Here is a 72,089-nt window from a genome sequence, read left to right as displayed (position 1 = left end):
TATTAACCAATATCATATAATAAACACAATTATGTTTTTAACATATTTTTTTAAATAATAGCTGTAAGAATATAAATGATTATCAGCTTTAGTTAAAGTGATTTTAATTAAATTAACTTTTAATAAATATTTTTAATAGAATGCTTTGATACAAAAAAAATAATTAAAATACTGTCAAGAAATTATACAGTTTAAAAAATTGTAGAATTTCTAGTGTATACAGTAGTACGTTTTGAAACATATTGCTCTTTGCTTATGATATTTTTAAAAATTTTACTCAAACTGTACTCTGATTAAATTTATCAATTGACTAAGTTGACGAAATTCAAAAGTAGTTTTTAGTCTAAACTATTCACATTTTGTAACCAATTTTATCCCACGTCAAATCCTTAAATGTTATACATTATTATATGTCATTTTATTAGAGTGCAGCTAAAATGATTGCAATTATTTTTTATAAACTTTGCATAATTATATACTACCAAAAATATAAATTTGTGTAAGGTGGTTTAGAGACAAGGTTATAAAACAGTTCAGTTACCTAAATATCAAACTTATTTAGAAACTTAACTTAAACTTAAAATACTTTTTGCAAAACCTGAAAAGAAGCAAACATTGTAATAACTAATGCGTTTTTATCTTGTTTCTAAATTTTTAAACATGGTTTTACAAAAAAAAAATTGAATATAATACACCTTTTGAAGAAGACTTTTAAAAAATTTATACACCAGAAATGTCACCAAGAAAAAACATAGTCATATCATTATAAAGCTTTAAGTAAGTATACTATTTGTCTATTGTTTAATAACTATAATAATATAATTAATATCGAAATATTTTTATCATTAGTTTATTAGGCCTAGCCTATGTAGATTGTTTTTTTTTATTAGTTCAATTACTTATTATAACATTATAAAGACACATTTACTATAAATAAAAATAATATATATAAATAATAAAAAAAAAGTTTAACTTAAATTTCAATATTGAGGACAAAAAAAAAATTTTAGGCGGTAGTTTTTAGGTGAATTTGTTAATAGTTTTATTCTTAACCAATCATAACTAAATACACGAATTATTAGCATATAGCTCAATTTACATACAACCGCTGTGCGACTAGACACTAGTGATACGAGAGAAAAAACGAGGGAGACATGTTTAGTGTGTGAAAGTGCAAGCCTAAATCATCCATGCGTGAAATACGTAATCGTGCTCTATAGTGGTGTATATTTTTTAAATTACTCACCAAAAACTTACCGCCTAAAATTTGTTCTGTCGTTTATATTAAATTAAAAATTTATAAGTTTTCTTTGCTAATTTTAACTAACAAATCTAAAAAACTATAATTAATTAAAAAAAATCAAGAAGTTTTATTTTGTTTATTGCTAGTTAGCTGTTCTGTAATAAATTTTTAATTAAAAAAGTTACTTGTTTTACATTGAACCCACATTTTATACATGAAAAAGTAAACCAAGTGATTGATACCTCTTTACCAACTTTAAAAATATTTATAACTTTTAAAAAAAGTAACAGAAATTTTATCTTGAAATACAGCTTTTACTTAATAACATTATTGTTATCAACTTATGAAGTTTTACTTAATTATCTTTTTTACAAATTTTGATTTAAAAATAGTTCTTTTACAACTTTTAAAAGTTTTCAAGTGAGATATAAATATATATGATTTTTTCTTAAGTTGTATGCAAAAAACTTTTTGAAAGTAACTTAACAACTATTGCATCAGACAAGGTGAGTGGAAAAAAACCCAAAAAAATATTAAAGACGCGCGAATAGACACGTCTTGCCACTTGTGATAATACAAAGATAATAGAATGAGCAGTTTTAAGTGCAAAAATTAAAAAATATTTTATTCTATCGTTTATTAGGTAATTTTGCTCTTTTGCTCCAATATGATCCTCTTAAGCAACTTTTTGGATGTTGAAGATAAATAAGTTAATTTTCTTTTTGATTAAACAAAAGTTTTAAGTCCAACGATTAAAAAATTAATAATATTTAAAAATTTTAAAATTCGGAAAGTAGATCTAATTTAATTGATACCTACAAACTTTTTTATTTGCATATGTTTAAAAGTCTTTTTTAAGTTAGTCTAATTAATTTAAAATATATTAGTTTTTTAATTTTCTAATGATTAACATTTTATGCAGTCTTTTTTACTATCAAGCTCTTAAAAATTAGGTATACAAACAATTTATATTCTATTTTTTAATATTATTCTTTATTAGATATGGTTTCTTATATTTTTTCTTCAAGTTTTAAATTTAAAATTTTTACTGTTATATAACGTTTTTTTTCTCATGATATTTCTGCATGAAGATTTGTGTTTGTTTTATTTAATTCTAATAAGTTATGATTAACAAAAAAAGTTTCAATTTTAAGGAAAGAGCAAATTTTAGGCGGCAATTCTCTAGCAATTTGTTAACAAATATTCACCACTAGATAGCAGCGTACGATTACGTAATTCATGCATGAATGATTTCGGCTTGCACTTTCACACACTAACCATAAAGTACGTCTCTCTCGTTTGTAAAACACCTCTCTCGTATCGCTGCTGTCTAGACGCTCAGCAGTCGTATGCGAATTTGGTGCACTTTAAAGAAATGTGATTGGTATAAAAGTATTTTCAAAGATTGTTACTTGTTTAAAGTATTTTTTGCTTAAGGTATTTCTACTTAGCTCGTGTATATACAAAACATTATTCTTAATAAAAAACATAATTTCTAAAATATTTATAACACATTGTACTCATATATTTGCTACTTAATAAAGTAAAACCAAAAGACAATAATTATTATTGGTCTTGTAATAAGTAGTTTTTAATTAATTGAAAATTCTAAACCTTTATGTTTTTAAATACATAGTTTAAATAAAATATTGAGGTCAATATTAATACTGACTATAGTTATTATTGTGTCTATGAATGAGTTAAGTTAATTATATATTAACACTAATTAACTGCAAATTTATTTTATCATATAAAATAACAGTCTTATAGAGTTCGCAAAAACTAATGTTTAAAAGACCAAATAAAACTATAATACTCTATTATATATTATCAATAATATATATTTAATATATTAATTTTAACCATTTAATGAAACATTTACATCATAAAAAACATACCAAATTGGAAATAAACATTTTTATTTTAATTCAATTAAACCAAACTAGTATGTTTCTTATACAGCTAAAGGTAGGATTTTTTTCTCTCAAGACATTTACTGCACTTTGATACTAAACAGCATAAAATTGTTGCATCAGGATCAGTTCAATGGAAAAACCTAGTTTATTTTACTAAACAAATTCGCACCGCGCGAATCGTTACAAGAGATAAAGTAAAGATGCTAAGAGTGAGCAGTTATATGTGCGAAAGTAAAAAAGAGATTATATTTACTGCCGGTGGTTACGTAATTTCGCTCATTTGCTCTCACTTTTTCGCAAACACTTTTTTTACTAGGCAAATTCGCACCATGCGAATCGGTACAAGAGATAGTGCAAATATAATAAAAGTGAGCAAAGTTTGAAGTGCGAAAGTGAAAAACTTGAATATGTTGCTAATTATTACGTGATTTTGATTTCATATGAGCACGGAAGTAGTGATAAGGTAAAAGTTTTTCAATATTATTAAGCCTATCTAATCTATGGCTTCTACAGTTTTCAAATTCATTAATTAGACCAACAGCAAAATAATCTTATTGCTAGTAAGTTAAAGTCATATTAAAAAATATGCATGATTGTTAAAAATTCTTGTCTATTATTAAAACATGTTGCGACAGGTGTATATTTGTTAGGAGGTAGTAAAACAGACAAATACTTGAAAGACCCCTTAATTTGATATATAATAGACTGTCGTAGTAAGATAAAAATACTCTAATTATAACAAATCGTTTGAAAGCAAAACTATATTTAAAGTATTAATTCTAACAGTTATAATTTATATTTTTTGTTGTTTAGGCATTTCTTTTCACGCGAAGCATCCGCTTGAAATTATCAAAATTTTGTTTAATGTTAGTCATTAAAGTTTTACTTTTACAACCACAACAATATTTCCATAAATTCATAAAGTATGAAAGTAAAAGTGATTTATGTTTAAACAAAAGACATACTAGACGCTTTAGTTCTCACGTAAATTTGCTCTAAAACAGGGGTCGGCAGGCAGTTGGTGGTCGCGGGCCAAATTTCAAGTTTTCAAAATCTTCGCGGGCCACAATCTTAGTTTTAGTGATATTTGAATAATCTTTTAGTTTTAGTTTTGGTCACACCAGAGATAGTTTTACTTTTATTCAATTTATTACTTTAAAAAACTTTTAGCTACACGTAGAATGCCTATTTAATATATAAATATCTATTGGAATAGAATTTACATTGTTTAATGCACTTAAGATTTAATAAAGTATGTAGTTTCTTAAAAACTTAATGAGTTAAACTTAGTAAGTTATTTTTATTATTATTCTTGCAACCTAACTCTCTATAAAAACCGAGCTTAAAAACATTTATGGGTCACTTTTATACATTTTTTATATTATGAACCACCTTTTCATATTTAAAAAATGTTAGCTTTTGAAAATATTTTTTGCGTCTCAATTAGTTTCCACTCTTTTGAAAATTCAGTAATTAGTTAATTTAATAAATTTAAAGTACTTATACTGTAGTTAAGCTAAATCAAGTTTTTAACATCATTAATGCTCAAATACTTTAATAAAATACTTTATTAGTAATTAATTAGTCTTTTACATGGTTGCAGCTTTAAAAGCAAAAATGTCTAAATTATATTAAAGATTATTATAATTTAAAATAGCTTAAAACTTTCTGTTAATCAAGCTTGAATCATAACTAAAATATTATTATGATAAAAAAGCACAATGTGTAAATAGACAAAAAAATTACAATTAATAAACTACACTACTGTCATAAAAACTATTCTGAGAACTCAAAGATTTATTGAAAGTGTTTGTAATAAAAGTTTCAGATACACCTGAGCTTTATAAAATTTTTTTAAATAGCTTTAACCTAGTCTTAGTTTTTAAGATTTTCAAACTAGCCTGAATGTTTGGCAACCATGTTTACAATAAGGTTCACAAAATAAAGAAATATCGAAGTTTATTAACAGTGAATTAATTATATAACTAGAAAATATATTATAATTCAGCATAAATGGACAACTACGCTTTTAAATTTTTTAACAGATGTATATAAATTTATTAAGCTATTAATGAATTAGAAAAACCTATTTTTATTGAGCAATATAGCAATTCTTTATCTGCTATGCAAATATTGCATTTAAAAAGAGCAAATGTGAGTTATAAGAGACGCTATAAGAACTACAATACGTTAGTTTGGAGTTATTGCGAGAAACAAAAAATAAATCGCTTCAACGAAACACATGATTTTTTTAGTGACAACAGACTGATCAAAAAAAACTGTTGAGGCAAGTTAGAAAGTAGGAAAAGTAATTACTAAAAAAAGATATTGTTTAGAGTTGAAAATTTATTTAAATAAGTTGTGTTGGCGTTAATTAAATATTTTGTTTGTTTCTTCACCATCAACAAAAAGTCGTGTTTAAGAAATGTCTGAAGATTATAAAGCCGCATAACCCAAATTATTAATTATTATTAACAAAATTACTCTGTTAAGATGAGAGAACTGATACAACAGATATTGCTCATTTTAGAAATTTTATTACAGGTGGTTTTCCTAATTTTGACATTTTAGAAAAATTTCTAGGTGCAGTTCCAACACAAAAAACAAGAATAGTTAAAGAAATTTTAAAAGCAGAGGGGCAATGCACCAATATAAAGATTTTAAAAATACAACTTTTTGCCTCTAATTTTAGTATAAAATAAAGTTGAAGGTAAAAAAAAATGTCTTAAATAATATAGAAAAATTTACAAGATACTGTTAAGCTACTTTAAATGTGTTTTTTAATAAAAATATTTATATGGTAGATTTTTGTGTCAAATCGAAATTTCATTGCTTAACATGTAAAGTTGTTTACTATTTCAGGTTTTTTCGATAATTCTCATACTCAAGGCTTTTTCAGATTTTATAAGTATAAATTGTAAAATTCCAAGCTTTTCTGAGATTTTTTCGATACACTAATTCTTCACACTTATATGAATACAATTAATATAAATAATAATATAAATATTATCAGCTGCAAGACTTAACATTTAAAATATACTTTAAGTCAAAACAACACTGTGTATTGAACAAAACATACATCATAAATTTTGATAACCACTCTTTGAAGTAAAAAAAGTCAGTCTGAGTGACCAAAACTATTCAACGTTTTACCATACAAAAAGCAATTCAAGCCAAAAACTGAAAAATGACTAAACTAGCCTAAGATTTAAATTCTTCACACAGTCATAGTCTGAGTGTGTGACAATTTTTTTTGTCGAATTGAACTATTAAGACTAAAAATGTACAAACTTATAAGTTACCATTTCTCAATCTAGTTTGTTCTAAATAGGTAACTCCAAAAAACAGCAACTGTTTATATTAGTGTGCAACGCATAGAAATTAACTTATTTTGCCAAAAATCATAGTTTGAAAAATGAAAAAGTATACCTAATAAAAGTTTTTTTAATTTATTTCATATATATTGTTTTAGGTTCGTCTGTACACATTTAGATATTACACGTAGAAACAATAATGTTAGAAAATTGTGCATTAATCAAATTTTATCTCGTTAAGTATTAAGTAACAAATTGTTTAAAATATAAGCATCTTTGTTAATTGATTGCATAGAAATTAATTTAAAATGCAAAGAAACCCTCTAAAAAATCAAGGTGTAAAAAAAAAAACTTAACCTTATTTTTCGTTATTATGTTAATTTAAATGATTTTGAGCACACTAAAATATAACATTTAGTAATAAAACATCTGTAATAGAAACTTAAATATAAAAAACGTATAAAAATCAAAACTGTTTAGAAATACATTTTAGTAAATTACTGTGCATTACTTTTGTACGAAACGGAAAACATTTAAGTTTAGTTTATCTACTAAATAGGTATTATATAACTATCTTACTAACTTAAAACACTTTTACACCGTTTTTTTCCTAAAATAATTTACTGTTGTATGAAGAAAGTTATAATGAAATTGAGAAAAAAAAACCTGGTGGAATGCTAAGCTGTCTTTTTTACATTTCTAAGCTTGTCCAAAGTCTTTTAATTCTTTTAAAATGTTAAACAACGACTTAAAACTAAATTAATCAAAAAAAAATAATTTAAATTTTTTTTTTGCTTAGCGGGCCACATTTACATGCTCGCGGGCCGCAAAATTTTCTTTCGCGGGCCGCATTCCATTCAAAAAAATAACGTGCTCGCGGGCCGCATTTGGCCCGCGGGCCGCAGTTTGCCGACTCCTGCTCTAAAACATATAAGACCTAAACAAAAAAATATATTGAGTGAAGATGAAATCAAACCCAGTAATTAGAAAAAACCCATGAACTTATGTTTTATACAGAAAGACAAGCGAGTTTACTGGTCTCGGCGCTTAAGATAATATAAAGATAACAAGAATGAGAAGTTTTAATTTAAAAAGTGTAATAGTGCGTTACTTGTCGGTTATCATACAACTTCGCTTTTTTACTCTTGTATGAGGTATAAGCAACTTTTGATAATTTCTCATTAGCTCAGTCTGTTTAATCTCTTTTGTAAAACATGAAAACTGTCTACTAATGCTTATATGCTAAAAGATTTGCTTCAAAAGTAGCTAAATTTTAGTGATTGTTTTCTATTGATAATGTAAATTAACTCTTGAGGCTTTAATTTAAAAAAAAATTTTATTTTATTGTAACAGTAAAATATTGACATTAGTATAAATCTTTTTAACTTTTAAATTGATTAGTGTTTGATCTTTTTTTCTAAGGTTTTGTTAAGGTTTAATCAAAAAAAATACTATTTAACAGGACGAAAACTTTTACCATTAATTAATATTATTAAGTCAATAATAAAATCATCTCTGATGTTTACATAATTTCTATTAAGTTTTCAAATATGCTTTAATTTCATTTAATTGACAACCTCAATATATATGCACACTTTCTTTGTTTGTTCTTTCAGTTACAATATAAAGCTATTTTAATTAATCTAAAGTTGTTGTTACTAATTTATTTCCAGAAAAATTCATACAAATACTGCTTTGAAATAAACCTGGTCTTAGCGCTATAACCAAATTAATAAACATAACAATACCTGTTCATTTCCACCAAAAATTCTTTGTGATAATGAGCCTCATTACAATCGCCTTCCATGTTTTGAAGCTGTTGTAAATTTGCTGAAATGATTTTGTAGACGTCCAGGACAAGACGTTAAGAGGTAATCTTGTTGTGCGAGTTGATAACCATCAGGCTCTTCGTGCACCAGCTCCTAAAACAATAAATTTTAGACTCTATTTAATTTTGTTAAATTAACTAGGTAGATACATTGTTTAAGGTGATTGTAATGAAGTTATTTTACTCGTATGACAGATTCAATGGGTTGTTTGCTGATAAAGTAAGTAATTTTCTCATCAAAACTATTACCCTGCATGTGACGTCATCGTGTTTTATGAACTCGATGACGTCACATGCAGGGTATATAGAAGCAAATAAAAAAAGCTTATTGCTGATTACAACAGTAAGATGTAAAAAATAAACGCTTTAAAACTAAATTTTAGTATCAATATCTACCGTTACAAATATTTTAGATATTATGATAAAAGTAAATAATTACTTAACTAAAATGGATTTAGCTCTACTTTTGAAGACTAGTTATAAATTTTCTATTATTAAATAGACAAACAGAATATCTTACTATATATTGATACTTCATCGTTTCATAATGGAGACTTGTGACGTTTTATTAATTTCAGCAACAAATGAGACCCAACTCTGTATATAGTAGATTAGATTTATAACTAACATAAAATAAATAAAAGTCTAAGCTAAGTAAATATAAACACTAATGGTAATACAACTACATTTTATGATTATTTCTATTAACTCCTCATATTTGACAAAAATGTTTGCCATGTTCAATCAAAATATATAGCAATTTGATAAACAACAGATAAAATGTAATTACTTCATAATTCTTTTAATAAATAAAAAATTCTCTGACAAAAAGAATTTTATTTAACACTGTTTGCAGTAAATAAATATTTTAAATAACACAAAAGGTCACAATAAAACAGTTTAAAGCATACACATACAGTTTATTTAAGGGCATAGGGGACTTCACTTACACTTACAGTGATTATTTAAGATAATTTTACGTAAATGTGTAGGAAAAATAATATTAATATGCTGAATATACCTATAAATTACTGTTTATAAAGTATTATTGTAGTATGATGTATAATTTTTATATTTTCTTGACCCTACTATTTTTTACTAAAAGTACTGTTGTTTGTAAGTGTAAGTTTCTAAGAATAGAAAGTTGAATTAAAAATCTTAATCAATTAAAGCCAAGTAAACTAGTATTATTTTTTATACATAACATACATTTATGGAAAAATACTATGTTTCTATTTTTATTCACTACTATAAATCTAACAAACGCTAATTAATATCTAGTATAGAAATATATAAAACTGTTTCATATAATAAAAAAGTTGTTTAAAAAGATAATCGATCAAAAAAATTAAAAGTTTTAATTTAAAAACGAACTAATAATATTGTAACAGTAAATATTGACATTAATATTACTTTTTTTAACGTAAAATTTGATAAGTGTTTGATCTTTTTTTATTAAGGTTGTATTTGGGTTTAATAAAAAAAATACTATTAAACAGGACGAAAACTTTTACCATTAGTTAATATTGTTAAGTCAAATATAAAATCATCTCTGATTTTTACATAATTTCTATTAAGCTTTCCAATATGCTTTAACGTTATTTAATTGACAACCTCAATATATATACACACTTGTTGATTGTTCTTTTAGTTACAATTTAAAGCTATTTTAACTAATCAAAAATTGTTGTTACTAGTTTATTTCCGGAAAAATTCATACAAATGTTGTTTTGAAATAAACCTGGTCTTAGCGCTATAACCAAAGTAAAAAACAAAATAATACCTGTTCAATTCCACCACAATTTTTTTGTGATAATGAGCCTCAGTACAATCGCCTTCCCTGCTTTGAAGCTGATGTGAATTTGCTGAAATGAGCCCAGGACAAGACGTTAAAAGGTATCCTTGGTGTGCGAATCGATAACCAACAGGTTCGTCGTGCACCAGCTCCTAGGAAAATATATTTTAAGCTTAATTTTTTTTTGTTCAACAAACTAGGTAGATACACCGTTTAAGGTGGTTATTTTACTCGTGTGACAGATAAAATGGGTTGTTTGCTGATAAAGTTGGCGATTTTCTCATCAAAAAAAGTTTTATTACCCTGCATGTGACGTCATCGAGTTTTATAAAGTCGATGACGTCACATGCAGGGTATATAAAAGCTAATAAAAAAAGCTTATTGCTGATTATAACAGAAAGATGTAAAAAATAAACATTTAAAATCAAATTTTAGTATCAATATCTACCGTTACAAATATTTTAGATATTATAATAAAAATAAATAATTACTTAACTAAAATGGATTTAGCTCTACTTTTGAAGACTAGTTATAAATTTTCTATTATTAAATAGACAAACAAAATATCTTACTATATATTGATACTTCATAGTTTCATAATAGAGACTTGAGACGTTTTAATAACTTCAGCAACAAATGAGACCCAACTCTGAATTATAGTAGACTAGATTTATAACTAACATAAAATAAATAAAAGTCTAAGCTAAGTAAATATAAAAATAAACAAGTGAATTTTATGATTATTTCTATTAACTCCTCATATTTGACAAAAATGTTTGCCATGTTCAATCAAAATATATAGCAATTTGATAAACAACAGATAAAATGTAATTACTTCTTAATTTTTTTAATAAATAAAAAATTCTTTAACAAAAAGTATTTTATTTAACACTGTTTGCAGTAAATAAATGTTTGAAATAACACAAAAGGTCACAATAAAACAGTTTAAAGCATACACATACAGTTTATTTAAAGGCATAGGGGACTTCACTTAAACTTACAGTTATTATTGAAAAAAAAAAAAGTTTTCCAAGATAATGTTACATAAATGTGTAGGAAAAGTAATATTAATATGCTGATTACACCTACAAGTTACTGTTTATAAAGTATTTTAGTAGTATAGTAGTATAAAGTATAGTACCAGGTATAATTTATATATTTTCTTGATCCTACTATTTTTTATTAAAAGTACTGTATTTTCGTAAGTGTAAGTTTCTATATATAAAAGGTTGAATTAAAAATCTTAATCAATTAGAGCAAATTATTTTTTTTTCTTACACATGATATACATTTATGTTAAGATACTTTAGCTATGCTGTTATTTTTTATTAAAAATCTAATAAACGCTAATTATTATCTAGTATAGAAATATATAAAACTGTTTAAATATGAATAAGATATTCAAAAATCTGAACAATCAAAAAAATTAAAAGTTTAAAATTTTAGATTTGTAGAAACATTATTAAGTTGTTTAAAAACACAAGTTTCAACACTTAAAAAAAATTTGTATCATACTTTAACAAAAAAAAGTTAGACTTCTGTTATGATGTATTTAAAACTCTATTTGTTTTCTAAACTAAACTTATAAATCAGTTAATAATCATTACAATATAGCTGTATTTTCGGTAAAAAGTAAAATTTAAAACAAATAACAAGTTGAACTTCTTAAGGGTTATATTGAAACAAACTAAATATGAACTTAGAAATTTCAGACTAAAATAATAGCATGTGAGACTTCTGTGGGTATAACAAGACAGTTGTTTATAAACAAAAATTCAAAGATAAAGTTTCGTGTTTTGTTTTTGAAATTAAAAACAAATTTTGAAAAACCGTCATACAACTGAATTTAAATCTTTACCATATTAAATTTGTTTAATGTTTTATTTCAATAAAATTAAAGATCTTTTAAACAAGAGAGAAGAGTTTTAATAAAAATGAACATTGATATTTTTTTTTCTTGTAATGTTTTATTAACCATTTTTCTAACAATGTATCGTTAATTTATTCTTATATAGTTAAAGTTAATTTTATCGATTTTTTTCAGGAATATATATGTTTTACCAATTTTGTACAAGTTAATGTTAAAAAATATTCAAATAATACTGACTTGCGCCCACCTTTAAAAAAAATCATCAAGTTAAATATCAAATTTTTCGTTTATTTTTTTAATTATAAAATATTTTATATAAACAATATTTACTTAACTTTATAATAATATAAGTGTTCTAATGGGAATTTAATACCGGTGTAAGAATGTAAATTAAGTATAATATAATAGGCTTAGTTGGTTAGAATTAATTTTAAATTTAAATAGTCTAAAATTGGATAATTAATTTAAATGTATTATAACTTTAGAAAACATATTTCACAAATACTTATTTAAAAGAACCAATTACTACATCATAAAATTCAGACCAGTTTTTTCTGTTTAAGTAAAACTGTTTTAAGATAATATTTTTACTATAAAAGAAGTAATTACTTTGTAAAAACAAATTTAGAGTAATTAGTAAGAAAAGTAGTGTTGAAAAGTTTAAAAAGCCTTATATCTAGTTTTAAAAATTATATAGCTGTTTTTATCATAAAAAAACGTTTTGGTATAAACAAGACGTTTATTGATGTTATTAAGTGAAAGAGGATTAAGTTAAATCGACCATTATTGTCAAACAAAAAATCATGCATTGAATGTAAAACAGCAGATAAACAACTAATCTAAACAAAACTAGTTTTTCCTAAAAGGAATTAAAGATAGTCTTTTTCATTTATCAACATTTGTTATACAAGTACTCGATCGCAACTTTATTTTACAAAAACCAATAACACTTTTAAGTTTGTAATATATTATAGTATGATAAACTTGCTATTTATAATAAAGTTAAAATTGTTTTTATAGGATATATCATTTTCATATTTAGTTTGAAATTTAAATATATTACTATAAGTCTGTTAAACATTTCTAAAAGTATTTAGTTACAAATTTCTTTTTTGCCAAATTAAAATTTTATTAAAATATATATACACAATATTAAACTTTTTTCACTTATTGTATAGCTATAAGAACTTATATTGAATTTGGAAACATAATTTAAATAAGAAAAATACAAATGTTTTAGTTTGTGATTATGAATATATTTATATATAAAATTTTAAAAAGGTTAGCAAATCAACTTTTAATTATAGTAAATTAAGCAATTGATCATGTTCAAACTATTCTTTATTAGTTCCGACAAATTTAACAGCTCCATATTTCAAAACATAATCATTGTGATAACATTGTAGAAGACTTTTAAACAAATAGCAGTTTTTTTTAAACTTTTTTAAAATTTACACTTAAGCAGCTGTAATTTTGCCAAGTGAGATGTTTTGAAAAAGTAAAAATAAAGGCCAAGCTTCTAATTTAGAGTTTCACTTTGAAGACTGCCCCCTTTGAAGAAATAAAAAAGGCTAATGCTCCCTTTAACAAGACTACTTAAAAAACTACCATTAAAAGTACCATGAGACCTTTTTTATTTTTGATTTCATCTGCAACTCAAGAATATCTAGTGTAAGTTTAGAAACTATCAAATTAACTTTCTTTTTTTTTTTTGTCCTCATCAGCAACTCATAGTACCTAGTGTAAGTTTTAAAATTATAGAACTGCCCCCCTCCCCCTTTAGTAATAATTCCCTACCAACTTACTAAAATTTTCTCCCCTCCCTTGGGGGGTAGTACAGCCAACTTTGGGAAACCCTTTATTAAAGTAAATGGCTGCTTAGCAGAGATGCTATTTACTATTTGCATAAAATTGCTTACAATGCTTATTGCAAAACAAAAAAAGAAAAGAGTGGTTGTAAAAGACTGAATAAATATAATGTTTTTTAAAATTGTTTGCTTTATAAATCATTTAAAAACAAGTAAATTCTTTAAAATAAGTTGTTTAAAGTTCCAACAAAGCTAGTCTGAGTATTTCAAAAATAAACTTCAAGGTAGCCTAAGTAAACTTGAGTTTTTCAAAAAACTTAAGAAAATGACCTTTGTCTTGAAACCTTGTTAAACAATTTAATTATCTTTTCATCTAGTTATTGATGAAAACTTGTTTACTTTATAAATCAGTTATCTAATTACTCTCATCAAAAATTGACAGTTAGTTTAAATTATTAGTTAATGGCAATTTCATATGATTCGTAAAGTATTGACATGTATATCTCTAAATTAACCTGAAATTTAGGTTTATGATACAGCATCAATAAACAATAAACAATAAACAACTTTTAAATTTTTCAAACGTTAAACTTTTTTTCAAAACGCCATTATTTTAAACACAAAATTTAGTAATGTTTTTGACTGAACCTTTTTAAATTAAAAATTATGAGTTCTTATAGGTGTACAAAAGTTGCTGATATCAGGGACCTTAAGATTTTTTGGTAGTTTAGCTAATTTAACAAATTTGTGCATTGTTGGATAGAACTAGATTTCTCAATTTAGAAACTGTTTTAGATTCTTTTTTTCTAAATAATAAAGAATTAAAATGTTTAAGTCCAACAAATTTAGTCTGTCTAGCCTATTTTAAGTTTAAAATTTTTTATAACTCTTGACAGAAAACAACCACCGCAAACAATTACCAAATTTATCTGAATACTTGTATTTCTATATTCATTGACCAGTTCTTATAAATTTTTACCACACAGAAAGAAGATATACAGGTGAAAACCAATAATTTTACTTTTTTGTTTTAGAGTGGCTATTTAACTAATTTAGTTAATCCATAGTTGAATTCAAAACATTTTTATCAAAATCGCAATAATTTATGCAGTTTTTATTTTTCTTCCTGTTATATGTTCTCCTACCTTTATAAAATTTTTAAGCAAATTTGAATTATCTGACTCTAAATATAATCTTACTTAACCATAAATGCACTGTTAAGTAATTGATAACAGTACTAAACACATTCAAACTTTTGAGTTTTCAAACAGTTTATCTTATAAAAATGTTCTGTAGCACGGTATCCCAAAATTAGATTATTATCGCCCACTTAACAAAACTTAAACAGAAATTATTTCTTTAATAGTAACTGCCCATAAAATTTTTGATACCTTTACTAGTTATTGTCCCCTGACATCTAAAACTAGTCTATATGAGACAAAACTGCAAACTTTAAGAAACCCTGCTGTAAACTATACCAAAGAGAAATGAAAAACCTATGTACTGCTAGGTACTTCAGGTACTTTTGTGTAGTTTTTTAGGTTTTAACTTTAAATTAAAATGACCTAAAATTTAAGGTACCTTTATATTTCAAAAAAGTAAAAATTAGCCGCATTGCAAACTATCTATCATCTAAAATACTTAAAAAAACAGTTTTGAAAACAATAAACCCATTCTTTTGCAAATATCTCTAACACTTGGTTTGATAATTAGTCTTTAAAAAGTCTGTTGCCGCTAACTAGCTAGTTAAAGGCTGCTGTACTCAAATTGCAGACTTTTTGTTCTTTATTAAATCATTTAATACATGTTGCTACAATCCATAGCCTATCTTTGTTTAATAAAATATTTGAATATATATTTCATTATGTAAGTTTTACCATTACACAATCTTGTAAATCAACAGGACAAACAAGCATTTCACAATAATTAAAACAAGATTTAAAAATTAATCTGTAAAACTTTGAATTCTATTGATAGATATAGTATTTAAATTAATATAATAAAGTGATACTTACATTTATCAAATTATGTTAGACTTAGAATTGTTTTAGAGACTCACCGTTAAATTTGAAGAAAGATGAAAAATGTTTTCGGACTGATGTCATAAAAATTTGTTTAAAATAACTCTAAAATATTTTTGAAGTTATGATTTTAAAGTTTTACCCATTAACTATAAGATAAAATTAAATTATCTAAATTTTGAATAGGAAATTAATATATATAGTTTTTTAACTAAGTTTTTTACTCAGAACTTCAAATTTTTAACAAAAATAGCATTAACTTTATAAATTTTGCACTTTTTGTCTTCATACAAACAATTAAAAAGAAAAAAATTTCTTTATCATTCAATCTTATGTAAAGTCTGTTTAGTATATCATTATGATTCTAAACTAATGTTTAGTCACTAAGATTTACTTTTTATAAAAACAAATTATCTAGACTTAATCATATATTAAAAAAAAAGAAAAGTACTTTGTTTGAGTTTTTATAAAATATCTTTTATTTTTACAAAACGAGTTAACAAATTAGTTACCAAGAAAGTTTTATGTTTTGTAGTAGTGTTTTAAACAAATTAGGAATTTTTAACAAAAAAACTAAAGTCTCTAATAGTGTATTTGTAGTTTCAAATATTTTTTATGAATGAACTCTTAAATAAAAAAAAACTGATAAAATCTTCACAATTTACTATCATATTGACTAAAACTAAATACAAAGTAAAACAAAAAAGTATCTAAAATTTAATTATTGCATGTATTAGAAATTTTGTTGTTATCTTATTTGAAACTCTTGCAAATTTTCAAGTTTTCCCTACACACAGAAAATTTTGTTAGCGACCAGAAGCGTCGAAAGTTTTTGACCACTCACCTTTGCGTCTTATGTATTTCATGTCATGTCGCTACTAGCTTTCTTTTTTTTTAAGTTATTTTATTACAATTTATTCTAACATTGTTTTATATTATAAAATTTAGATTGGTCTTTAACTAAAAGATTACTAAAAGAGTTGATTTTAAATTTTACCGAAACTTTTACTGTATTTAGTTTAAAGATATAGTTTTGCAATATAATATTGAGACTGAATCTTATTAAACTTAAGAACTAATTTATTGTAAAAAATAGACAAAATGTTAATGTAAAATAAAGTAGGAAGAAAACCTTTAAATTAATCGTTATAACAGATTACTTTGAAATAAGTTATTACAATTTACTTTTTGTAACGTTTATGTATATTAAAGTTCAACCATTATTCTATATTTTTTTAAAATGAAAATCATCAAATACTTAATGACTGAGTGTTTAGAAAATACATATTTTGACATTGTATTACCTTTGATCTATTTTCCGTTTACCTCTACAAACTGCGAAATCACATTACGTTAATTGCTAAATTTATAAAAAAAATAATAAGTTTATTTTAGTATACTATTTTACATATTAGAGCTTAAAATAGTATTGTAAAAAATTTTTCAAACTAAAGTTACAATTTCTAAATATTCAAAAATTTCTGAGCTAAAGTAACGTCATAATCACCATAACAAGTATTTTTTTTTTTTTGAATATATAAAATCACTTTATTGACGTAATCTACTACCAAAACTGACATTCCAAAGAAAAATCAAGCATAAACATTTTATATTAAAGTTCTTTTCATATTTTAAATGATTTATTTTACAGTGTTTGTGGATGATTTTTGTTGATATATAAACGAATACATGACTAAACTTTTTTATGCGTTTGTATTAAATACTTTTGTGTCGTGTTAAACTTTGCATTTATTCTTAATCTAATCAGTATGATTTAAAGAACTCTTTAAATAATACTTAAAATGGTTTGGTCCGTTAAACAAAAGCCAGAGAGTTTTTCTCACTATCTCTCTCTTTATTTTTGTTAAGTATGATACTTATTTAAGTAACTTATATTATATGGTCGTTACACAAAAGTAAAACTTTTGAAAGGTTTTTTTATAATAATTTTTTACATAAAGATTAAGCTACCCACATTTGTTTTTGAATCTAAATTTATATCAAAATTGCATTGAAATAAAGTTCAACACATTGCTTAATACATCTTAAAACAGCTAAATTCATTTCCTCACAATATATTATCAATTCTTAAGTATATCACTTTAAGTACTAGTTATCTTAATTAAAACTAAAGTTAAAAAAAATATTTTACTATGAAAACGTTTGTTTACACCTAACTGATCAAAATCTTACATTTTTTATATAAGACAATAATTAATATTTATGTGCATATAAACTTTTAATACAAAACTTGAAATGATAACGAAAACAAAACCTAGATAAGTTTTGCGAATTATTAAAGAAATAAGTTAAAGTTTGCTTAAGTTTGAAATTTTATATTTACAATTGATTCTAAAACAAAAAAAAAGGTATTTATAGGTTTCAGAATGTTTTCAGAGTTTTATTATATTTGTACATTATATACTATCTTCTCTCAATAACTATGTGCTTATCTATTATTATTTGATTAATTTACCCACAGTATTAAAGATTTTGAGGAACGATTTACCTGTTTGTTTTTATTCCTTAATTTTATTATCTGAAAGGTTTTAATGACTATATTAAAGGTAGGAAAAATAAATAATGGACCAATGTTTAAAACTTTTAGTCCATAAGTGAGTTTCATTTATGAAATATCTAAGGGAACCTTATATAATATAATATTGCTAGGGTTATACTATACCGGTGAAAATTTATAGTATTAAAGTTATGATTTTTTTTTGTTCTGCTTAAATCTAAATGTTAAATTATGTTGTAGTTTTACAAAGTGTTGTTGCTATTTAATCTTATACTCAGTTACATTTAAATTTCCCCTTCTTGTGTTGCTTCTACATAAGTTTTCTTTGTTGAAAAAATAGTTATGTTAACATTTTAGTTGATTATATCAATAATTAAAAGCGAATCCTATCTGTTTTAATACGACAACAATTCAACCTAATAAGGACAAACAATATTTATTTTACATCTGTTTTATAATTAAAACAGTATAACTTATAAAAAATTAAAACAACATGTAATCGAAAAGTAGCAACAAATAAAATAAAGAAACTAAAAACGCAGCAACTCATAACTTGTCAACACAATTTATGTATTTTTTCTCAACTAAAGTTTTATCCTACTTTTGCAAATGTCATAAATGTTGCCAGTTAACTCATTGAAACTATTTTCTATTGCCTTCAATTTACTGAGGATAAATCTATGACAGACACTATTTTCATAATCATAAAACAACAAGTTAATGTCATCCTGACATTTTTCTTATTCTGCTTTAAATTGCTTCAATTCATTGAAAATTTGTATTAGTTTGTTTTTATCAACCTTGAAGTCTTCAAGCATGAACTTATTTCGTTTCTAAAGAACTTCAAATAGTTTCTCACAAATGTTTAGGACCTTTTTCAGACAATCAACTTTTCCTTGATATTTTTATATTTTTCATTGAACAAATCATTACAATACTTCAAGTCTTTTTCCGCATTTTTCCAAACTATTTCCTTTAAACTGCAAACGTTTCTAATAAAATTGTTTGGTAATACATCACGCTTTTGTTTACTTAAATTTCCAAGATACGTGTCTAAACGGTTGCATATGTTTTTATACAACAAAATAGCTAAAGTACCATTGCTTAACTTATCAAGGTTTTTAGCAAATTCTTTTTATTCAATATTTATGAGTCTTGATGTATTTTTAATCTGTCTGTGTTGCTGATACAAGTCTTTACGAAGTTTTTAAACTGTTATTACAATCTCGTTTTCGAAAACAGCTGTATTTTTTTCTTCAATACTTTGAAAAGCATCATTTGTAATAACTTTACTAGTCTTTTAACATTCATGAATTTCTTTCCTCAACTGTTTGCGATTCACCATTTTAAGGACTAACTCTGAAACTAACATCTATTTCTAAATATAGTAAATTATAGTCAGCCGTTTTACTTTACCTATTCTCATCAAAATAAGTAATACTCTCAGAATAACTTTTTGGGGTTATTTTTCACAGTTTGAGTCAATTTTCAATACAGACCTTTCATAGTTTGAGTCGATTTTCGAGATTGAATTTTCAAAAATTACGTCGATTTTTGAGATTGACTTTTCATACTTTGATTCGATTTATAAGTTTGACTATTCAAAGTTTGATTCGATTTTTGAGATTGACTTTTCACAGTTTGAGTCAACTTTTGAGATTGACTTTACATAGTTTGAGTTAATTTTAATTTTAACTTTTCAACGTTTGATTCGACTTTTGAGATTGACTTTTCACAGTTTGAGTCGATTTTTGAGATTGACTTTTCACAGTTTGAGTCGATTTTCGAGGTAGAATTTACAAATTTTGAGTTCAACTTTACAAACTGATGCATTTTTGATGACTTCTTCACTTACAATGTGGCATAAACTTCATTTTTGTTAGAAAATGTTTGTGAATAATTTTCAGCTTTATTGTTTTTGAATTTATCTTTAGCTGGCCTGTTTTTACACACTCTTGGTTCATTTGTGGATTTTTCAGAAGTTAGATGTGTCTTTTTTTGAATTTGTTTTCTTTCGTTTTTAACCATGCTTTAGTGATCCTTTTAGTTCATTGTTGTTTCAAGTGAAATACTGAAATACACAAATTGTAGCAGATATACAAGCTACACCAATAATAACTTTGCTTAAACTGACATCAAAACGAAATCTAAGTTTAATTATCATTTAATTTTAGTTGATTAAATTACTTACCTACAACTAAAATATAATGGTTAATTATTAATCAATTACAATAGACTGCATGACATTAAAAAGTGCAGCCCTATAAAAATTAAGAATTTTTTGTTAAGAAAAATAAATAAGTTTTTTTATTCTACAAAAAAAAACAGAAAAAAAATGTTTGTTGTGTTAACAAACTGTTATTAAGAATTCTTGATAAAAATCTATTTAATCAAAACAAAAGTGTCATAATTTTTTTTGTTACTTAATTCTAGGGATAATTTATAGTTCAAAAATTTTAAAAACGTGTAAAAAAACTTATAGTTTTTATGATAATTACACTAGAAAACGTTAAGCGACAATAAAATATAAAAATTATAACTTATTTATTTGAAATAAATCAAGTTTGTTCGTTTAAACTGTATAGCATTAAAAATTTAACAATAAACTAGTTTAAATTGCTAATTTGTTTGAATATAAAATAGCTTTAAGACTGTAAGCATTTAATTGAGTATTAGACATCATGAATCGTTTAGCTTTAAAATATAAAAATTATAATAAGTATCAAACATCATAAATACATTTTATATTCAGATAAATTAAATTGTTTTTTACTTGTGGAACTAAAAAATGCCTCTTGTTTTATATATATTTTTTTCACTTAGAATGCTTCGATTTATGCTAGAATACTTATTTCCTATTTAAGTATATGCTTCTCAGATTACAAAATTAAAATAGTTGAAGTAAGATATATAGACTAAAATTTAAACGATGTAGGTTTTTTTTTTATTTTTGTCAATTAAAAAAGAAAATCATTAAAATATATGTTTTATGCATTTTACTTACTTATATGAAATTTATATAATATTTTACTTTTATATAAAGGAACAAAAGTAACTTTGATGTTCATAAAAATGTTTTGATTGTCTAAAAGTAAAACTTATTTTCATCTTGACGATATTTTTTAAAAATCAATAACTTTTTTTTATCCTATTTTTAAAATACCACGCAACGTCACGGGAAAATATTTCAACAAATACTGAATAAATGCGCCATAAAACATATTAAACTAACATTTACAACTATTTGTCGTAATTTATAAAATGAACTCTTATATATTTTGTTTTCAGTTTGAATGTTTCTTTTAACTCTAAATTTTAATAAGATTAACTAAAAAATATCGCTTTGTTTAACTTATAAATTTTAGAATTTTTGAATACGTCATAGAATATTTTAATTCACATTTACTACTGTTTGTCGTTATTTATGAAAATAATTACTGTTTTGCCCTTGGCATATGATTTTTAGAAATAATATCTTTAACACCGAAAAAATAAACAACAATGCTTTTAAAACCCCTGTTCCCCACACTAATATTCTTATTTTATTTCAAGTGCGTATATATAGGTGGTTGGTTTTTAAATAACATTATTTTAAAAAACTAAACGATATTTGCTGAGGCTGAATCAATTCGCTGATTTGTTCCGTTCGTTTTAATTTTATAATTTTTGTTCGTAAGTAAAGTAAGAAAAAGTTATCCCCTGAAATAAATGACGCGATTTTTTTTTATACCGCTACTAAAAAAATCTAGAAATTCGAAGCTAAAGACGTTGCCGAGCAGGGTTCAAAGGGATATTTCAAATAAGAACTACTAGTTTTTGTTTTATAATTGTAGTTTTAAATTGTTCCTATTGTAGTGCACTCACTTAACTCTTGAAAATTGAATAAATTAATTAAACTATTAATTTAGGTAATAGTTAATACAAATTAAATGTATAATCCGACCTTTGAAATTAATCCACCAAACAAAAAAAGAAGTTCTCCGTGCAGCAGATCTTCACTAATGCAACAACACTAGGGAAAAAGACACAACTCGAAACCGGATGGAGACTAAACTGTAACTATTTTCATTAAATATATTTATTTTATTTTACTTTTTAAAACTATTAGAGGGCTTCAAGTTTTTTCATATCGGTTTATTTATTTCTAACTAAAAAGTTTTAAAAAGAAAAAAAAATAGTTAGTACTTTTAATTTATTAGATGAAAATAATTATATAGATGTTAGATAAAAAATGTATTAGAAAATAATAAACGAGTAATTGAAAAGTTTAAAATAAAATATCGGACAAGGATTTCCAAACAGTAATATATAATCATTTAATTGACAAAAAGGTGAAACAGGCTTATAGGCTTTAACATTATTCTTCGTAGTTTTCAAGAAAAAGCGTTCCACTAAGTGAATAAGTAGCCGTAGTACCTCTCATAGCTAACTAAACTATATGGAATCAAGACAAAAAAGTTATAGAAATACTGTAAAAACATAAAGTGTTAATTTGATGACTTTTAACAATTTTGTTACCAAGACGATGATGTACGTCTAAATTTTACTTTCTTATTTAGATTTTTGCTCAATACAGTCCATTAATGATTACCTAAACCTTTTTTTCAGGAAGTTTAAAGTACAATACGACCATTTATAAAGCACAAAAAATCCAAACGCTCTATTAAAACCTAACGCAAATTTTATACTCTAAATATACAATAATTGCGATTTATAGTTTTACAGTACTAATTAATCCAATTTGATCATGAAGCATTTAACTCTGAAGGTAGATGCAACATGACAAAAATATTTAAGTAATTTTGAGTCGTCAGTAACGACTTTTAAAATTTACAATCAAGCAAGTGAGAAGACAAGCTACATATATGTGCAAAGCAGTTTTTCTTTTTATTTTTTACAGTGAAAGCTTAAAGTTGTGTTTTTTTCCTAGTGACGTCACAAACTAAGAGAATTTATGATACATAAAAACTTGAAAGATAAGATATTTCTTTATTGCGTTTGTCTACTTAAGTTAATTTTGAACTGAATATGTTTGCCCAGTAAAAATATTATATCGTTATATTACTTATTTATAATGTTGAATTATCTAGCTCTTTGTAAGTTTTTGCGCTTTAAGGTTGTTTTTAATTTACGTTAATTAGATAAAGAACGAAATATTTCTTATTTCTATTATAGTTCAAAGAAATAACAAAATTTATCTGTGATGATTTTTTCGGACTCGGCAAGCATAGTACTACTTATGGCTACTGAACAAATAGTAAGCTATAAAATGGGCTTTATTAGAACAATGACAATCTTTTAAGAAAAATGCTGGTTTAAGCTTTTTTTTATGCCGAAGTCTAGTTAAAAGTTCTCAAAATCTGAATAGTGCGTGCTAATGTTAGAAGGGGAATAATAATATATACCATAAAAAGAGTATTAACATACAAGTGAATACGATCACATAGCGAAAGATGCTTTATGCGATGATTTTTTTTAATAGTTTATTAATCGGGCTAAGAAAAGGTAAAACCTGTATCAGTAGTCTTGTTTCTTGACAGCATCAAAAAGTTAAAAAAGAATTACGATTAGTTTTCAGAACTATACAGTAATATTTAATTTGCAAACGCAGATGGGGGTTTTCTAGAAGCGAAAAGTTTAGCAGCTGTTTTTAATCCTGCAGGTGTTCCAGGATATTAGAATAAACTGCAGTAACCCTGAAAACCAGCAGTAGGATATTTTTACCAAGGTGAGCACAATCAGTATTTTGTACACTAAACAAGTGAACAGCAATAAAATGAGTTTTAGTAGAATAGTGAAAATCATTTGAGAACATATGCTAATTTGTTATTGCAATAAGGTTGATAATTAAAAATTGTATTAGCTATAAAGTGCTAATTTTGGAAGCGGAATCAAAAATATCATACTAACATGGTTATATGACACTTGCTAGAAGAAATAACAGTGTCAGTGAAAAGTACGAAACATAATTCCTGCCAAATAGTTTTTTTTCGAAAACAATAAAATTATTGAGTGAATAAAATACTTAAGTATAGTATTAGTAGTTGTTTGATTTAAGGTTGTAAACAAGATAGTGAATAAACACTACTATGTTCATTTCTAGTATTAAAACGTATGTATTCATTTTTTTATTCAACAAACAGCTGATGGTTTCTTCGTGTAATATGTCAAATATGGCTATTGTCATTCAGACTTTGAAAGATAAGTTCAATATTTTGTAACAGTAAAGTAAGTAATTAACTTCACCACACGACCAATAACAACAATCATTTGTTGGTCGTTTGCTGAAATTCGTAATTTATTGTTGATTATTATTATTATTATTATTATTATTATTATTATTATTATACTTGATACGCAAAGCAATTGATGACGTAATTGATGACGTAATTAATGTTGATGATGGTTAAAATAAATATTTCATTATTTGTTGCAGAAAAATGTCTTATACTTATACGCTATACGATTACAAACCACTCTTGAGATCTTGCGAGAATTACTACCTGATGAGTCCTGATAAAGACGAGACCGTCCGTTGGTTGACTGGATGCTGTTATTGTTGTTGTTTGTGTTTTGAAGTTCATAACTTGTTATTGATGGTGCGAAACATCTCAACTTTGTTGATGAGGGCATAAAAAAATTCAGATAATAACTTTTAATTTTTGACTTTTCATTTGTTAGGACAACATCGAAATTAAAGCGAATAATCGCGAAGCTTATAAGGTTTTAAATTTAAAAATTATCAAGATTACTAGAAGTATATAGTTCATTGAAAATGTAAAAACAATGTTGCTTATGCGTAAGTAATGCATTTATCTGCTAACTAATAATAAAACTTCACACAATAATTTTACCTTTTGAGATGTGCAGAATCCACGATTTAGTTCTGCTGAATTTAATTTTGAAAAATTATTCAGATCCTTGCTAAGATCTGGCCGGATAAGGATCAAAATATGTATGAATAGCATTATAAACTTCAAGTTGTGATAGTTCGTAGTTATAGTATACTATGACTTTTAATAGTAATTTTTTAATTACTAATAAGAACAATTTTATAGTACAATTTTATTTGTTCAAATTTACTTTTTCTTTTAATGTATAGCATTGGATTGTGGTACACTTAACTTATTAGTACTACCCATCATTATTAAATCCTACCTTATTTAATTACTATCTAATAAATACTAAATTCTATTTAAGACTACTTTATATAATCAAACAAAACAGTTTAGAGTGATGAATCTATTATATAAAGAACCACAAAACAATACAAACAAAATATTGAAAATATAAATCAATATGATAAACACTTTAAAAACTGGAAGCTATTTAATCTATTTCAAAAGACTTAAAACAATAAACTAAAAATTAAACAAAACGTTTAGTAAACAAGATACTGTAAAAGATTTAATAAATTATTAACCTATAAACCTGGCTTAAATATTTAAGCTATTAAACACAAGTTGAAATATTCACTTTTAAAACAAAACAATACTTACAATCAGCATTCACAAAATAATTCAAGATCAGTTATTGCTTCCAGCTGCACACCAAAACTGACTAACTGCTTACATATAAACTGCCTGTCATGTTCTGATGTTTTGTTGCATCAGTATTTAGTTTAAAACATTTCGTCATATGATTCTCATTGGCTGGTTCATTCAAGCGTATTTAAATCAAAATATTCTCTGAGCTCAACTTTAAACAACTAATAATGCAAGTATTCATTACAAATGTGTTGCTAAAAATATCATAAACAAAAACACAGCTTTTACTAGTAATTGTAAATTTCGCTTTTATTAATTTATTTTTAATTATTTGTTTATTATAAAAATCATACTATTAAAAATTTAGTATACTTTTTTTTTTGTTTTAAGTCATATATTAACAAATGACCCCAAAGTTAGTATACAAAAATATAAGTTGTGGTAATTTGTAATATGGTGCGACCTTTAATATAATTGTACTGACAAAATGGATGTGCAATATAAAGGTAAGTTTAAGTATACTCGTAGAGTTTTGCATTGAACACTATAAAAGTCTTTTTGTTCAACATAAAGTTTAAAAAATATATAGTAAACTATGTAGAAAACTTGTACTTCAGCCACTGAGTAGGACTGAATTTTTTTTTAAAGTTTTTTATCATTTATCATATATTTAATTTTCAAGCAGTTATACTTTTCTTGTAATTCAGCAGTTATTCATTAATTTTTAAAGGGAAAAAAGGAGCTTGCCCCGGTTAAAATATTAAGTACACTTAAATTCTCATGAATGCATCGTTGGATTTGACCTAAAACCGAAATGAAGAATTAAGGTTGTTATATGAGTATTTACTTTATAGTCGTACATGACGACCTTGGAATTCTTAGCAGAAGTTTTTTAACTTGTAGATAACTATCACAGAATCACATTGTTCATAATTTAAGACAACTTTAAGAAATCTTTTTGAAAAAAATTTTATTTTCATACATTTTTTATAATTTAGAGTAAGTTTTCTTCAATTTTCAGATTTTGTTAGAAAACCAAGAAGTGCGACTAAATTTTTTTTATGTTTTAAATTATGCACAATGTGTTTATGAGATCATTGTGTAATAAAATTCAGGTAAACTAATTTGAATAAAAAATAGCAAAGTCGAATTTTTTGGGTCTCATACAACTTACATTGGGATTGTTTTTAAAATCAAAAAAAAGGCTTATGTTGGGTTTTTTTAATGTTCTAAAATTTTGCATAAAGTGTTTGTGTAATATTTACCAACTGAAAAAATTTAAAGCTTAAAACTCAAAGACAACCAATTTTATCAGCACCCTAATAAGTATTGGTTGTTAGGTTGAAAATAAAATTTACTTTAAAATAATTAACTATCGCTTTTTAAATACTAAAATATAGATTCTGTTCTGATAAACTTAAACTATTTTATAGAGTTCCAAAACGGCTTAACACTATAAGATCTTCAAAAGATCTTAGGTTAGTTTTAGTGTCAAATAAAAATGCTTGCAATTTTAATAGTTACATATTTTAAAACAATTTTATTAAGTGTAAAGTGATAAATCAAGGTTCGCCTGAAAATAATTTACCGCTTAAAGGAAGTCGATAGTTAATAATAACAACAATACCCAAATTAGGTCCTCTTATTTAAATAATAACATCAATAAAATTAAGTCTTCACAAAGATATTTTACCCTTTTTTATGTAATTTTTGTAACAAAATCAATACAACATATAATGTTAGATTAATTAAACTTGAATTGAAATCTCTATAACATAGAAGATAGTAATTAGATTTATAAACATTTTAAAGTTAATGATGGCAAATGTATGATTTTCTCAATAGGTTTTACTCATAATATATCATTCAAGAGGAAACAACATAATGAATAAACATATACATAATTTCAACAGCAGTCAGTAGCAAGGTTTTCATTTCACGAAGCAAAGACAATATGGAACAAACTACCTGAGGATATGGTATTGAAAAGTGAAGTACTTGCGTTTAGTTTTACTAAATAAATTTAACTAACAGTAAATTTTAACATCAATAAAGTTTAGTTACTTCCTACAAAAACAAAAAAAGTATATTACAAAACTACAAATTTTATTTCATCTAGATTACTGCTGACTCTTTTACATTTTCATCTGTTATATTTATTACTTTTGTTTTCATTCGTCTTCTCCAATAGACTATCAATTTACTTTTATAAATTTTGTTCAATTGTGTTTTCTCTTATAAAAAATGCTTGTGGAACATCATCCATTTAGTTGTACTTTTATTTTAATAAGCATTTACTTTTTTTGAGGTACTGAATTATTGCCTTTTATTTTAAACAGATAACTTTCAACTTAATATTAAGTTCTTTATAATTTAAATTGTTTTTGATGTTTGTTTCTGTTTTTTTTATTTTATTTTAAATTGCTGAATATAAGTTTATTTTATCTTATTTATTTTATTGTCCTATAGAAACATTTTAGTTTTTGATGCTTGAGTCCGATGTGCACAGTAAACAATATAATAATAAAGTTTAGAATATGGCAAAGGTATATATAAAACTAAAATTTTTAGATATTTTTGTACTAAAATTAAAAAAATAAAAGATCATTTTTTATTAGAGAGTAAAAACGTTTAAAATTAACTGTTTTCAAAAAAAAAATTCATTCCAATACTAGTTTGTAATTCAAAATACTGTTTTTATTTATCATACTTGTAACATTTGATTACCAATAATCAGTATAGTTTGTAACAATATTGGTTCTCAAATCAATGAACCGTAAAACGACTCTTTCAAATTACTTTACTTCACATTACAAGCTTCTCACTTAGTGACGTTACATACAAAACTCACCAACGCTCGTTCCACAATATGATTCAGATTTAAAGTGATGGCTTGATAAAAAATAAGCATTATAGCTAGTTGCAAAACAGCAGAAAGTACTAATTTTATAAGTCGTTTTGAACGACTAAAATTAAACTTCATCTCATCCTACGGCTACAACCTTTCTCTTGACAAGCACACCTTGTATTGCATGTTGAGTTGTACTTTTTGGCCGTGTTTCAAAGTGCGTAATTAAGAGTGAGGTGTTTGTACTTCACGCTTTTCAAATGCAGAAGTTAAAAGTATAAACATAACTTCCTCGATTAAAAAGCTTGAAGAAACTTTAATTGCATTGTAACTATTGTTTATCAAACTGTAAGCACAACAATTGTGCTATTGATAAACCTTAAACTTTTTTGAATACTTCTAAAACGGTTAAATAGTATATATTTTTTTAAAATGTGATTTAAAATTAAGCTTCATGTTAAAAAAATAATTGAAAATGTAAGAAATAGCTGTATAACTAATGCTAATCTTTAGAAAACATAAAAACAAAAAAACTATAAAATTGAGCCAAAAAATTCCGTTTATAGCGAAGTTAATGATTTCGTATATAAATCTTTACAATTAATTAAAAAACTTGAAGTACAGCAATGGTTACTATTAATTACGCACTTACAACACAATACAAAAGTGCGTACTCAACAGGTAGAAAGATAACTGTAGTTAAACTCTTAGAATAAACTCAAGAAAAAGTGTAGCCGCATTAGACGACTTTAAAAATTGGTCAGTCTACCAAACACAATGGGTGAGCTTACTTTCATTTACAATCACGTTAGAATTTATTTAAGTTTTGAGGCGAGCATTTGTGAGCATGATTTATTACGTCACAATTTGAGAAACTTGACATTTGACGTGTAAGGAAAATGAGAGAGTTGAAATCAAAACTTATTCAAAATTTGGTAATAAATAATTAAAATCAGGTTAATAACCAATAAAAATTTTGGATTTAATATTATGCATAACAAACTAGTCTTTAAAAAATCGTTTTTATGAAAAGAGCAAAAAAATCAAAAAAACTTGTAATATTGAATAAAATTTTATTCATTAGTGTTACCTTTATTTTTGGAAATTTTTAAATTTCAGTTTCATAGTTACTTCTGGTATAGTTTAAGTATTGGTTTTTCATAATATGAACTAAAAGTTTATTACATACTTTAAATGTTTTTGAATATTTAAAGTTACTGACCATTCTATAAGTATCTCAATTATAGTGATTTTATTGCCGTCAACTGATGATTGTATTTTTAAAATAATGTTGAAGTATAATTTTAGTATCTTACAGCAACAAAATTAAGTTATTACCAATAAATTAAGTAAAAGTTTAAAAAAGTAGCTCAATATTTTTTTACACAAAGTAAGTTATAGTTTTATTTATGATAAAATGAAGCAAATAGCTTCTTTATTATAAAAAAAAATTATATGGTTTTATATAATTACCCACTGTTTAATTAATAAATTTTAAAATTATGGTATGGTTCTAAAATTTGATTTTAGAATTAATAATTTCTCAGTAACAGCCATTACAAAGAAAAGCAGTACCACAATCAATAAAGAAATTCTTTCAAAAGTTATAGTTGTTAACAAAAATTTAATATTTAAGAAAAGTCGTAAAGTACAAAAATTTTACCCAAAAATAAGCTAACATTAAGATACAGGAGCAATGAAAAGTTATAACAAAAGCATGACAGAGGTTCATCGAAAAAGTAGTTAAGGGTGGTTCAAACTAAGATAAAAAAAAAACAACTATCAACTATAAGAACTTATAAAGTTATGAATAACTTAAAAGTTAAAAATAACTTAATAAAACCTAATTTTTTAAGTGTAAGTATTTTAACTGTTATAAAACTATTAAATAGATAATAGTAAATCCGTCAGTCCTAATATGTGTTTTTTTTTCGTTTAGTTACTTAAACTTTAATATAACTTTAAGTAGATAAAAAAGGTATCATTCTGTACAAAATTCTTTTCCTAGGTCGTCACGTAACACTTTAAAATAAATATTGATACAAAAAATTGAATTTTTCAATTCTGTTTTAGGTCAACTCCCAAAGGTGTATTCATGAAGTATTTAAATATACCTTATATCTTAAGTGTAGCATACTTCTTATTTTACTTTAAAAGGTAATAAATAAACTAAAGATAAAATATTTTTTTAATAGTACATATAATTTCAAATCACACTGATATAAAGATATCAATAAAAATGTTAGTCCTACTCAGTGGCTTATGTAAAAGTTTTCTACATAGTTTACTATATGTTTTTTAAATTTAGTGTAAAACAAAAATATTTATATATTGTACAATTCAAAACTTTACAAGTAAAATCTACATTTACCTTGTTATTGTTCTTTTTTTTTGTAAGTACTAAATACCATGTTGTTAAAAAGGTCGCATCAAATTACAATAGTTAATATTTTCATAAACTAACTTAGGGGTCATTTGTTAAAACTTTTAATAAAAAAAAAAAAAAGTTTACTAAACTTTCAAACAGCACGGTTATTATTATAAACAAATAATTTAAATAAATTAATAAAAGCGAATATTTTTAGTTACTAGTAATAGCTGTGTTTTAGTTTATGTGATACTTTTAGCCATATATTAAAAGTTAAGTGAACTGGACAAATAAAAATGTACTAAAAATTTCCTCTTACTAATAATAAAAGATTTATCATTAAAAGAGATGGTATGCAACAACCAAGTAATATTTAAACTTGAATTACTAATGTTATTCATAAGTAATCTGATCTTATTCCGGTGAGATCTCAGCAAAGATCCTTCTGAAACAAACCAAATCTATTTTTTAATTAATGTAAAAAAATTTATTTTTAGTAAGAGATTAGAGTTTTAGTAAAAAATACAACTTTAACAAGTTTTATATTCTTTTAAATTTACGAAATTTGCATTAAAGATTATATCAACTTGCAAAGTTTTAGTTGTGTTCAACAATAATGCTTAAAAACTAATTAAAAAAAAAAGAATTTTTTGTTTTAAAAAAGTTCATATACTTTTTTTGATGAATGATTTGTAAAAGCTATGTAGAAGTTCTATACAACATATATTTTTTGTGGTTAATGAACCAAAAGAAATAATAAATGAAGTTATAAATGTTAATATTTTTATAAATTTAAAACTATAGTTACTGTAGGAATTCAACAAATTGTATTTTACATAATGTTAATCAATAACATACTTTTGAAATATATACTTGCCATCAAATGAAAAGTAAAACGCAATATCGATTAAGTCTTAATTTTTATGTAAGAAAAAGCTAACTTGTTAAGCTATTCCGAAATTTGAAGTTAATAAAAATAAACTTTCTTTTTAAATATATTAAAATTAGTTATATTATGTTTAACTTAATACTGTTATATATAATATGAATGCATTTTTAAAAATTAAACATTTACATAACAACCAAAATACTTCTTTACCTTTTTCTTAAAAAACAAATAAACAGTTACCTATTTTTCAACGTAAAATATCTAATTTTTTAAATAATGTTAAATGTTCCTAAATAGTCCCTAAAATTTGACACTAAAAAATTAATAATGTACTGAAAGCTAATACGTAATAACTTTTTAGTTCAGAAATAAGAGAGTATAAAATTACTTTCAATTTTATATATGATTAACACCTTAAATGTTAAAACAGTTTACTTATACCAGCGTTAAAAACTTTTATATTTTAACTATTAGATTAACACTGATGTGTGCTAAGGTTAAAACTAGCAGTACATTTTATTATGAATGTTATTACTTTTTCTTATTAAAAAGCTTGAATTTAATAGATTTGCGAAATATGTTTCAAGCTGATAATTACCATCAAGACTATTGCTCACCCCTATTTTTGAACTGTGTATTCTATTTAAATTTGAAAACTTTCACATCAACAACTGGTTGGAATTAAACTTTCTTATTATACAATTTATATTTGGTAAACTAAATTGTTCACATCTTTTACATGTTGTGTGATAAAAACAATAAATGAACAAGTAAGAAATATATTAAATAAACAGTTTTTTTCTTACAAAGAAATTCGCCCCAAGTTATTATTCAGTAAAAAGTCTAATATTTCCGACGTATCTTAAGGTCTAGTTAACATTTAAGATACTTTTTACATGTTCCTGAAAAATGTTTAAATTTTATAAGCATCTTAGTTAATACTACAGTAAACAACTTCCTTGCCTTTTAAAATATTAATTATAAAATAATTAAGATTTGCTACATGCATATATTTGAAACAGACAAATTATAAATATAAACCATTTTATCTAAGTTTTATAAACGATAAATAAACATACACTGAAACCATTATTTAGTTTACAAATAAATGAAACGTAACATGAACTTTGCTTGAATGGCTTTTTTTGAGTTTTTTTTTTAATTCAAACTTTAAACCCAATTATTTTCAATTTATTTAAAGCTAACTTGGAATTTTTTTGTAAGCTAAAGAACGTTCTTTTGCTTTGCTTTTCATAATAATTTCCATTTTCATAATAATTCAATATAATTTATAATTGGTATTTGACTTTTGTAGTGAGGCTCCTTCAAAGTTTTGAGATTTTTCTTTTTTTTTATTTATACTATGAGCCTAAATCAATTTTTCATAAAAATTTCATTTTTGCACGATTTTTTTTTAGATATAAACCTTTTTATGAATGAATAAAATATTTTTTCAACAATATTTTTTATAAACATACTTATATAGTTAAGTTTTATGATCTTATTATATATATTCCCAACTAATTATTGTTAATTCATAGCAACATTATTTGGGGGATTTCTTGCTCAAGTGCTACAAGTTTAAATAAAACTTGTATGGGTCATATATTCTAAAAATAAGAAAAAACTGTGAAAAAATATAATAATATCAAAAAACTTAACTATACGAGTCGTTAAAATAAAAATTATAATAATATATATTATTTTTACATAAAAAGATGTATATCTAAAAAACGAAGATCGATCGTGCAAAATCAGAATTTATCTTAAAAATTTATTTAGGTTTAGAGCAAGGGTTCCTAAACTTTTTCGCAAATAGCCCCCTTTAAAGAAATTTAAAAAGCAATGGCCCCTTTCAACTCATAAACTACGATAAAAAATACCGAAGACCTTTTTTATTATTTTTTTTTCGCTTTTCATCTGCAACTCAAGAATATCTAGTGTAAGTTTCATACACATAAGACCTTTTTTTGTTTTTTTTGCTCTTCATCTGCAACTCGAGAATATCTAGTGTAAGTTTAAAGTTATGGCCTCATGGCTCCCCTATGGCTTCTTTACTGCTCATGCCCCCCCCCCCCTCTTCCCCCTTTGCTGCTCTTGGCCCCCTGAGTATCTGTCATTGCCCACTTGGGAAACCCTAGTTTAGAGTATTTAAAAAAAAAATAAAAATTTAATTTAATTTTATCTTTAAACTCATTTTAATAAGCATGTTTAAAATAAAAAACTTAAAATTTTTAAAACAGCCCCACTAAAAAATTCAAACCCTGATTCGATGGAACATATTGTGATAAGCAAGCAAAAGAAATATTTTTAGAACAAAAAAAACTCCAAGTAAGCATCAAAGAAACTTAAAATAACTGGTTTTAAAGTTTGGTTAAAAAAAATACAAAAAAAACCATTCAAGCAAAGTTCACCCTCGTATAAATGAAAGATAATCTTGAAAGAAACTGTAAGAACATTAAAAAAGCTTGTGAATAGATAAAATAAAAAATGGAAAAATACGTTTAAAAATAATCACTTTGACTAAACATACAATTTTAAAACTTTTTAATAATATTATTTTTTTACTCAATTTAAGATGACTTTATTTATCTATCTTAAAATGGTTGAGAAAATATTAAACTCCAAAACTAATGGTGATGTAAATCTGATAGAACTAGTTTTAATGACCTTAGTATAAGAAATTACTACTAAGAACTTGCTATTTAACCTTAAAAATTCAATTCAATTCCTTATCATTTAAAAAAATATAAAGTTTATTTTCAAAAATATAAAAAAATTGATTAACATGCATGCTTTCAAACATGTACAACAAAAAAATTACTACAAAAAAGTTTGTAGTATTATTTATAGTTTTTCAATCAGTTTTTCATATACTTTTTAAAATGCATTTTTAATTATAATTAATATTTATCTAGAAATTAGGTGTATATAGAAATAAGCTTTAATAAACTTGTGGAGAAAACTTTAAAAATTAAAGTAAATTTTATATAACTAATTCTCCTTCACACCAAATAAAAAAACTTAATATTTACAATTTGTGGCTAATAATTTCATTGTAAAAATATTAATAATAAATGAGAACTACATATGTTTTTGAGAACTACAAATGTTTTTGTTACATATTTTAAGTCAAAAAAATGACATGTATGAACAAATAAAAAGTAAAAATGAAGTTTAATAGTAGAGCGGACAAAAACAATCATATTGGTTAGAAATAAGTATTTTATTGTGATCACGAATTTTTTAGTTGTAGTTAATTAAACTAACTTAAAACAAAATTAATAGGGATAATATTAAAACTTTTCAGCTTTAAAGTTACACATTGTTTACTTAAAACATATTATGATCTAAAACAATCTACGAATCTTCTGTTTAACAACATATATAAAAATTATAATCCTAGTTAGAAAAAAATACCAACAAAATAATTTAAATTTTTTTAGTTATTTTTAATTATAGATACCAAACGTACAATACAAAACTCTTCTACTAACATAATTGTTAAAAACTGTTTTTGAATGTCTTTTAAATAGCAAAAACTTTAATGATTTAATTAAATCATTTTTTAAAAAAAAGGCAAATAGTTTTTATTTAATAATTTTTTATAGTTTATTGGTATCAAGTGTACAGAAGAAAAGTGAGAAAAAAGTATTTATTTAACTTTTCTTTTACTTAATTAACTAAAGTAACAAATAACAAGGAATTTGAAGATTATTAAAAATAAACAATATTTGCATATTACGTAAAGTAATTTATTCATGTTTTTTTTTGTTTTCTAATTATGACGTCATCTATCATTTCGATCATTTTACCTGCAGAAATAAAATTTGATCACCTTTTTTACAATTGTAGTTGTAAAAATTCAACAAGAGTTTAGCCTTTGAAATTTTTTCTTTATTTAAAAATATTTATGATATTTTAAAGTTGAGTCATGACTAGAATTTCTATTATTTTATACACAAATAATGTAGGTTAATGATAGTGATTTATAAGATGAAGGATCTGAATTATAATTTAAGAAGAGTATCCGGATTTGGTACGATAATAATTTGAAAGTAATTAACGAACTCTTATTTGAACATCAGATTAAATAGAGTATTAAATCCGATCGTATCCTAATTAAAATAAAGTATTCGGATCAAGGCAAATACCTATGTGTTATATTAAGAAGGTTACTATTAGATTTTATTGTAAGTTTTAGAGCCAACACCAATGTACATTAGTATGCTTTAAATATATTCAAAACAGTTCAAAATTGTTATTTTACTAAATTGAGAGTAATTTAAAAGTTTAATCTTTATTATCTGAGTTATCCTGGATCCTAACTTAAAATTATAATCTGTAATCGACCAGACTCTTATTCAAAATTTAAATCCGAATCCAGTGGATCCTAACTTTAAAAATAGACCTAAATCAGGCCAGATTATAACTTGAAAATAATTTTCTTGTCAGGATCTGGCCGGATCCTAGTTTTACGAATTGGGTATATCACTAATTAGTTTTAATAACTTACCAATAAGTAATGACATGTAAGACATTTGACCAATCGAATGACGTCATAGTTGGTTTTCCCCGAATTAATTTGAGGTGTGAAATAGTTAAATGTATGTTCACTTTTTACGTTGACCTGTGAAAAAAGTACTCTAGCTTGATAATTACAAAAAAATTGATATTAAAATGTTTATGATTCAAACAAAGCTTGCCAAGTCATGACGATTAAAAAGTTCAAGGTTATTTATTAAAAAAATGAAAACTTTAGCCTCCTATGGAGCTTTAAGTTGAAAAAGACATAAAATAACTTAAAATACTTTTTTCTTAGAACGATCTCACGCATTAATTGTTCAGTTGAAAAAAAACTGATTTATGAAGTGTTAACAATCTATGCTTAAGCTTTTTAAGTTTAGAAAGTAAAGCAAGAAGAAGCTGCAGATTTTAATGGATATATCTTATAGTGCACGACAACGACTAAGTGTAATTTGTTATAAAACCCGAACATGTTTTGGTTAGTGATCTACCGGATCCAGGATCTTGCAAGATATTATTCTAAAAACGGAACTGTATGCGTGTTCGTTCAAATAAAAAAAAAGGATTTAACTTGGATCCCAATGAATCTTAGTTAGAAAATCCAAATTTGATTTTGTTGAAACAGTTGGTTGCTAATTTTGGCAAATGTTAAGGGTAAAAAGAGACTTGCTCAGTTCTAGCCTGCGCACAATTCCCATCCGTACAATTTTACTTGAAATCGATTCCCACACAAATAAAAAAAATATTAAGAATTTAACCAAATAGGTTATTTAATTGGTTTTTATGTTTTTGTCTTAACTACGTGGTCTCCAGTAACTTACTAACTGACAGCTTTAGTTACAAGTAGCTATAATTATAAGTTACAAAACTGTTTCTTAAGTTGTGAATAAAACACACTTTGAATAAATGCAATTTAATTTATTTTCAATAATAATTCTTAGTTCTGAAGAAAGAAACTATTAAAGCACGACACAAATACAATCTATAAAAAGTATCAACAAACGTAAAGTTACATAAATACTAACATCAACTCCGCGATGTAGACGTTTTGTTGATTCTCGAAAATTGGAGTAAAACGTTGAACTTAATCGAACTCGATCGTACCGCGGAATAACTTTGCAACTAACTTTAACGCTTATTTGAAAGACAAACGCCGATATATACTCGTCGGAATGAAATTAACTCCTTAAAATAATAAAAATGTTTGTTTTTAATACTGGAAGCACGTCACGAAATCTGCGTAAAACAGTTTACAACATCCGCTTTAAAATACGAAAATGAGATGTTAATATCATTACAAGAAAAAAAATTATTTTTCAAAAATACTTACGACAAAGGGTATGAATTATGGGTAACAGTGATAGTATAATTACGATGAACAAAAAAAAAACATGTAAAAAATTAATTAACAATAGATGAAATAAAAGAAAGTTTCTGTTGGAAGTATGTAAGGGTAAATAAAGCATTCTAAAGAACACGAAATTGATGTTGCGGTGCATGAAACTAACTTTGAAACTCACACTTACATTCTGGAGTCCACAATTAGGAGCATAAAGAAAAAGTTTGTGAGTAGATAAGAAATCTACACTAAAAGTTTAAAACCTAATGAAATAAAATTCTTAATCTATTTTTATCATTACATCGTAATATATATGTATTTTTATAAACTTTTATACTTTATCATAAACTAGAAAACAATTACAACAAACTAAACGTTTAGCTAAAAACACAGAAATTATGGATTTAAAAACAAATGTTTTTACACCCATAATAAATAGACAACTAACTGTTGGGTACTCTTACTGTGAAGTATGAGATCTTCCTATAATTCTGATACTAGTTGTTTCTCTGCTAGTCTGAAAAAAAAGACACAATTTTAATTAGAGACTATTTTAAAGGCTAACTATTTTTTATATATTTAACTAGTTATTTTTTAACATAGGTCGTTTATTTTCACTTTAGCATTGAATAAACTACTTATTATAGTTGTATGATGAATCAATAAGGTATTTATTTTCACATTAAAATATAAGTAATAATTGAAACAATTACGACAAAAGCAGCACATTCAATCTAAAAATAAATGAAAGCATTAATTTTTTTGGGTTATATTTATAGCTGAAAACTTGTGTACATGACAAAAAATTTTAATAAAAAATTCATTCGCAGACCGTAGTCGTTTAAAATAGTCTTTGCAGGCCGCTTAATTTAAAACATATAAAGTGTAAATAAAAATGTTTTTTAATTTAAAATAAAACTAAAGCAATCACTTATCAAGCTCCACTATGTACTAAATTTTCATTAAGTTATTTAATATTTTTATACTAATTTTTAAAATTGTTTTGAAGTTAAAAGTTTTCAAGTCGAAGGTCAGAGTTTTTACTACATGGCCATTCGTTGCTCAGCGTAAAGTTATTATAGTTGTTTAGCTCTATTAAAATTAAGATTGAAAAAAGTATTGTGCTCAAACAAAGAAAAAAATTACAAGGTATTTTCTCGTGGATCATACTTGTATGTACTTGTTTAAAAATATTACAAAAACAACATACATGTTTAAAAATAAATAAAAAACTTTAAGCTTATTTATAAACGAGTTTGCAAAAAAAGTAAAAGCAAAAAACTATTTTATATTGAAATCAAAACGCGTTTGAAGTATTTTAGAAATGTTTAAGAAAGTAGAAGAAAAACATAATACAACGCAAAACAGTTATCGACAATAAACGTTAAAAAACAACGAATAGCGCATAAATATAAGTAAATATAAATTGCACGCAGCAATAAGTAAAATATAACAAAGATTATTTGGATAGGTGCTGTTTCAATAAAATCATAAAATCCTCAAAATAATAATAAAAAGGTGGAATTGATCGGGTTGGAATTGTGAGTGTACCGTCAACGAATACACCTTAGTTAAATTGCACTTTCTCTGTTGGTGAATACACAAAGAGTTCAAAAACATTCATATATGTAGTTTAATATGGTACACTAACCAAGATGTCAGTGCAGAAAAAAGTTCTATCTGACGTCATAGTTTATTTGTGTGACATCATATTTAGGTCCTTAACGAAATAACTGTTTTTGTTTGTGACGCCATTGGTTTCTTTCAAATTTACTTTCAAAGTAGTAAACATTTGCTCAGCAAAAACATTATATAAAACTATATTGAAAAATTTAAAATATTCTGTCTCAACAAACTTTTAGAACTTTTCTTAGAAAATTTTCTAATCATAGGAAACAATTTTTTTTAATCTTGCATCCAGTTAGACAGTATAAGTAAGAGATAAATGTTTGACATATTCTTAAAAATCTTATTTTTTATAGTAGTAAAATTATATTTACTTATATTAAATCTCTATTACGTTATATATCTATAAAAAATTGTTTATTAATTTTCAAACCTTTTATTATTTTAAAACTTATAGACATTAAATGATATAATTAGAATTCAATGTTGAAATAAAATAAATAAAACTATTGCTACTGTTGTAATATTAAGCATCACAAAACATTTAAAACTACATTTTCACAATTACTTTAGAGTTATCAGTTTTTATACTTACTTTTATAGATAATGTCGCTTATAATGACTTTTAACAAAGTATATTACTTTAATACCTTATTAAAATAAGTCAATTAAAGATTATTATAGATAGTATACACCTTTTTAGTTTAGAGAAAATGGTTTGATGTCTTAAAGTTTATAATGGGTTATAACTATAACAGTTTTTATTTTTTAATTTAACCGTATTTGAAAGACTTTTTAAATACATTCGGTGTTCTATTTAAAAATTCAAGTGCAAATGGCTGAAATACTGATTGTAATTTTTGAATCTTATGTTGACAAGTTTCCTGAAGTCATCCAAGAAATAAAAATGTATAATGCTGTATAAATCATGCAGTAAAAAGATCAGCTACTGATAAAATTAGAGTTTATAGTCAAAATAAAGACAAAGTAGTTTTAATTTAGACAACACAAATCAAAAAACATTAAAGTAATGAAAGACTTTTTTAATATTTTTAAACTAATGTAAATGGAGGCAATCAGTATTTTAAGTGTAAAAGCTTGTTTGCAAAGTAGTTTGGTTATAGTGTTGCTTTATTTACTTGATGCTTTTTTTTTTGGTTTTTATGTTTTTAATTAACTTTAGTTAATTTTTTGTGTAATCTACTTTGTATGTGAATAAGATTTATTACAACTTTTACCATATAAAATGAAAATTGTCTTTTCTTTTTACTACGTGTCACTGATGAAAAGAGCGTGAAATACATTTTGTTTATTGTATCCAGTATCTTTTATGTGCTTTTTAAAAATAAACGAAAAAACTAATAATAAGATTACACTTTTTTCTTGTAATAATCATATATTAATTTGAAAAACATTTTGGCTTTAAATTTATAACATTCGTCGCGAGACAGATATTTTTGTCCGTATTAAGCCTTTAAAATTACTTATTTTTTTAAATAATAGTAAACAAAACATTAAGCACAAACAATGAAATATTTTATTTAGGTTTTAGCTCATTTTTCATACTTGTTTATACTTGATTTAAATGAATTAAAAATAAAATTCACTACTAAACCTTATTCAAAGAGTTAAAAAAAACAAAGTCAACGCTTAAAGTAAAAGATTTGATCGTGTTTTGAAATAAGAATACTGAACAATAGAAGTCTGAAATTTTTAAGATATACAGAAGGATAGTATAACACAAAGCAAAAAAGATATAGATATTGAACAGTTTGAAATTAAAAATAAGTTAGTAATATGAATGCCTAACTATAATCAATAATAATCATATGTTATACAATAACAATTATAGATTAATGTAAAGCTTACGTCGATAGTCTTTGATTAATAACTCATTAAAGTTAGATTTCAAAATATCAAAAAATGGCTTCAAAATAACTAAAACAAGTGAAAAAATTTCGTAATGTAACAAACCGTTTTTGGCTTTGCAGCTAGAAGAAGTTAGATACTCTGAGTTTCGAATTTATAGTCGTGTTTGCAACGACTTTCAAATGTTCTTAAAGTCTAGAGATGATGAAATAAGATTTAACTCGGCTTATACGCCGACACTTTGATTATATTTCGTGTTGTGAATGCAAGCGTTTGTGCGAGTCTCGGTGACGTCATATATTGAGATAAATCAAAGTTGTGTAGGTGTTTGAGAGATTTTTTCACCTTTCACTGGTGTCGCAACTAGTATAAAAAATAAATGACAATTAATAAATTAAATATATTTTTATTACTAACATAAAAAATAGTTATTTTGAACAGCAAACGGTTGTAGAAAACGCTTTTAAATAAAATTTTATTTGGTAATTAGAACTTTTAAATTTAAAAATTTTGTTAATCAGCATACAGTTAGCAAGTAATCAGCCATATCTTTTTTTTCGTTATAAAAAAATTGTATATATTTAAATGGGAAGGTTCTGTTGAATAGTGAAAGAAGTAAATACTCAATTTGTTCATATGTTTTTCTTCGTTTTGTTTTTGATTAGATGATACTACAAACGCGTCAACCCTGCTTACAAATTTTTAGTGCGAATGGCTCATACTGCGAATACAATAACATAATTAAAGCAATAACAAAAGTTAATGAACATTTTTTAACTGCAGAAAGCAGATCGTCAAACTTTTGCTAGAAGTTATAAGTTATGTTAGGTAGCGCGTGGCTACTGTAAAATATCCAAATTTAGCACCGCAAGATCATATGTAATAGGAAATGCTTTTGAATCTAATTCATAATGCAAATACGTGAGTTTTTGGGATGTTATAGTGTTGTCATAATTAGGGATAGGATTAATTATGATGAAACAGCTTTAGAGCCGTTTCTCGCATATCAAAGAGTTATCAATATATTATTAAAACGTATAAATACACAATGAAAAATTGAACATGTGCTTCTTAAATTTTATATTAAATTATAAATAATATTTTTATGGAAGGTAAAAACTCACACTAAAATTATACCGAATATATAAAGTTATTAAGTGTGTCTTGTTTTAAGCTACGGTTTTGATATCTATAGAATTTAGTAATGAATAAAACTACTAACTTAAGTTATATAAGAAAAATTACTTACCATTTAGATTAAAATAAATATTTTTGTTATCAAAATAATGACATAAATGGTGATCAACAAAGCTTTACAATTTTGTGAAAACAGAAAAGCAAAAAGTATTTTACTTAAGCCATACTCAGTGTGAACATGGACATATAGCGACTTGCCTTCCAAAAAAGTTAAGTATACTTTGCAAGAAGCTACTTTTGCACTAACCTTTACTTTGGAGTTAATTTTATTGAAACATTAATTCTTAAATCTAGTTGTAATTGAAAAAAGTTAGTATATAATATTATATAATTAAAACATACTAAGTATAGGTTAAACTGAGTATAGATAATTATAGTTGTACAAAAATCTAACTAAATTGAAGTATACTACTAAGACCATTGATAAAGTTAGTGCAAAAAAAGACTCTTGTATTTTAGACACCTACCCCTTTATTTATTAATTATATTTTTTTTAATATTTTGTACTGTTTTAATTAGAAATTTCAGGGAAGTTTCCTGCTACAATTTAGTTTAATTGTTATTGCTTTGTCCATTTAAATGTTTTATGCATTTTCCTAATTTTTAACTATAGTTCAAACTATGTTTGTTCATATTGGTTTAAACGAGTAACTAAAAGTTGTTTCTAAATATTAAAGTTATTAGTTGTACAAATTCTGATTAAATTTACTGATGTTTTAGATATCAATTACAATTTAATAAAAAGCAAAACTTTAGTTTTAACACAAGTAAACACTTACGGTCAGGGTTGAAATAAAAATAAGCAACTCGAGTTTAATTAAGTTATTTCTTAAAAAATAAACTTTAAACGATCGGAAATATACCAGTTGTAATTTAAAAAAAGACGTTTAAAAAACACGTTAAAAAAATTGTATTTAAAGAAACTACCATGTTTAACGTCGTTTGAGTAAGGATTAAAGTTAAATTCTTTAAAAGTAAAAGAAAAAAAAGTTTTTAAACTTTTTTAAATGATTTTAAGTAGTTTTTAATCGTACTGTACAAAATCATTCTAAGAATATAGGTTTTAAAAATAATTTTAATTTAGCATAAGCCATTTAGTTTAAATGATTGTAGCAACAAAAATGCTTTACTTATAAAGCTTTTATCAACATAAGCTAAGTTTTATGAGAAAAATCTAAAATAGGTTAGCATAGAGTATTTCTTAACGTACTACATTCAAATCATACCAGATATTTAAGTTTACTATTTGACTTTATTGAATTAAAAACGTATCAACATTATAGTCACTTATGAAATATCACTAAATATTGTTAGTCTGTTTATTGATTAGAATATTTTGTCACTCATTAAAAAGCTAAAAGTATAATTTTTCGTTGAATAAAATTTAGATAAGTAAACAAGAGCTGTTATCCTGACAAATAATTAATACTTTTATTTACAATACAAAAACCTATACTTTATAATTATATATAGTATTATCTTTAATAATATAAAATTAGTAATAACCAACCAGATCTGTAAAGACTCTGATATCAAAGAGATTCCACAACTGTTACTCTAATTTTTCCAACTTCATTGTTAATGACCTTCCAAATAGGCTGTACAATAAAATTCATTTTATTGGCTGATTTTTCACATTAGTTTGTTGAGTTTTACACTAAAGAAGGTTAAGTTACAATAGAAAGTTAAGTATACTATTTTATACAAAAAAAAAACTTTAGGTTTTGAAAAGCGAAGTTATTTAAAATCTGTGTTAAAATTAATACTTTACAAGTTATGAGTTCTAAATTTAATACTTAAGTTGCATTTAAGTATAGCTTTTTAATGGCTTTTAATTGAAATGATTGACTTTGTAAAAGTTGCATAACAGATTACATATTACACTCTTAATACTTATAAATCAAAGTTTTTTAAACAACAAGATGTATTAATACCATGTAAAGCTTTGTTTAAAACCTAAATAAAAGAAATGCTAAGTGTAAAGCATTCATTTTGATAACAATTCCGGTTAAAACTAAAAAAAATTGAAAGTTTTTCCCAAAACCAGTTGCCATTTAAGGCATTTTAGTGACGTCATAACAGCTTTTTACCGCGTCAGCTTGAGAGGTTCGAAAAATTATAATTTTATTTTTCGACTTGAGTGGGATAGCAGACAACTTTAAAACTGTTATTTCTGTAGGATTATATAAACATAAATAATATTGCTATCAAAATTTCTATATTGTTAAAACAAGTAAAAAAACTAATCTAAAAACAGACCATATCTTTAATTACTTTTAAACTTGGTGGACACACAAAATATACCGCTACAACTACGATACAGTGCAAAGAAATACCAATATACAAAATTTTGTGAGTCAATAAATGATTCTGATTTGAAGGTTAGTTTTTTTACTTTTGGTTCAAGTTTATTATTGAAGTTTTACATAAATTCAAGTAGGTTATAATTAATTTGAAAATAACTTCACTAACAGCCAGTTGTGATGCGTGGTGTATTTGTGATGGGGTGCAAAAAATTACAATTTTGAAAAATAACCTAGTTTAAGCTTTTGTCTTGAGTTGTTAGCTTTTTTTCTTGTTTTTGGTAAGCTATCCTTGTTGCTTCACCTGCTAACGTAGCCTAATGATTTTCTGCCTTCTAGCTCGTGCCGCATAATTTCTATCTTCACCTCCTAGCTGGCCTGCTTCAATTTTCATGCTACTTGACCTGCACGTTTGCTCAGTTGAATGTTTTGATTCTATCGCTTCTTTTTGTTAGTTTGTTGACATTAAGTATATTTTTTAATGTATAATATTTGAAAGCTATCTAATTTTTATGAAACCATAAGATGTTAAACATACATAGATATTAATAGATATTAAATACTGAAAATATATTAAATCACAAATTTTCTGAGTTAAAAGTCTTACAATATCGTATTAAAAGAACATAAGTATAATTCTAATGTGATTCCTAAAGCTGAAACACAAATTTTGTTGGAAAATTTACACACTTTTGACTGCATATTTATTTAAACAAAATTGACATCAGCCACTGTATTTAAAATACAGCCACTGTATTATAATTCATAACTAACCAGGATGTGAATACTTCTTTTGTTGTATCAAAACTCCACTGATTCAATTCAAGTTACTCCTCAAAAACATTAGCTTAACAAAAATATGTTGATTTTAAATTTTGTATAAAATAAAACATTTAACAGTGTTTAAAATAGCCACTAAGAAGGTTATTTCTTACAGTGGTTGAACTATAAGTCACAAGCTTTTAAGTAAGATTCAAAAGTTTTATAGTTCAACATTTGATAATTAGGTAATCATCAATAAACCACAACATGTTTATTATTTTATTAAAATTTCATAAATTTTTTTTGTAGTAAAATCAATTTGTTTTTTGTTTGTAATATAAGTAACCACTTGTTACAAGATCTCGAACTCAAGGCTATAAGTTTAAGAATCATTTATTATGGAACTGTATTCAATCCTTTCGTTTAATTTTGCAATTCTAATTAAAATAATTTTCCAATTACATGTACATTAAATTATTGAAAATAAAATTGCAAAAGAGATTTATAGACATGAACTTAAGCGTAAAAAAAGATGGCGACTATGTCCAAGCGTAAATAAGTTGTTTTAGCTACAAATGCTGCTTCAGCTTAAGTAACAAAAGCCTTTTGTGACATAACAAAATTTCGGCTTTGCAAGCTAAAGCTGTTTGTTACGTCACAGAACAACATCACTTCTTCCAGCCGAGTTTCTGAATGATATGATTTATAGTCGTGTTTGAACGACTTGCAAATTGAAGCAAAATCACTGCCATTTCGCTGGAAACCGATTGTAACGGACGCAGCTACCGGAGACTAAATTGTAAAGTTATCGAGAGCGTTCGTGATAATTTGTCGTGACGTAGTTTTACACGAGAGCAAATTGATGACGCGTGGAAATTGAGAGAATCGTTTCATGGTTTGATTACTTATAGTGCTTAATTTGCAATCGAAATGATAAATATATTTCCGTTTTAGGTTACGTTTTATCTTTTTAAGTATTGAATACAATGTTTCAATAATAGCATGTAAAACAAACTGTCCTTATTAAAAACTTAAACAACTAATAAACATAAGTTAAAAAAATTATATAGTAAGTTATATTAGTTAATAAGTAACCGACGTGACACAGATAAGTTTTTAATTAAGTTGTTATGAAATACTTGTACAAGTTAGTTTGAACTGACTGTGTTTGCCTTATAGTTTAAAGGTAAAATAAATTAAAAAAATTAATTTTAGGATGTTTATAGTCTTGGACTCTTTTATATACCTAAATTATAAATCGTACGTAGGCATTATATATCATAATGTTTAGTTGAGCAACCCCAGTAAAGTTTGTGTAACAGTTGATAAATTCTGATAATATTCTATCTGTTTTACAAAGGGGCTGCTGCAGAAAGGTTTTAGATTTTTTACCAACTAATAAATTTTGCGTATAAGGCTAAAAATGACATATTTTTATAAGACATGAACCTCTATCCCATACAATTGTACTCAAACATATAATTAGTAAATTAATAAAATTGTTTTACAAATAAAAGCTTAAATTAAACCGAATTTAATTATTTTCAATCAGAAGCACCTGAAACCACAGAGTACAACTATTTAACAATTGTCGTAAAAAAATGGTTTATTATTCGATAAATACATTAAAAATTAATTAAGACTTATACTCTGTTGATACCTTTATTAGTTATTTTAATACTTAACCCCTTTAAGTTTTTTTTTTTGCCGGATATCTACAAAGTTGGAAAAAATGTTTAAAATATGTATTTTCTAATAAGTCTGTTTATTGCTAATGTCATTTAAGGTATGTAGATCACTAATTTGTTTTAATTAAGAAAAAATATCTTGCAGCTTTTTCGCTAAATTGGTTAATGAAAAAGTAGACAAGCTACTTTTTAATTAACGATGCTTTTATTTTAAATAGCAATATAAATAAATTTAAACTATAATTTATCAAACAATCAATCTTATTTTATCTATCAATCAATTGTATTACAGTTTCTAAAGTGGGTCATACTGCTTAAACTGAAAACAAAAAAAATATTTTCACTAAAAGCTGTTTAAATTATTATCAAATTACAAATAAAAAGTTGATACAATATGTAATAGTAAAATGTATGAAATTGTTTGTACTACAGTTTCTAAAGTAGGTGATATCGCTACCTTAAGTCGATTTCGGTTATCAGAAGGCAATAACTAGTGAGTTGCAGAAGAGTTAATTAGTAGTTAACAAGTTAAAGAATATATTAACTAGAAATAAATTAGAAAATATAAACTCGTGAAGGGCAATAAAATAGTAATAGGGCGATTAAAGGGAATCATAACTATGTTATTCTTATACTACTACCGTGTCTGTAAATATGAAAATGAGTTTTTAAAACTTGTTAAAACGGTAAAAATTACAATAAAATTGGAAACTTAAAAAGTGCTTAACAACAATAAAAGTATAAAACTAACTGAAATTTAAATAGCCGTTGTTACATTTTTCTATTCAATTAGCGAAATTAGTTTCGAACTATTAACAAAATACCACACAATTTAAGCACTTGTATATTTTCTAACATTAAGCTTTACAGAAATTTAAATACAAATAGTACATAATTTTTTTACCCTTTGTTTGTTAAACGAATGGAAAAGTGGTCCTTTAAGCTTGTTTAAGAAATTTTTATTAGCATAAAAAGCTAGATAGAAGATAGTAAGGCAAGCGACACTATTTTTAATGATGCTTTTTAAAAGTCTTTCGATTTACAACAAGTTAGGTGGCTGAATAAAGAATTTAAATGTTTTATATACACTTTTTTATATTGATAATTATACAATTGTAATAAATTAAATCAAGTTGAACAATTGCTTGTTAGATATACTAACCAGATCATTTAAACCTCGCTGCTTTAACACCGATGACGTCATTAATGAGCGTCAAAATCGTTAACCTGGTGGATCCGGTATACTGTAGCTGGCAAATCACTAGTTCGAAATGCTCCGACAACCAAAAGACTTAAATTTTCTGGATCCGCGCCGCCGGTTTAAAACGTTGTTTATCCAAAGCCTACACACTGTTGGTATGTTCAATAAGAGTTATGTTACACAATCGTTTGATACTTTCAAACAATAAACTAAACTTTGTTGAACCTAACTGAACTCCCAAAAAAAAGTTTTCGTTAAAAGGTTGTCATAATCAACACTTAAAAAATTACTGGTAGAATTTATTAAATTTGGTATATTATCTATATCAGGGGTCGGCAAACTGCGGCCCGCGGGCCAATTGCGGCCCGCGAAGGGTAAATCTGCGGCCCGCGAGCATGTTATTTTTTTGAATGGAATGCGGCCCGCGAAAGAAATTTTTGTGGCCCGCGAGCATGTAAATGTGGCCCGCTGAGCAAAATTATATTTCTAGTTAAATTTTTTCGGTAATTCGACTTAATTTGATTAGTTTGATTTTAAGTCTCTCTATAACATTTTAAATTAATTTCAAAACATTACTGCTTTAGTTTAAAAATGTGAAAAAGACAGATTAGGGTTCTAACAGGATATGAATCTCAGTTTTATAGTTACTTCTTTTTTACAGCAGTAAGTAGTTATCTAAGAAAAAAGTGTCAAGAGTGCTTGGATTTAATAAGTTGGTTATATAATACCTATTTATTAAATAAACTAAATGCAAATAGTTTCCATTTTGTACAAAAGTAATGCACAGTAATTAACTAAAGTGTTATTTATTTATAGGTTAGATATTCTTTTTCAATATTTTTATACCTCAGTTTCTTTTATAATTTTTTTATTTGTAAATGTTATATTAATGTTATATTATAACATTAAAAATAACATAGTAATAAGAAATAAGGTTCATTTGATTTTTGTTTTGACACATTTTAATTTTTATAAGTTTTCTATTCACACCAACTTCAAAAAATGCTCATACTTTAAACCACTTTTTGTTTAATACTTTAGTTAGTTTAAGTTTAGTTTATGCATACTTTTCTAACATTTTTATTTATACATGTCATATTTAAATTTTTACAGACACATTTAAAACAATATATGTGACATAAGTTAATATAATTTTTGTTAGGTATACATTCCATTTTTCAAACATTGTTTTTTTCAAGCTAAGTTAATTTTTATGCTTTGCATATCAATACACACAATTGCTGTTTTTTGGAGCCACCTATTTAATATAAACTAGATATAGGGATTGTAAATTTATAAAGTTTGTACATTGTTAATCAAAATAGTTCAAATTCAAGCAAATAAACAACTAAACATTGCCACACATCACTATTTAAAGACTTCAAATCTCATGCCAACTAAGCCATTTTTTAAGTTTTTGGCTAGAATTGCTTTTTGTATACAAAAATATCTGGAATGTTTTTGTTGACTCAGGCTGGCTTTTTTGCTTGAAAGAGTGGCAAATTAAACTTATGATGTATGTTTCGCTCAATCCACAGTGTTAGTTTGAGTTTTAATATATGTTAAATTTTAAGTCTTGCAGCTGATATAATTCAAAATATTATTTATATTATTGTGTACATTAAAGAATGAACAATCAGTGTTGTCAAAAAAGTTGAATCCAGGAAAAGCTTTGAATTTGTGAATTTACGGTTAAAAATTCTAGAAAAAAACTTGAATTTGAGAATATTTGAAAAAACCTGTAATTTCAAACAATTTTTACATTAAAAGTAATGAAATTTCGATTTGACTCAAAAAAATTACCAAATTTTTTTTTATTAAAAAATATATTATAGTAGCTTGACAGTATTTTTTGATATTAATAAATGTTATAAGACATTTTTTAAAACTTTAATTAAACTTTATACCAAAATAAAAAAAAGGAATTGTACTTCCAAAAACTCCGTATTGGTACATTGCACCTTTACTTGAAAAATTTCACCGATTGTTGTGCTTCGCGTTGGAACTAAACCAAGAAATTCTACTAAAATGTCAAAGTTAGTAAAAAAATCTCTAATAAAAATTCTCAGATAAGCAATAGTTTTTCTTTCAGTGCTCTCATGTTAACAGTTTGATTAAAGTCCTAATTGGATTTATGCGACTTTATAACCTTAATGCATTTCCTAAACACGACTTCATGTTGTAATTGAAGAAATAAACAAAAGTTTTTCATTACCGCCAACATCAATTCTTTATAAAAGTTTTCAATTATGAACGATATCTTGTTTTAGGTAATAAATTTTGCTACTTTATTACTTGCCTTAACAATTTTTTTTGATTATTCTGTTGTTACTGAAGATAATAATGTGCTTAGTCGAAAATGACTTTGGTGATTTTTTTATTGTTTCTCGCAATAACTCCTAACTAACGCTTTTTTTATTCTTGTAGCTCGTCTTATATTTTACAATTAATGTATTTAAATGCAATGTTCTTATTGCAAATAAAGAATTGCTATCATGATTAATAAAAAAAAAAATCTACTTTGCTAATGACTCAATAAAATTTTATACTTTTGTAAAACTTGTTTAAAAAACTTAATTGTCCATTCCAGCTGACTTATATATTTTTGGCATGTAATTTATTTACTGCTAATAACCTTTGGTATTTCTTTATGTAGTGAACTTTATATTAACTGGCTTGCTACACAAACAGGCTATTTTAAAAGCTTGAAAACTCAGGTGTGTGTGAAGCTTTTATTTCAAACACTTTAAAGAAATCTTCCAATTCTCAGAATAGTTTTTATGACTGTTGTGTAGTTTACTAATTGCATTTTTTTCTTGTTTTTTACACTTTGTGTACTTTTTGATAATGACGATATTTTAACTAGGTTTTTAAGCTTGATTAACAACTATTTATTAGCTTTTTAAATTTTTAATAAATTTAAGCTGGTTTGATGCATCTCAGACATTTTTGCTTTTTAAGTGGAAACCATGTAAAAGTCTAACTACTAATAAAATATTTAATTATTAATGTATTTGAGAATAAATTATGTTAAATCATTTTTTTTAGCTTTCTGAATACAAACAGGTATTAATTTTATTATGTTAACTAATTACTAAATTTCTAAATGAGTGTAAATTATTTAACTCGCAAAAACTTTTTTCGAAGTAAATATTCTTAGAAATATGAAAAAGTGTTGATGATATAACAAATGTATAAAAGTAACCCATAAATTGTCTTTCAAGTTTGGTTTTTATAGAGAGTTAGGTTGTAAGTAAAATTAAAAAAATATTAAGTTTAACTTATTAATTGCTCATGAAAGTACATACTTTATTAACAATATTAGTACATAATTAAAATTTAACAGTTATTAAAGTATATTAGTCAATGTGAATCATAATCAATATTAATTTAATCAGGCATTCTATGTATAACTAAAAGTCATTTTAAATAATAAGGTGAATAAAAGTAAAAATTTTCTCTAGTGTGACTAAAACTAAAACCATAAGATTATTGAAATATCACTAAAACTGCGGCCCGCGAAGACTTTGGAAACTTGAAATTTGGCCCGCAACCACCAACTGCCTGCCGACCCCTGATCTATATCATCTATACTTAATCAATTAAAATTTTTTAAAGTTAGTTAAATGGGTCTGATACTTATATTTATGTTTTGAGTTATAAGTAACAACAAAGTTTTAGCAAAAAATAAAATTTAGTCACCTCAGAAACTAAACTGACTTTTTAGGTTTTTTCAGATTACATGTTTAGCCACTTTGTAAAGTTTAAACACGTAATATTTGCTGTAATATTTTAACATTGAAAATACCAGAATATTTTTGCTGCCTTTAACCTCATTAAAATGGTTATTAGTTAACACAAGGACAATTTTTAGAAGTTAATGTAAGAACCATATTCTTAACTGCTCTTTGTAAGTTAATTATTTGAATGTAAGTTAGTTAATTAAAGTATTATGAAAGAAAAATATTGTATGATATTTCTTGACGTCATGTGAAAATGTTTCTAAACGTGTAAAACTTTAGAAGCTTTTCATGGATCACTGAATTTTAATTTAACGAAGTTGAATATATTTCAATTGATAAGAAAACTTAACTGTCATTATTCACCACATATAGAAAATAGAAATTTTGACATTATTTCTTTTTTTAAATGTGACTAACTGCAGTGGGGACATAGATATTAAATAATGAAAATAAATTAGGTCACAAATTTTCCAAATTAAAATTCTTACAATATCTTATTAAAAGAACATAAGTATGATTTTAATGTGATTCGTAAAGCTGAAACACAAATTTTGTTGGAAAATTTACATATTTTTGACTGCATTTTTATTTAAACAAAATTGATATCAGCTACTGTATTTGAAATTATTATTCATAACTAACCAGAATGTGAATACTTCTTTTGTTGTATCCAAACTCAACTGATTCAATCCAAGTCACTTCGGCTAAAAATATTAGTTTGACAAAAATCTGTTGATTTTTAACTTTAATATAAAATAAATAAAACATTGAAAAATGTTTAAAATAGCCACCAAGAAAGTTATTTCCTACAGGAATTGAACTATAAGTCACAAGCTTTAAGTAATATTTGAAATTTCTATAGCTCAACAACATATTTTAATATTTAGGTATTTATCAATAAACCAAAATATTTCTTTTGTTATTAAAATACTTTTTTTTGTGATAAAATTAATTTGTTTTTTGTTTGTAATATAAGCAAACGCTTTTCACAAGTTTTTCCAACTCAAGGCTATAAAGTTTAATAATCATTTGATTTGGAATTGTGTACAAAACTTTCGTTTAATTTTTTAACTTTTGTTAACATAATTTTCCAATAACATGTTACATTAAATTATTGAAAATAAAATTGAAAAACAGACTTCTAAGACATGAGCTTAAGCGTAAAAAAAGATGGCAAATGTGTTCAAGCGTAAAAAAGTTGAAGTTTTATCTACAAATGCTGCTTCAGCTTTTGTAGCAAAAGCCTTTTGTGACGTAACTAAACTTCGGCTTTGAAAGGGAAAGCCGTTCGTTACGTCACACAACCACTTCACTTCTTCCAGCCGAGTTTCTACATTGAATAATTTATAGTCGTGTTTGAACGACTTGCAAATTGTTGCATCAATACGCCGATATTTCTGTTAGAAACATGTTGTTACGGGAGCAGCTACCTAACAATAACTTGTAAAGTTATCAAGAGCGTTCGTGATATTTGGTCGTGACGTAATTTTACACGAGAACAAATTGATGACGCGTAGAAATTGAGAGAATCGTTTTATGGTTCGATTACTTATAGTGCTTAATTTGCAATCGAAATGTTAAATCTTTTTCCATGTTAGGTTAAGTTTTATCTTTTAAAGTATTGAATACAATGTTTTAATAACAACATGTAAAACAAACTGTCCTTATTAAAAACTTAAACAAATAATGAACATAAATTAAAAAATTATATAGTAAGTTATATTAGTTAATAAGTAAGTAACGTGATACAGATAAGTTTTAATGAAGTTGTTATGCAATATGTACTTGTAAAAGTTATTTTCAAATGACTGTGTTTTCTTTATAGTTTAAAGGTAAAAAAAATTACATTTAGGATGTTTATAGTCTTGGACTGTTTTATATACCTAAATTATAAGTCGTACGTAGGCATTATACTTAAAAATTTTTAATTTAGCAACCCCAGTAAAATTTAGATTATAGTTGATAAAACAAATCAACTCTGATAAGATTCTATCTGTTTCACAAGTGGGCTTCTGAGAAAGATTTTATATTTTTTACCTACAAATAAATTTTGCGAATAAGGCTAAAAATGATACAGCAGTATTTTTATAAGACATAGCCCTCTATTCCAACACAATTTTACTCAAACATATTATAAGTAAATATATAAAATTGTTTTACAATAAATTAAACCGAGTTACATTAAACCGAATTAATATTCAGAAACACCTGAAATCCACATAGTACAACTATTTAACAACTGTCGTAAAAAGCAATGGTTTATTATTTGATAAACACATTAAAAATCAATTAAGATTCATACTCTGTTGATACGTTTATTAGTTATTAAAATACTTAACCCCTTTAAGTTTTTTTCATTACCAGATATCTATAAAGTTGGAAAAAATGTTTAAATATGTTTTTTCTAATACGTCTGTTTATTGCTAATGTCATTTAAGCTATGTAAATCACTTAATGTGTTTCTGATAAGAACAAAAGTGTTGCAGCTTTTTAGCTAAATTGGTTAACTTTAAGCTACTTATTCATTAACGATGTTTTTATTTTAAGTAGCAATATAAATAGATTTAAAACATTACTTATTTAATAACTATGTCTATTAATAATAACATTTTTTTTAGAATAATATTAACTTTTTTATAAGTTATTAGTTTTTTAACTGATTTGTTTCTTTTTATTTAGAAGACAAATATTACTTTTCATGAGTTATTACAGAACAATTATTAGAGAACTTTAAAAACAGTGAGAAAATGGATTTGAATTAGTTACTAAAAGTTTCGTTCTACATTTATCAGTTGTAGTTTACTATTGTAGTTGTAGTTGTAGTTTACTATTTAAATTGTTTTTAACACTTTTTAAAAGTTTATTTTCTGCATCTAACTAATAATAATAAAAATGCAAAAGGTATTTAAAAGCATAAATTTAAACCTTTTGAGTTCATAAAGATGGTAAATAAGTCCAAGCGTAAGGATTTTTGAGATTTTCAGTTCTATCTGAAAATTTTTCAGCTCTTTCAGTGTGAAAGCAAAGTGTTGTTTAATCATAAACGAGTTTTTCAATCAAAGCTTTATATGCTGCAAAGACTTGTATAGCGCACAAGGCGGTTTAAAAATTTAAGAGGTTTAGACCAAATGAAACACTTAATCGAAAATTGCTAATCATGTGTTATAATAACTCTTACCAAGTGTTCTACAATTTAAATATACAACTTAATAATCCAAAGTTCGTTATATTTAATTCTCGAGCGCGTTTTTTTTATTGTAAAAAAAATTACTATAGTTAGCAATTAAATCGTAAAATAAAAATAATTTAGTATAGTGTATGACCTCATTAATGTAAAACTTAGTAAAATGTTTAATAATGTTATAAAATAAGACCAAAGTTAATGTTGATAACACTGCTAAATACAAATAAATTATATAGCTATAGAAATAATTATTTTTATTTTCAAAAGTATAATTTCAAACTACACTTAATACGAAATCTAATTAGTAATCAAACCTTTTTTGTTTCATGGTGTTAAACAGTCCACAATTAAATGATTTAGCTTTAAATAAAACTGCTTACTTACCGTTTTAAAATATCTATACATCTATTGCAGTAAAATAAAAAGAATAAAAGTAATGAGATGAGTGGTGATGAACAAAAATCTACAAATTTATAAAAAGACAACATTTTTTAAAATTTGTACAAGCTACACTACAGATAAAAAATGATTGTTGAGAGATTTTTTTGTTTAGATAATGGGTCAATTTTGCATAAAGTAAGTTTGGCTATATTTCTGCACAAGTTCAAACTTAGTAAATAATTTTATAATTTAACAAAATTAATTTAATTTTAAAACAATTTTAGTATAAAACTAATCATGTTTCGATAAAAAACTATACTTATATAAAAAGTTAAACTAATTGCAGATGTAATACTATGAACTTGAATGAAGTATGTCCAAAAGAGAGTAATCTCATTTTTGACAACTTCTTCTATATTTGTTAGTTTTTGAGTAAAATGTTTTATACTGGTATAATTATAATTTCAGAGATTTTACTAACAACAATTTAGTTAAGTTCGTATGGCTTTGTTTTTCTAAACGTACAAGTGAAATTGATATAAATTCAATAACTAATAAAAATATATTAAATTTTATATACAACATTTATATTTATTAACTAGTAAGTATCTTTTTAGTTATCACTAATTTACATATCACTTAATTTAGCTTTAGAATACTTTTTAATATATGATTATAGTTTTACTGGTATATTAAAGCTATCTATTTAAATGCCAGTATAATTTATCAAGTACCAGCTACACTTACTAAATCATTTAAAGCCGAAGTCTTAATTTGCCTAAAATTGTGCATCCTTCAGATAAGTACATACTTATAGTTAGGTTTAGCATGAGTGGTATGATAGAAATAAAAATAAGTTCTTCGAGTTTCACAGAGGTGTTTTTTCACTTAAAAAAAAATTAAAACGATTTCAAAACTACCTAAAAGTTGTAAGTTTTAGAATTAAAAATTTCACAAAAAAAAATACAAATTTTTTTATGTTTAATGGCATTTTAATTGGGGGCTTTCTATGAAGGTCAAAGCAGTTAATATTTTTTATTCTAACTTTCATTATTTTTGTCAATATGTCGTCATAAAAGCAGAAAAACTTTTAAAAAATTATAAATAATCAAACAAATTTTAATAAGTGTTGAACTTTTTAAAAGAAGCTTTAAAGTATAAATAAACTATAACCTAATGTATTTAAAATTCGTACATAGTTTTTCTTGATCTACAAGCAATTAAACTTACAGCTAAAAAACTACTTTTAAAACATATTAACTGTAACAAGTTTGTTCAACGATTGTTATTCAGCTGACACTGTTTCACCTAAAAGAATCTTTAAAGCTTTTATTTACAAAGTGTTACTTAAAATTATTTTTTTTTAATAGAGTTTAAAAAACTACCGCTATTGCTTAAAACTTTAAAGATTGTTTTAGTTGAAACAGTGTCAGCTTAGTAACAATTGTTAAACAAAATTTTGATAGTTATGTTCACTAAAATTGAGCATTTTAATTCATGTCGTTTTCTAAATTATGTGAAAAAGATAACGCATACTTGAGTTTTTTTGTTATGGCAAACTTTATTTTACAGATAAGAAAAAGTTTAGAAACCCATATTAACTAATGTTAATTAATTTTAGAGATCTACGTAATATATATGCCTGTCTCTCAATCATATTTAGATTGAAGAAGTTTTGTTTATATGACGTTAAGATAATAATAAAAATGAAAAGTATCTTAAACAAACTCTATTTTTTTCTAAATTTTATTTAAAATTAACATGGCAATAATTGTTTTTAGTCATTTTTTAAATGTTTCATGTTCGATCCAACTATTTTTTTATCAAATGTGTTTTCGTAGTATTTACAAAGTGTTAAATGTTGCTAACCTAAATATTCTAACTTAGTAATTTTTAAGCACATTTATTTTTAGTTGTGCAAGAAACATTTCATAAACATTATTTAGCTTAGAAAATACGCTGACAATACAGTTTTAAGAATAAGAAAAGTTAATTAAAAGCTAATTGGTTAAAACGACTATGGCAACTGGAATGCTTCATTTATAAAGCTTCGATCAACATAAATCAAGTTATACAGAAAAGTGTAAGATAGGTTACCATTAAGTAATTGTTAAAATACAATATATAACATAATGTTATGAGGGTTTAAAGTTATTTATTGTCATTTTAAAATCTATGAATATTTATTACTAAGTAAGAGTCACTCATGAAATATATAAGTAAATAATATTTTGCTTAGAGTTAAACATAATTTGATAAAATGTTTGCTTAGTTTTTACAATTTTAAAAAGTAAAATAAACGAGTTATACTGTGCTATCTTAAAGATTATTAGTTTCTTAAAATTGTTATCATAAAATTTTTTAAGATGCTTTTGGTGAGGTAAGAAACAATTTGAAGTAATTTTAAAAGTTAATTCTTATTTTTCAACTTGTAAGAAAGCCACACAAAATTTTATTATTGTAATTTTTGTTAACCACTTTCCCCACTTATTCATTACACATTAAATAAGCAAAATTTAAAAAAATGTCATTATTATATATTTTTTTAATTACTTACTCACTTCTGGCTCTTGAAATAGTTTAGATGTAACCGTTTTAGATCAGTAAAACAAAAGCATTTTATAATAGGTAATACTCAACAAATTTAGTTACGTTAATTTCAAAATAACAAAAAGTAATAGACCTTAATGTATAGTTTTGTCGTAGAAGACTATCAATGTCAAAATAAAAAGTTTTTATTCCATGTCAATCGTTTTTATATGTATAATTTTGAGCAAGAGAATTGTAAAACTAATTTTAAACGATTTTGTGTTCCCTACGCATCTTGACTTTACAACTTAAATAAATTTTTGCTCTGATGGACCAGCGACTTAGAAAAAAAGGTTAGTAGCTAATAAGCAAATATTATTGCATTCAGAGTATTCAGACCAAGCTTAAAATATAAAGTTTACAGCAGAAGTTGTGCAAGTTTGATTTCAAATTATAAGTTTTGGCCCATTGGGTGTTTTTTGATAGATTTTTTAGTTTTTTTTTTCCATTTATGACGTCATAATTGTTTAACGAATTCTAAAATACTTCTAAAAAGTTAGACTACATAATAGAATTTTAAAAACTTATTTAAGCATTACCCGCCTTTAAATACAAACATTTCATCGTTATTCTTGTGATATATTGTTTTGAAAATTCAGCTAAAACACTATTTCTCAATATTTTCGTGTATTTAAGAAAAGTGATAAAAGCCTTCATATAAGCATTTTAGTCTAAGTCTTCAAAAAAAATTATTTTACGATGTTTCAAAAAATTAAAATGTTTTTAAGCTGAAAACCTGAATTTAGAAAATATTAAGGTTTATGAGCAGCATTTATTAAAAATCTACCTTTTAATAGTTAGTAACTCATTAAATTTTTACCAAGAGTTTATTATGCCTTTTTAATCTTTTTAATATTTCTCTCAAGAGGGTCATATCGCTTGAATTTGAAACAAATAAACAAAAATTGTTAAACTAAAAGCTGATTAAATATTATCAAACTACAAAAAAAAAGTTGATACAATATAAAATAGTAAAATGTATGAATTTTCTTTTGTACCACTGCTTTTAAAGTGGTTATATCGCTACCTGTAGTTGATTTGGTTATCTGAAGGCAATAACTAGTGAGTTGCAGAAAAAGTTAATTAGTATATGAAAATTAAAAACGAGTAAATTTGTGAAGGGTGATAAAATAGTAGTGAGAAATATAATTTAAAGGGAGTGATAAAGATGTTTTTTTTATACTTCTACTATGGGTGAATATAGAATGAGTTATTTCAAACTTGGTAAAACGTTAAAACGGACAATAAAATTAGAAACTTAAAAAGTGCTTAACAACAATGAAAGTATAAAACTAACTGAAAATAAAATAGCCGTTGTTATATTTTTCTTTTAAATTAGCGAAATTAGTTTCGAAATGTTAACAAAACAGTACACAATTTAAGTACTTGTTTACTTTTTAACTTTAAGCTTTACATTAATTTGAATACAATTAGTACATAACTTTTTTTAGTTAACAGATTAAGTCATCTTCAACCTCATTTTAACTAGATTTTAGTTATATTTATTGTATTTAAGTTCCACAAGGACAATTTTCAGAAGTGAAAGTAAGATACCATATTCTAAACTGCTCTATGTAAGTTAATTAATTAAATGTAATTCAGTAAATTAAAGTATTATGAAAGAAAGTTACTGATGATACTTTTTGACGTCAAGTGAAATTGTTTGTAAACGTGTAAAAATTAGATAGAGCTTTTCATGGATCACTGATTTTAAATTTAATGAAGTTGAACATATTTTATTGATAAGAAAACTTAACTGTCATTATTCACCACATATAGAAAATAGAAAGTTTGACATTATTTCTTTTTTGAAATGTGACTAACTACAGTAGGGACATTGATATTAATTACTGAAAATAAATTAAATCACAAATTTTCCGAGTTAAAAGTTTTACAATATCTTATTAAAAGAACATAAGTATGATTTTAATGTGATTCTTAAAGCTGAAACAAAACTTTTGTTGGAAAATTTACACATTTTTGACTGCATTTTTATTTAAACAAAATTGACATCAGCTACTGTATTTAAAATAATAATTCGTAACTAACCAGAAAGTGAATACTTTTTTTGTTGTATCAAAACTCCACTGATTCAATTCAAGTTACTTCGGCTAAAAAAGTTATTTTAACAAAGTTTTGTTGTTTTTAATTTTATATTAAATAAATATAAAATTTAACAATGTTTAAAACAACCACTAAGAAAGTTATTTGCGACAGTGGTTGAACAATAAGTTACAAGTTTTTAAGTAAGATTTAAAAGTTTTATAGTTCATAAACATATTTTAATATTTAGGTAATCATCAATTAAGCACAACATATTTATTATTTTATTAAAGTTTTTTGTTTTTATAGTAAAATCAATTCGTTTTTTGTTTGTAATATAAGCAAATACTGTTATAAATTCTCGAACTCAAGACTATAGAGTTTAAGAATCTTTTGATAAGGAATTGTATTCAAACCTTTCGTTTAATTTTGCAACTCTTATTAAAATAATTTTCGAGTTACATGCTACATTATATTATTGAAAATAAAATTGCAAAAACGATTTATAAGACATGAGCTTAAACGTAAAAAAGATGGCGACTGTGTTCAAGCGTAAATAAGTTGAAGTTTTAGCTACAAATGCTGCTTCAGCTTTAGTAGCAAAAGCCTTTTGTGACGTAACAAAACTTCGGCTTTGCAAGCGAAAGCTGTTTGTTACGTCACACAACAACATCACTTCTTCCAGCCAATTTTCTAAATGATATGATTTATAGTCGTGTTTGAACGACTAGCAAATTGAAGCAAAATCACTGCCATTTCGCTGGAAACGGTTAGTAACGTGCGCAGCTACCGGAGACTAAATTGTAAAGTTATCGAGAGAGCGTTCGTGATAATTTGTCGTGACGTAGTTATACACGAGAGAAAGTTGATGACGCGTGAAAGTTGAGATAATCGTTTCATGGTTCGATTACTTAAAGTGCTTAATTTGCAATTGAAATGATAAATCTTTTTTCCGTTTTAGGTTACGTTTTATCATTTTAAGTATTGAATACAATGTTTTAATAATAACATGTAGAACAAACTGTCCTTATCAAAAACTTAAACAAATAATGAACATAAGTTAAAAAATTATATAGTAAGTTATATTAGTTAATAAGTAAGTAACGTGACACAGATAAGTTTTTAATTAAGTTGTTATGTAATACTTGTACAAGTTATTTTAAACTGACTGTCTTTGCCTTATAGTTTCAAGGTAAAATAAATTAAAAAATTGCTATTAGGATGTTTATAGTCTTGGACTGTTTTATATACCTAAATTATAAATCGTACGTAAGCATTATATTTCATAATGTTTAATTGAGCAACCCCGGTAAAGTTTGGATTATTGTTGATAAAACGAATCAAATCTGATAAGATTCTAGCTGTTTTACAGGTGGGCTGCAGCAGAAAGGTTTTAGATTGTTTAGCTTCTAATAAATTTTTCGAATAAGGCTAAAAATGATACAGCGGTATTTTATCTATAAAGTTGTAAAAAATGTTAAAATACGTATTTTTTAATAAGTATGTTTATTGTTTATGTCATTTAAGGTATGTAAATCACTAAATGTGTTTTTAAGAATAAAAATCTTGCAGCTTTTATGCTAAATTGGTTAATGAAAAAGTAGACGAGCTATTGATGTTTTTATTTTAAATAGCAATATAAATAAATTTAAACGATAATTTATTAAATAGCCATGTCTATCAATATAAATTTTTAGAATAAAATAAACCTTTTTTATAAATTGTTAGTTTTTTTTACTAATTTGATTTTTTGATTAGAAGATAAATATTATTATTTATGAGTTGTTACAGAACAAAGCATTAAAGAGCTTTAAAACCAGTGAGAAAATGGATTTGAATTTGTTACTAAAAGTTTCGTTTTACATATAGCAGTTGTAATTTACCATTTAAATTGTTTTTAACATTTTTTTTGAAGTTTATATTTTGCATTTATTGAATACTAAAGATATAAAAAAGCATAAATTTATACCATTTCAGTTCATAAAGATGGTAGTTAAGTCTAAGCGTAAGGTTCTTTGAGATTTTCAGTTTTATCTGAAAATTTTTCAGCTGTTTCACCTTTGAAAGCAAAGTATTGTTTAATCATAAACGAGTTTTTCAATCAAAGCTTTATATGCTGCAAAGACTTGTATAGCGCAAATTTAAGAGGTTCAGACCAAACGAAACACCTAATCGAAATTTGCTCATCATGTGTTGTTAGTCTTACCAAGTGTTTTATAATTTAAATATACAACTCAATAATCGAAAGTTCGTTAGACTTAATTCTCGAGCGCGTTTTTTTTATTGTAAAAAAATTACTATAGTTAGCAATTAAATCGTAAAACAAAAATAATTTAGTATAGTGTATGACCTCATTAATGTGAATCTTAGTAAAATGTTGAATATTGTTATAAAATTAAGACAAAATTTAATGTTGATAACAATGCTGAACTCAATAACTTGTATAGCTTTAAAAATGAATATTTTTATTTTCAAAAGTATAACTCAAAACTATTAATATGTAAGCTAAACAGTAACCAAATGTTTTTTTTTTGTTTTAAGCTATTAAACAGTTCTCAATAAAATGATTTAGCATTTAATAAAACTGATTGCTTACCGTTCTTAAATATTTAGATATATAATACAGTGAAAAAAAAGAAAATTAAGTAAAAGTAATGAAATGAGGAGTGGTGAACAAAAATCTACAAATTTACAAAGACAACAATTTTCAAAATTATGTACAAGCTACACCACAGATAAAAAATAATTGTTGAGAGATTTTATTTGTTTAGGTAATGGGTCAACTTTACATAAAGTCAGTTTGGCTTCATTTTTTCACAAGTTCAAACTTAGTAAATTAGTATGTAATTAAACAAAATTAGTTTTGTTTTTGAAATAATTTTAGTACACAATTAATCATGTTTAAGTGATTTACTAAATTAATATAAAGGGTAAAACTTATTACAGATATAACACTATGAATTTAATAGAAGTACATGCAAAAGAGAGTACCCTCAGTTTTAACATCTACTTATGTCTTTGTTAGTTTTTTAGTAAAATATTTTTACTAGTTTAATTCTAATTACACAGAATTTTCCAATTTTAATTCAGTTCGTATAGCTTTGTTTTCTAAACGTATAAGTGAAATTAGTATAAATTAAATTACTACTAAAAATGTATTAAATGTTATATAAAATTTTTATATTGTTTTAACTAGTAAGTATCTTTTAAGTTATCACTAAGTCACATATTGCTTGATTTAACTTAAACATAATTTTTAATATATGATTATATATTTCCTGATATATTAAAGGTATCTATTTGAATGCGAATATAATTTATCAAATATCAACTACACTTTCTAAATTCATTTAAAGCTGAAGTCTTAATTTGCCTAAAATTTAGCATCTGTCAGATAAGTTAATTTGCCTAACCTTTATAGTTAGGTTTAGCATGACAGGTAAGGTACAAATAGAAATAAGTTCTTCGAGTTTCACAGAGGTGTTTCTCCACTTTACAAAAAAAATTAAAACGATTTGAAAACTACCTCAAAGTTGAAAGTTTTAGAATTGAAAATTTTACAAAACATTTACAAAATATTTTATAGTAAATGGTATTTTCAATTGACGGCTTTCTATTAAGGTTAAATTAGATAATCTTTTTTATTTAAACTTTTATTATTTTTGTCAATATGTTGTCATAAAAGTAGAAAAACTTTAAAAAAATAACTATAAATAATCAAACAATTTTTTTAATGTTAAACTTCTTTAAAAGATTATTTATAGTATAAATAAACTATAACCTAATGTATTTAAAATTCGTACATAGTTTTTCTTGATCTACAAGCATTTTAACTTGAAACTAAAAAAGCAACTTTTAAAACATATAAATTATAAAAAGATTGTTATTCAGCTGACACTGTTTCACCTAAAAGAATCTTTAAAGCTTTTATTAACAAAGTGTTACAAAAAATTAAGTTTTCTTTTTAAAAGAGTTTAAAAAACTATCGCTATTACTTAAAACTTTAAAGATTGTATTATATCAAACATTGTCAGCTTAGTAACAATTGGTGAAAATGTTTTTGATAGTTTTAATCACTAAAATTGAGCATTTCAATTCAGAACTTTTTCTAAATTGTATGAAAAAGATAACGCAGTTTTGAGCTTTTTATTATAACAAGCTTTAATTTTATAGAAAAAAAAGAAAATTTCTAAAGCCCATATTAGCTTATGCTAATTAATTTTAGAGAACTAAGTGATATATATGACTATCTCTTAAGTATATTAAGATTTAAGATGTTTTTTTTTGTATGAAGTTAAGATAATAAAATAAAATGAAAAGTATCTTAAACAAACCCTGCTTTTTTCTAAATTTAATTTAAGATAATCATGACTATAATTTTTTTTAGTAATTTTTTAATTACTACATGAAAGTCATTTTTCAAACGTTTCATATTTTTAAAGAAAATTAATAATTACCTTATTGAAAATTTCTACGATTCAGCTAATTTTTCATCAACTGTGGTATCGTAGTATTTAAAAAAAATTAATTGTTTCTAAGCTAAATACTCGAATTTAGTAACTTTTATAAGCATACTTATTTGTAGTTATGCAAAAGAAATTTCATAAACCATATTTAGCTTAGAAAATACGCTGACAATATAATCTTAAAAATAGGAAAAGTTAATCAAAATGCATTTAGTTAAAAGACTATGGCAACAAAAATGCTTCATTTATAAAACTTCTATCAACATAAATTATGTTATACAGAAAAGTGTAAGATAGGTTAACAAAGAGTATTTCTTAAAATATAATATATAACATATTTCTATAAGGATTTAAAGTTATTTATTGTCATTTTTTAATTTATGAATATTTATTAGTAAACAAAAATGACTCATGAAAAATATTAGTAAATAATATTTTGCTTAAAATTAGACATAACTTGATGTAAAGAATGCATAGTTTATATAAATTAATAAATCAAAATAAACGAGTTATACTGTGCTATCTTAAAGATAATTAGTTTGTTATTATAAAATTTCATAACATGCTTTTGGTGAGGTAAGAAACAATTCAAAGTAATTTTTTAAAGTTAATTTTTATTGTTTGACTTGTTAGACTGCCACATAAAATGTCATTATTATATTTTTTAATTACTTACCCACTTATTCATTACATTTTAAACAAGCAAGTTTAAAAAGTATGTTAAACTAACCAGAGCATCTTACTGGTGATTCATTTTTCTGGTGACGTCATTGCCCAGTTCAGTAAGTCATCGCTGCTTATTCTTTCTGGCTGTTAAAATACTTTAGATAAAATCTTTTTAGATCAGTAAAACAAAAGCATTCTAATAGGTGATTACTAAACAAATGTTGTCATGTTATTTTCATAATGACAAAAAGTTATAGACCTTAATGTATAGTTTTGTCGTACAAGACTATCAATATCAAAATATAAAGTTTTTATTCCATGTAAATCATTTTTAATGTATAATTTTAAGCAAGAGAATCGTGAAACTAATTTTAAACGATTTTGTATAGTGCAAACAATAATAACTCATTTTAAAGTTTAAATAATTTTTAAGATGCTTTTGGTTAGGTATTCAACATTTTAAAGTCAATTTTTATTTTTCAACTTGTTAGACAGTCACACAAAAATTCATTATTGAAATTTTTTTTTAACCACTTTCCCCGTTTGCTTACTGTGTTTTTAATAAATGAAGTTTAAAAATATATTGAACTAACCAGAGAATCTCACTGGTGATTCATTTTTCTGGTGACGTCATTGCCCAGTTGAAGAAGTCATCGCTGCTTATTTTCTGGCTGTTTAAATACTTTAGATAAAATATTTTTAGATCAGTAAAACAAAAGCATTTTATAATAGGTAATACTCAACATATTTTGTTAGGTTAGTTTCATGATGCCAAAAAATAATAGACCTTAACGTCGTACAAGGCTATAAATATCAAAATGAAACGTTTTTACTCCATGTAAAGCATTATTATATGTCTAATGTTCAGCAAGGAAACCGTAAAAAAAAATTTAAAGGATTTTTACGCATCTTGGCTTTACAACTTAAATAAATTATTGCTCTGATGGACTAGCGACTTAGAAACAAAAAGTTAGTAGCCATTAAGCAAATATATTATACATTAAGAGCTTCATACCAAGCTTAAAATTTGAAGTTTGTGCAAGTTTAATTTCAATATTCAAATAATTAGTTCTGGGTTACCGGGTTTTTTTCGAGTGAATTTTTAGTTTTTTCCCTTTTACGACGTCATAATTGTTTAACGAGTTCTGAAAGACTTAAAAAAAAATTGACTATTAGTATTTTAATAACTTATTTCAGCTATACCTGCCTCCAAATACATACATTTTATTGTTATTTCTGTGGTATATTGTTTTGAAATTTTAGCCAAGAGGTTGTTTCTCAATATTTTTAAGTTTTTATAGAAAAATTATAAAAGCCTTCATAAAAGCATTTTAAACTCACTAAGTCTTCAATGTTATTTTTTAATGTTTCAAAAAATTAAAATGATTCTAAGCTGAAAAATTAATTAGTATTTAACAAGTAAAAGAAATTATAAACTCGTAAAGGGTAATAAAACAGTGATGGGGCAATTTATTTTAAAGGGAGTCATAATCATGTTACTCTTATACTTCTACCGTGTGTGTGAATATGAGAATGAGTTATTCAAAACTTTAAAAAAGTTAAAAAGGACAACAAAATTTGAAACTTAAAAAGTGCTTTGCAACAATAAAAGTATAAAACAAACTGAGATACAATATTCATTGTTGTATTTTTCTTTTTAACTAGCAAAATTAGTTTTTAACTATTAACAAAATAGTACACAACTTAACTACTTGCATATTATAGCATTAAGCTTTACAGAAATTTAAATATATATACTACATAAATTTGTTATGCTTTGTTTGTTAAACGATTAAAAAAAAAGAAGTACTATCAGGTTGTTTATGAGGTCTTTCTTAATATAAAAAGTTATATTGGAGACACTGCTAGTAAGGCAAGCGACACTGTTTCTAATGATGCTTTTTAAAAGACTTTCGATTTACAACAAGTTAGGGAGCTAAATAAAGAGTTGAAATATTTTATATACACTTTTTTATATTGCTAGTTAAACAGTTATATTAAATTAAATTCAAAAGCACAATTGCATGTTGAATATACTAACCAGATGATTTACACCTCGCTGCTTTAACACCGATAACGTCATTAATGAGCGTCAAAATCGTTATCCTAGTAAATCACTTATTCGAAATGCTCCGGCAACCAAAAGACTTAAATTATACGGATCCGCGCCGCCGGTTAAAAACGTTGCCCATCCCTAGCCTAGACACTCTTGGTATATTCAACAAGAGTTATGTTGCTCAATCGTTTAACAGTTTCAAACAACAAAGTAAACTTTTGTTGCACCTAACTGAACTCCCAAAAAAAGTTTTCGTTAAAAGGTTGTCATAATCAACACTTAAAAAATTACTGGTAGAATTTATTAAATTTGGTATATTGTCTATATCATCTATACTTAATCAATTAAAATTTTTTAAAGTTAGTTAAATGGGTCTGATACTTATATTCATGTTTTGAGTTATAAGTAACAACAAAGTTTTAGCAAAAAATAAAAATTAGTCACCTCAGAAACTAAACTGACTTTTTAGGTTTTTTCAGATTACACGTTTAGCCACTTCGTAAAGTTTAAACACGTAGTATTTGCTGTAATATTTTAAATTTGAAAATACCAGAATATTTTTGCTGCCTTTAACCTCATTAAAATGGTTATTAATTAACACAAGGACAATTTTTAGAAGTTAATGTAAGAACCATATTCTTAACTGCTCTTTGAAAGTTAATTAGTTGAATGTAAGTTAGTCAATTAAAGTATTATGAAAGAAAGTTATTTTATGATATTTCTTAACGTCATGTGAAAATGTTTCTAAACGTGTAAAACTTAGATAAAGCTTTTTATGGATCGCTGAATTTAAATTTAATGAAGTTGAATATATTTCAATTGATAAAAAAACTTAACTGTTATTATTCACCACATATAGAAAATAGAAATTTTGACATTATTTTATTTTTAATGTGACTAACTGCAGTAGGGACATAGATATTAAATACTGAAAATAAATTAAATCACAAATTTTCCGAATTAAAAGTCTTACAATATCTCATTAAAAGAACATAAGTATGATTTCAATTTGATTCTTAAAGCTGAAACATAACTTTTGTTGGAAAATTTACACACTTTTTACTGCATATTTATTAAAAAAAAATTGACATCAGCTACTGTATTTGAAATAATAATTCATAACTAACCAGAATGTGAATACTTCTTTTGTTGTATCCAAACTCCACTGATTCAATTCAAGTTACTTTGGCTAAAAAAGTTAGTTTAAAAAAGTTTTGTTGATTTTTAATTTTATAATAAATAAATATAAAATTTAATAATGTTTAAAACAACCACTAAGAAAGTTATTTGCGACAGTGGTTGAACTATAAGTCACAAGTTTTATAGTTCATCAACATATATTAATATTTAGGTAATCATCAATTAACCACAACATTTTTATTATTTTATTTAAATTTCAATTTTTTTTGTAGTAAAATCAATTCGTTTTTTAATGTAATATAAGCAAACACTGTTACAAATTCTCGAACTCAATACTATAAAGTTTAAGAATTTTTTGATAAGGAATTGTATTCAAACCTTTCGTTTAATTTTACAACTCTTATTAACATAATCTTTTAATTACATGCTACATTTAATTATTGAAAAAAAAATTGCAAAAACGATTTATAAGACATGAGCTTAAACGTAAAAAAAGATGGCGACTATGTTCAAGCGTAAATAAGTTGAAGTTTTAGCAACAAATGCTGCTTCAGCTTTAGTAAAAAAAGCCTTTCGTGACGTAACAAAACTTCGGCTTTACAAGCAAAAGCTGTTTATTACGTCACACAACCACATCAATTCTTCTAGCAGAGTTTCTAAATGATATGATTTATAGTCGCGTTTGAACGACTTTCAAATTGTACAACAATGCCGCCGCCGTTTCGATGGAAACATATTGTTACGGACGCGGCTGCCGGAGATTAAATTGTAAAATTATCGAGAGAGCGTTCGTGATAATTTGTTGTGACGTAGTTTTACACGAGAGCAAATTGATGACGCGTGGAAGTTGAGAGAATCGTTTCATGGTTCGATTACTTATAGTGCTTAATTTGCAATTGAAATGATAAATCTTTTTCAGTTTTAGGTTACGTTTTATCATTTTAAGTATTAAATACAATGTTTTAATAATAGCATGTAAAACAAACTGTCCTTTTTAAAAATTTAAGCAAAAAATGAACATAAGTTAAAAAAAATATATAGTAAGTTATACTAGTTAATAAGTAAATAACGTGAGACAGATAAGTTTTTAATTAAGTTGTTATGTAATACTTGTACAAGTTATTTTAAAACGACTGTGTTTGCCTTATAGTTTAAAGGTAAAAAAAATTACTCTTAGGATTTTTATAGTCTTGACTGTTTTATATACCTAAATTATAAGTCGTACGTAGGCATTATACTTAAAAATGTTTAATTTAGCAACCCCAGTAAAGTTTGGATTAGTTGATAAAACAAATCAACTCTGATAAGATTCTATCTGTTTCAAAAGTGGGCTTCTGCAGAAATATTTTAGATTTTTTACCTACAAATAAATTTTGCAAATAAGGCTAAAAATGATACAGCAGTATTTTTATAAGACATAGCCCTCTATTCCAACACAATTGTACTCAAACATATAATTAGTAAATTAATAAAATTGTTTTACAAATAAAAGCTTAAATTAAACCGAATTTAATTATTTTCAATCAGAAGCACCTGAAACCACAGAGTACAACTATTTAACAACTGTCGTATAAAGCAATGGTTTATTATTCGATAAATACATTAAAAATTAATTAAGATTCATACTCTGTTGATACCTTTATTAGTTATTTTAATACTTAACCCCTTTAAGTTTTTTTCATTGCCGGATATCTACAAAGTTGGAAAAAATGTTTAAATATGTATTTTCTAATAAGTCTGTTTATTGCTAATGTCATTTAAGGTATGTAGATCATTAATTTGTTTTAATTAAGAAAAAATATCTTGCAGCATTTTCGCTAAATTGGTTAATGAAAAAGTAGACGAGCTACTTTTTAATTAACGATGCTTTTATTTTAAATAGCAATATAAATAAATTAAAACGATAATTTATCGAACAATCAATCTTAATTTATCTATCAATCAATTGTAATACAGTTTCTAAAGTGGGTCATACTGCTTAAACTGAAAACAAAAAAAAATATTTTCACTAAAAGCTGATTAAATTACTATCAAATTACAAATAAAAAGATGATACAATATGTAATAGTAAAATGTATGAAATTGTTTGTACTACAGTTTCTAAAGTAGGTGATATCGCTACCTTAAGTCGATTTCGGTTATCAGAAGGCAATAACTAGTGAGTTGCAGAAGAGTTAATTAGTAGATAACAAGTTAAAGAATATATTAACTAGAAATATATTAGAAAATATAAACTCGTGAAGGGCAATAAAATAGTAATAGGGCGATTAAAGGGAGTCATAACTATGTTATTCTTATACTACTACCGTGTGTGTGAATATGAAAATGAGTTTTTAAAACTTGTTGAAACGGTAAAAATTACAATAAAATTGGAAACTTAAAAAGTGCTTAACAACAATAAAAGTAAAAAACTAACTGAAATTTAAATAGCCGTTGTTACATTTTTCTATTTAATTAGCGAAATTAGTTTCGAACTATTAACAAAATACCACACAATTTAAGCACTTGTATATTTTCTAACATTAAGCTTTACAGAAATTTAAATACAAATAGTACATAGTTTTTTTACCCTTTGTTTGTTAAACGAATGGAAAAGTGGTCCTTTGAGCTTGTTTAAGAACTTTTTATTAGCATAAAAAGCTAGATAGAAGATAGTAAGGCAAGCGACACTATTTTTAATAATGCTTTTTAAAAGTCTTTCGATTTACAACAAGTTAGGTGGCTGAATAAAGAATTTAAATGTTTTATATACACTTTTTTATATTGATAATTATACAATTGTAATAAATTAAATCAAGTTGAACAAATGCTTGTTAAATATACTAACTAGATTATTTACACCTCGCTGCTTTAACACCAATGACGTCATTAATGAGCGTCAAAAGCGTTATCCTGGTGGATCCTGTATCTGGTAAATCACTTATTCGAAATGCTCCGACAACCAAAAGACTTAAATTTTCCGGATCCGTGCCGCCGGTTAAAAACGTTCCCCACCCCTAGCCTAGACACTGTTAGTATAATTAACAAGAGTTATGTTACACAATCGTTTAATACTTTCAAACAATAAACTGAACTTTTGTTGCACCTAGTTGATTCCCAAAAATAAAGAAGTTTTTGTTAAGAGGTTGTCATAATTAAGACTCGAAAAATTACTGGTAGAAGTTGTTAAATTTGGTATATTTTCTTTATCATTTATACTTAATCAATTAAAATTTTTATGAAGTTAGTTAACTAGTCTAATACTTCTGTACATGTTTCAAGTTATAAACAAGAATAAAAATTAAAAAAAAAAGAACTATAGTGAACTCAAAAACCAAACTGACTTTTTAAGCTTTTTTGAGTTACATGTTTAGTGAAGTCATGAAGTTTAGACACATAATATTTGCTGTAAAATTTTGAGTATA

The 72,089-nt window shown here is 24.9% G+C and overlaps 1 long non-coding RNA gene across 1 annotated transcript; it reads right to left on the bottom strand.

Annotated features, from left to right (window-relative positions):
* Nucleotides 1-48,397: 48,397 nt before the first annotated feature.
* Nucleotides 48,398-60,426, bottom strand: LOC145835103 (uncharacterized). Its single transcript, XR_014369826.1, has 3 exons — nucleotides 60,364-60,426; nucleotides 52,803-52,864; nucleotides 48,398-48,566 (listed from the first exon to the last, which is right to left on the bottom strand). It is a non-coding gene; the product is annotated as an uncharacterized LOC145835103 (long non-coding RNA).
* Between the last annotated feature and the right edge of the window lie 11,663 nt (nucleotides 60,427-72,089).

This window comes from Thalia democratica, chromosome 4 (genome assembly GCF_965202585.1).
Source record: "Thalia democratica chromosome 4, ktThaDemo2.hap1.1, whole genome shotgun sequence".
NCBI lineage: Eukaryota > Metazoa > Chordata > Thaliacea > Salpida > Salpidae > Thalia > Thalia democratica.
The sequence above is the reverse complement of the archived record's forward strand: the minus strand, read 5'-3'. Positions and strand labels throughout refer to the sequence as shown.